The sequence below is a fragment of the Myxocyprinus asiaticus genome, chromosome 18 (assembly GCF_019703515.2).
Source record: "Myxocyprinus asiaticus isolate MX2 ecotype Aquarium Trade chromosome 18, UBuf_Myxa_2, whole genome shotgun sequence".
In the NCBI taxonomy this organism is placed as follows: Eukaryota; Metazoa; Chordata; class Actinopteri; order Cypriniformes; family Catostomidae; genus Myxocyprinus; species Myxocyprinus asiaticus.
Genome location: NC_059361.1, coordinates 22368763 through 22440851, shown reverse-complemented (window position 1 = coordinate 22440851; position 72089 = coordinate 22368763). Strand labels below are relative to the sequence as shown.

Sequence of the window (72089 nt, the reverse complement as noted above, 5' to 3'; positions counted from 1 at the left end):
CTCCAGAGCAGGGGGTTTCCTCATCTCTGGGTCGCCCGTCTCAGGGGCACATCGAAGCCTTTATCGGGTTCTTGGCGACCGGCTGTGAGACGGGTGGCATCTGCTTCCTGCGGTGGGCTCCACATCAGGGCTGGGCTGCGGGGACGGGCTGCGGTGGAGCCGGTGCAGTCACTGCAGAAGGACGCCCTTTGCGATGAGCTGATGGGGTGCGGAATCTTGAGCCGCGCCATGGCAGGATGTGTTGGATAGCTTCCGTCTGCTGCTTCACCGCCGAGAACTGCTGGGCAAAGTCCTCGACGGTGTCACCAAACAAGCCAACCTGGGAAATGGGGTGCCAAGGAACCATGCCTTGTTGGCCTCTCCCATCTCGACCAGGTTGAGCCAAAGTTGGCGCTCCTGGACCACCAAGGTGGACATCGCCTGCCCGAGAGACCACGGCATGACCTTCGTCGCCCGGAGGGCGAGGTCGGTCGCCGAGCACAGTTCCTGCATCAATCCCGGGGCGGAACTACCCTCATGCAGTTCCTTTAGCGCCTTGGCTTGGTGGACTTGCAGGAGAGCCATGGCGTGCAGGGCAGAGGCGGCTTGTCCAGCGGCACCGTAGGCCTTGGCCGTCAGGGACGACGTAAACCTACAGGCCTTGGATGGGAGCTTCGGGCGCCCACACCAGGTGGCGGTGCTCTGCGGGCATAGGTGCACTGCGAGCGCCTTATCCACCAGGGGGATTGCCAAATACCCCTTGGCTGTCCCACCATTGAGGGTAGTGAGGGCGGGGGAGCTGAAAGATCGGGACCGGGCAGTAAAAGGTGCCTTCCACGACCTTGTCAGCTCCTCGTGCACTTCCGGGAAGAAAGGAACTGGAGCGGGGCGTGGCGTGGCTGTGAACCAATCATCGAGCCGCGAGTGTTCAGGGGAGAGCGGAGGGTTCCACTCTAGCCCGACGCTCGCGGCTGCCCGGGAAAGCATGTCCATCATCTCCGCATCAGCCAATGACTGGGCGACCGTACCCGAGGGGTGGAGCCCAGCTGAGGCTTCCACGTCTGACTGGATGAGCCCGCTCTCCGATGCTGCACTCGAGAGCTCATCACCTTTGCGGGCTCCGAACAAGAGGTCGAACTCACCGTGAGATGAGCCAGCGGACTCATCCGGAAGCCCGATCGGGGCAGATGAGCGTGCTGGGGAATGGGAGGTCCGTGGGGGGATACCCGGCGGAGGTGGTCCCATTGAGGTCCCCAAATTACCCCCAGTGCTAGCCGCGCTGGCCTCATACCCATAGGTAGAAGGACCGAGGTGGGGAGCCGCTTGGGTGGCTTGCTTTCTTACGAAGGCAAGCCGCGACCGCAACGTTGCCATGGTCATGTTCTCGCAATGAGTACATGACCCATCCATGAACACTGTCTCCACATGGGTAGCGCCCAGACATGAAAGACAGCGATCGTGACTGTCAGAAGGCGAGATATAACGACCGCAACCAGGAATAACACACAAACGGAAAGGCATCTTTAAAAAGACGTTCCGTGTGTGCCGTTCTTTTAGAGAAATATACTCTTTTTTTTCAGAATATACTCTTTTATTTCTGCTGAAGTGCCCAGGGGCGTTCTCTGCAGTGCACCAGTGCGGAGGGGGAGAAGCCGCTGAAATGCGCCATCAGATCCAGCAGAGGTGAATGAAAAGCCATGAGAATTCAGCTCAGTGAGCATCGACCGTTCGACTCCAAAGAGAATATCTGAATGTGTGGTTGCATATCAGCTCCTTTTATACCTGTATGTTCGGGGGAGTGGTATGCAAATACCACTCGCCAATATTAATTGGCCTTTTTTCAAAGACCAGAGGTGATTCGGGCTCCCAAGAGTGACCCCTAGTGTCACTACATCGACACAACGTCGAGTGAGTGACAGATAGGGAACGTAACTTAAACATTTCAGTTAATACAGTATCTTTTACTTACTAATCTGATGTACTTGGTACATATGCTTGGTACAAACGTCCTTGGTACAAACGTCCTCTCACTTTCAACTGCTTTTATTTTCAGCAAACTTAACATGTGTAAATATTTGTATGAACATAAAAAGATTCAACAACTAAGACATAAACTGAACAAGTTTCACAGACATGTGACTAACAGAAATGGAATAATGTGTCCCAAAAGTAACAGTCAGTATCTGGTGTGGCCACCAACTCATTAAGTACTGCAGTGCATCTCTTCCTCATGGACTGCACCAGATTTGCCAGTTCTTGCTGTGAGATATTACCCCACTCTTCCACCAAGGCACTTACATTTCTGGGGGGAATGGCCCTATCCCTCACCCTCCAATCCAACAGGTCCCAGACGTGCTCAATGGGATTGAGATCCGGGCTCTTCGCTGGCCATGGCAGAACACTGACATTCCTGTCTTGCAGGAAATCATGCACAGAACAAGCAGTATGGCTGGTGGATCTGTCAGGATGAGCCTGCAGGAAGGGTACCACATGAGGGAGGAGGATGTCTTCCCTGTAAAGCACAGCATTGATATTGGCTGCAATGACAATAAGCTCAATCCGATGATGCTGAGACACACCGCCCCAGACCATAACGGACCCTCCACCTCCAAATTGATCCCGCACCAGAGTACAGGCCTCGGTTTAACGCTCATTCCTTCGACGATAAACGCGAGTCCGACCATCACCCCTGGTGAGACAAAATTGTGACTCATCAGTGAAAAGCACTTTTTGCCAGTCCTGTCTGGTCCAGCGAAGGTGGGTTTGTACCCATAGGCGATGATGTTGCTGGTGATGTCTGGTAAGGATCTGCCTTACAACAGGCCTACAAGAACTCAGTCCAGCCTCTCTCAGCCTATTGCAGACATTGCACTGATGGAGGGATTGTGCGTTCCTGGTGTAACTCGGGCAGTTGTTGTTGCCATCCTGCACCTGTCCTGCAGGTGTGATATTCGGATGAACCGATCCTGTGCAGGTGTTGTTACACGTGGTCTGCCATTGCGAAGACGATCAGCTGTCCTTCCTGTCTCCCTGTAGTGCTGTCTTAGGCATGTCACAGTACAGACAGTGCAATTTATTGTCCTGGCCACATCTGCAGTCCTCATGCCTCCATGCAGCATGCCTAAGGCATGTTCACGCAGATGAGCAGGGACCCTGGGCATCTTTCTTTTGGTATTTTTCAGAGTCAGTAGAAAGGTCTCTTTAGTGTCCTAAGTTTTAATAACTGTGACCTTAATTGCCTACCGTCTGTAAGCTGTTAGTGTCTTAACGACCGTTCCACAGGTGCATGTTCATTAATTGTTTATGGTTCATTGAACAAGCATGGAAAACATTGTTTAAACCCTTTACAATAAAGATCTGTAAAGTTATCTGAATTTGTACAAAATTATCTTTAAAATACAGTGTCCTGAAAAAGGGACATTTCTTTTTTTTTTTTGCTGAGTTTATTTACATTCAATTGAACATTTCACATTTTGAACTTTCCTTATAAACACAAGTTGAATCATGTACCACAAGACATATGATACCTTGCACAGGTAAGCTTAATGCACGTGTGTAGTCTTTTAGACAATTTAAATTTGCATTACTGGCAATAGAAATAATACAGTGCTGCACACGCAGACCTCAACATTTGGTGCACAAAATGTGAAGGTAACAATCAACAGATAATTTTGGATCATGAATGGGTAGAAAATTAACTTCAGACTTCACAAAACAAGAACTTTCCAAATGTTTAAGCTCATTAATTATTCAAGCCCTGCTGGGAACACCAGCTTCGAAAAGTTAAGTAAAATGTTTACCTGTAAAATTTACTCAAATTAGTGAATAAATATGACAAGGTTTTCTACTTTAGGATTGGCACAAAATGACACATTGCAAAGATAACAATCATAAATGATATTTACTTATAAGCTAGAGCAATCATTTTTACATGTCTGAATTAAGTACAAATGTAGATTGTCCTTCATATTTTCAAGTTCATGCTTAGATTAACATATTCAATGTAGAAAGTACTTAATCTTTTCTGCTATGTTTACTTTACCACTAAATCATGTTTTTCTCCCTAGTGCACATAGAATGGAAAAACTTGGGATCAGTTTTGTGCTCTTCACTTACAAAATAGAAGGTCAGTAACGTAATCTTTCAGATTTGGATAAAGTTATTTCCTCATCAATAATTGAACCTTCTTTTGAAGACCATATTATTTTAATAACATGTGGCTTTGAGACTGGTGGAAATAACTCGGTATTAATGAAATATCTTTCATTGATTATTTTGGTTTGTTGAGAAAACACAGTTAATTAAGTGGATTGAAACATCTATGAGATCACCAGCATTAACATCAAATCCTTTCCTCCTCATTAAAGGCTACACTGTCAATTTAATTAATGCATAATAATCCCCACTGAAAAAAATGATCCACATAGCAGGGCTAGCTTGACTTCAAATCACTTTGTTTCAAACATGCAAGTCTGATCATTGCCTAAATTTTGTGGGCACCACATGGAGGGGTCTCCATTTGAAACATTCTGCAGCATTTTGTGTGATCTTTTCATGAGCTAATTAAAAAAAAAGGTTTAATAACCACTTTCCCTCCAAGAATGAATGTGCACTGTTATTCAGTCTCTAGATGTTATGTGTCTGTAGAATGGTGTTTGCATTAAACTGACCCTAAGCTAATTATGGTCATATTTAAAAGAAAGGTAAATACACCACATCCTATAAACACAGCTCAGCTTGCAGAAACCTTAGTTCTACACACTGAAATGCCTTTGTTTGGCATTCTCCAAGCACAGTTAACATTTCAAATATTTGTATAAATTCAAGCTGCTTGCTATGTCAAGCCTTTCCCTTTCCTTTGACTGGCTGTGTCAGAGGTTATCCACAATGCCCTTGGCTGGGTTATCAGACCGAAATCTCTCTCTCTCTCTCTCTCTCTCTCTCTCTCTCTCTCTCTCTCTCTCTCTCAATTCAATTCAATTCAATTCAATTCAGTTTCAATTTAAAGTACATTATTAGCATGATTGTGTTTACATACAATATTGCCAAAACATTAATACACAAAACAGATATTGACAAGACAATTTATAATAATAAAACAGTAACAAATAACAATAGCAACAGAATTAAAATAAGGTGCCAGGTAATTAATAAAATAAAATAAAAACTATAATAACAATATACACTATACAATATCAAATAAAATACACATTTAACAAGACATTATGAACATAAAAAAATAAAATAAAAAAATACTGTGAACGAAGTACACTAAGGCAGTAATTGGTTTCTGAGGGTGTGCACTTCAAAAATGAATTTAGCTGCAACTGATGCATGATTGTCCTCCCCCAGTAATACCTGCATTTGATCTGTTTCTGCTGAACTGGAAAACTGTGGCATGAGGTATGAGAGTTTGTCAAAGTATTTCTCTCTCACCTCTGTAAGTTTCTCACAGTGAAGAAGAATGTGTGTCTGTCTCAACCTCACCAGTGTCACAGTGAGCACAGACTCATTCTTCCTTTGGAAGCCATGTTTGTCTGTGTCTGCCTTTTTCTATGGCCAGACTGTGATCACTGAGCCTGTATTTGGTGAGGATCTGTCTCTATTTTGGATTTCTTACAGTGTAGAGATATTCTGCCAGAGAGATATTCTCTCTCTCTCTCTCTCTCTCTCGCTCTCTCTCTCTCTCTCTCTCTCTCTCTCTCTCTCTCTCTCTCTCTCTCTCAATTCAGCTTTATTGGCATGACAGTTTTATAACAGTATTGCCAAAGCATTACAAAGTTGTTTCTATGTAGATTTAATAAAAAATATAATAAAAAAGTTGCAATAATACTACAAGTAAAAGTGAAAAAAGAAGAGTGAAACATGTAAATAAATATTACATAGGGGAGAAAAAGACACAAAATTACTTAACTATTTCTTATATTGTGAATGGCAGACACATATTTAGCGGCTAGTGTGGTTGTGTTGTCATCTTCTCCAAGTACATATGTGAGTTTCTCTGTATCAGATAGTATATGGAATAAATGATGAAAAGTTTAAAAATGTTTAAAAAATATTTATTTTACCATGTGGTACTTTGGGCAAATAAAAAGAAATATCTCTCTCTCTCTCTCTCTCTCTCTCTCTCTCTCTCTCTCGCTGGCTCGCCAACACATTACTCCCACTGGTGATAGTAAAAAGCAAATAGTTTATGTTAGTGGTCAAACATGACCCAGGCTCATTTTCATGAACATTGATAAACAGCAACTGAACTTAAGTGGCAAATTTTTAACTCTCATTTGTTTTTATCTCACTGACAGGGAGTCTGTTAAATCAAATCAAATCAAATCAAATCAAATCACTTTATTGTCACACAGCCATATACACAAGTGCAATGGTGTGTGAAATTCTTGGGTGCAGTTCCGATCAACATAGCAGTCGTGACAGTGATGAGACATATACCAATCTACAATAAACATCAAATTAACACAACGCAATTTAAACATCTGTTATACACATAATTACACTCAACAATATACAAATAATAACATACACTGTACAGTATACAATACGCTGTTTTTGTTTTTGTTTTGTTTTTTGTTTTTGTTTTTTACTATATAGATACACTTTATTCAATAAAAATGAAAAATTAAAATATATATTTAAAAAAAGTATATATATATATATATATATATATATATATATATATATATATATATATATATATATATATATATATAGAATGCACAGTATTGTACTGTATTGACATTCAGGCTGTCGGTTGATAGTCAGTTGTTAAGAGAGACATAATATAATAATAATAATATAATTTATGACAGTCCGGTGTGAGATATAAGAGTAATAAAGTGCAGGGCTGATGTATTTGATCGTGGGAGATCAAAAGTTCAAAAGTCTGATTGCTTGGGGGAAGAAGCTATCATGGAGTCGGCTGGTGCGGGTCCTGATGCTGCGATACCGCCTACCTGATGGTAGCAGTGAGAACAGCCCATGGCTCGGGTGGCTGGAGTCTCTGATGATCCTCCGAGCTTTTTTCACACACCGCCTTGTATATATTTCCTGGAGGGAGGGAAGCTCACCTCCGATGATGTGTTTGGCATTTCGCACCACCCTTTGCAGTGCTTTGCGGTTGTGGGCGGTGCTATTGCCGTACCAGGCGGAGATACAGCCAGTCAGGATGCTCTCCACAGTGCAGGTGTAGAACCGTGTGAGGATGTGGCGGTTCATTCCAAACTTCCTCAGCCGTCTCAGGAAGAAGAGGCGCTGATGAGCCTTCTTCACAACAACTTCAGTGTGGATGGACCATGTGAGTTCCTCAGTGATGTGGACACCCAGGAACTTGAAGCTGCTGACTCTCTCCACTGGTGCTCCATTGATGGTGATGGGACTGTGTTCTCTGTCTTTTCTTCTGAAGTCCACCACAAGCTCCTTTGTCTTACTGACATTGAGGGAGAGGTTGTGCTCCTGACACCAGTGTGTCAGAGTGTGCACCTCCTCTCTGTAGGCTGTTTCATCATTGTCAGTGATCAGGCCTACCACCGTCGTGTCATCAGCAAACTTAATGATGGCATTGGAGCTATGTGTTGCCACACAGTCATGTGTGTACAAGGAATACAGTAGTGGGACACAGCCCTGTGGGGCTCCAGTGTTGAGGGTTAGTGATGAGGAGATGTTGCTGCCTATTCTAACCACCTGGCGTCTGCTTGACAGGAAGTCCAGGATCCAGCTGCACAGCGAGCTGTTTAAGCCCAGAGCCCGGAGTTTCTCATCTAGCTTGGAGGGCACTATGGTGTTGAATGCTGAGCTGTAGTCTACAAACAACATTCTCACATAAGTGTTCTTTTTTTCCAGGTGGGAGAGAGCAGTGTGTATTGTAGATGCAATGGCATCATCAGTGGAGCGGTTGTTGCGGTAAGCAAACTGCAGCGGGTCAAGATTGAGTGGCAAGACAGAGCAGATGTAATCTCTGATTAGTCTCTCAAAACATTTGCTGACGATGGGGGTCAGAGCAACAGGACGCCAGTCATTTAAACAAGTTATTTTTTATTGTTTTGGAACAGGCACAATGGTGGATGTTTTAAAGCATGTGGGGACTACAGACAAAGAGAGGGAAAGGTTGAAAATGTCCGTAAAAACACCAGCCAGCTGGTTCGCGCACACTCTGATGACGCGGCCCGGAATGCCGTCTGGGCCCGCGGCTTTGCGGATATTCACCCGTCGGAAGGATCGGGTTACATACGCTACAGAGACAAAGAGTGAACTAACCTCTGTAGCTTCAGCCGCGAGAGCTCTCTCCGCGAGGGCGGTGTTATTTCCCTCGAAACGAGCATAAAAAGTATTTAGCTCATCCGGTAGAGAGGCAGCGGTGTTCATGGCGGAGTTTTTATTCCCTTTAAAGTCCGTGATGATGTTAATTCCCTGCCACATGCTTCTAGAGTTGGTGTTGTTAAACTGTCCTTCAATCTTGCTCCTGTACTGGCGTTTTGCTGTTTTGATAGTTTTTCGGAGGGCATAACTGGCTCGTTTATGCTCCTCCGCGTTCCCGGAATTAAAAGCAGAGGTCCGCACAGTAAGTGCCGCGCGAACATCGCTATTGATCCACGGCTTCTGATTCGGATAGATTCGTACAGTTCTGGTCGGAATCACTTCCTCTACACACGTTCTGATGAAACACATTACGCTATCAGCGTAAAGCTCGATGTCGTCATCAGAGGCGGACCGGAACATCTCCCAGTCCGTGTGATCAAAACAGTCTTGTAGCATAGAGTCTGATTGGTCCGACCAGCACTGGATCGTTCTGAGGGTGGGTGCTTCCTGTTTCAATTTCTGCCTGTAAGCGGGCAGAAGCAGAATGGAAGAGTGGTCCGATTTGCCAAATGGTGGGCGGGGGAGGGATTTGTAGCCATCCCAGAATGGAGAGTAGCAATGATCCAAAACCCGGTCCCCTCGTGTGTTGAAACTAATGTGCTGGTGATATTTTGGTGCGACTGATTTTAAACTGGCTTTGTTAAAGTCCCCGGTCACAATGAACGCGGCCTCATGGTGCACGGTTTCCTGCTCACTTATAATCCCATACAGTTCCTTGAGTGCCCGGTCTGTGTCGGCTTGTGGGGGGATGTACACCGCTGTGAATTCCCTCGGTAGCCAGAATGGTCAACACAGAAGCATAAGAAATTCCAGATCAGGAGAACAGAAAGACTTGATGGAATGTACGTTCCTCTGATCACACCAGGATTTGTTGATCATAAAACATACACCACCTCCTCTAGTTTTACCTGAGAGGTCTTTCGCTCTGTCCGCTCGGTGCATGGAGAACCCCGCGGGTTCAATGGCTGAGTCTGGAATCTCCGCAGACATCCAAGTTTCTGTTAGGCAGATAATGCTGCAGTCCCTCGTCTCTCTTTGGAAAGAGATCCGCGCTTTCAGCTCGCAGAGCTTGTTATCCAGAGACTGAACATTTGCCAGTAGAATAGTGGGTAGCGGGGGTCGATTTGCGCGGCGTCTTACTCTGATGAGAATGCCGGCTCTGTTTCCCCTTTTCCTCCTGCGTTTCCGCGGCCGTGCTGCCCAGACAAAGGGCTCCGCTTGCGTGTTTGTAAACAGCGGGTCGGCATTGAGGAATGTGAAGTTCGGTTTTCGGTGTGAGATCGCTGAACCAATGTCCAAAAGTGTTTGTCTGTCGTAGACAATAAGGCAGACAACATCCAAGACAAAAAACATAAGAATTGTAAACAAAACAAACAAAACATTGCTATGTTGTGTCGGAGCTCGCAACGCAGCAGCCATACTCGGCGCCATCTTGAGTAATGATCAACAAAACACTGGCTTATTGACTTACTCCACTAAGGTCCTAATAAAGTGCCAGAAGTGGTCTTCTGCTGTTGTAGCTGTTGTGCGCTACATTCAGGAGCGGGTTTGGTTATTAGCAATAATTAATAATTATCAAAGATAATTATTAATTATTAAAATCAATAGAACACTGATTAGAATCAATGTTAGCTTTTTAATCCTGTAAATCAATAATCATCACAGATAACCATCAGTTATCAAATTCAATAGAACATTAATAAGCATTAATATCCCCAGGGCACCACCCTGGAATCAGGGACTAATAACCAGACATTATAGCAGTCTCAATATAGGATTGTTCTCTTAGGATAATCGACGTCTGGAGAATATCGACATTCAAAAGGAAAACAATGAAGGCTTTGAATCTGAGCACTGACATCCCCTGCCAGCCCTTGACAAAGGTGTATGCAAAACAAATCAAAACACTCCTCTTTAAAGTATAACAAAGTTTATTGATGCAGTAATATCAATTAATAATCAATACAATACAGTCAATAAACTTTCGACTTCTAACTAGAAACTAAACAGTAATGTGATTAGACATGGTAACAAAATAAGCCTATAATACATGAGAGGAAGGTACTGTGTGTGTGTGTGTGTGTGTGTGTGTGTGTGTGTGTGTGTGTGTGTGTGTGTAAGGAATGACGTGCACAAAATGGCGGACATGGCTCTTGTGGAGAGTACGTCACGCGAGGTTTCCGGCCAGGGAATATGGCCACAAATGTGGGCGGAGAGAGGCTGGTAATGGCGTCTGCCCAGTTAGCGCGTGTCTCCGCTTGTACGATAACTTAGGGACAAAGTTGAGCTTTATCGCCAAGTTATCTACTAGCAAGATATGTGTGCGGGTATGTTTGTGAAGGGTCGCGTGTGTGTGCGGTTAGTATGAGAGAGAGAGAGAGAAGAGTGACGGCACCGAAGCTGGTTTTCGCGATCGTGGGAGAAGGCAACTATTAGTTTATCACTCAGAGATGCGGTGAACAGCTCATAAACCGTCCCAACGTCTTTGGTTCTTTAATGGATAAACTCAGTGTGCCGGTCTCACCCGCGATGGCAGAAAAACACAACAGTCCAACGTTGTTGGACTACAACACAGCAAATCTCATTCGTGATAACAGAATGTTACAATAATACCTTGAGTATTATTAGCAGCAATGAGTGGATTTGGCGGTCTGTAAACTGTACAAGCAATAACCTTGATACACAAGAATAACACACTATAATATTCTATCTCTACCCAGATGTAAACCTCTTACTTGAATCATGTGAGGAAGCAGGTAGAATGTGTGTACATCTGTCATTCGACACGGTTCCTGGAAGCTCGGGTGATGATGGGAGGCTATTTCCTCGCTCTGTCGGCAGGCGGTACGGCAGCTGATTCTCGGCGGGCTGGCAGAGAAAACAGTGAAGTTGACTTGGTTGAAGAGGGAAGAGAAATCTTCTTTCTTCACTTCTGCAGGCAAACGGGTGAAGACGCGGATTGCTCGGCGGTCTCCTTCAGATCCATTAGCATGTTCAGTGGAACATGGAGAAATCTCAGCTCATCCAGCGAGATGGAGATTGTATGGCCAAAGTTCCAAGTCGTACGGTGTTTCCTCGTGCAACGAGGCTACACCTGAGAGCAGCAATGAGCTGCGTCTAGGCACGGCACGCAATGTTGCTGGAAGCAATGCCCAGAAAGATCTCAGAGGTTTTTCTACTCCCGATGACGTCATGGTTGAGGGGACATTCTGTCGTGCGCCTCATCCAATAGGAGTTGAGAGTTTGATCCTTCAGAATTTCACACATAGGTGTAAAGTGAGCAAGGCTTCATGGGATTTGTGTTTTGGACTCCCTTTGATTTCGGCGCAATTGTTATCAGTAAGGCTTTATGACTGTATGTAGGCCTCAGTCAGGCTATACAACTGTATGTAGGCCTGCCTTTGTCTTATATCTGAATACATGAGGCCCAACAGTAGCCCATCCGCCTCAAGGTCCAACATTTTGTGCATTCTGAGATGCTATTCTGCAAACTACAATTGTACAAAGTGGTTATCTTAGTTACTGTAGCCTTTCTGTCAGCTCCAACCAATCTGGCCATTATCCATTGAACTTTCTCATCAACAAAGCATTTCCGTCCGAAGAACTGCCGTTCACTGGATGATTTTTGTTTGTTTTTGGCACCATTCTAAGTAAACTCTAGAGACTGTTGAGCGTGAAAATCTCTGGAGATCAGCAGTTACAGAAATACTCAATCCAGCCCGTCTGGCACCAACAATCATGCCACGGTCGAAATCACTGAGACCAAATTTTTTCCCCATTCTGATGGCTGATGTGAACTTTAACTTAAGCTCATGACCTGTATCTGCATGATTTTATGGATTGCACTGCTGCCAAACAATTGGCTGATTAGATAATTGTATGAATATGCGGGTGTTCCTAATAAAGTGCTCAGTGAGTGTATATGTACTGTTTGTAAATAATGTTTTGGCGCATTCTTGGTTCCAACCAAATAAGCTGAGGAAATGTAAAACTTTTAGATAAAGAAAATAAATGCTTCTATTAAGACTACTGCAGTGCACTGATTCATTTCAGCTTGTGTACAGTTCTTGTCCCACTATATGATACAGAATATAACAACCCTTTATTACTATCAAAATAGTACAAGTTTAAAGATATGTATGTAGGTGTGAGCTGACTTTATTAAAGCAGCATTTTAAAGTGACTTTTGAAAACAATTTTAGATGTGTTTTTCGTCTATGATCATGCCAATCAGGTAATTAAACATTCCCACATGAAGATCAGAAATAATACATTAATTCCTAATGTAAATTGTAGCAAATGTTAGAGTCATTTCACCTATGTGATTACTGCTCATCTCTATGTTATTATCATTAGCTGCTTGAGCCAGATGTCAGTAAAAACATGACCCCTTTTCACCATTTGCTCCTTTCTGACAATTATGTGTTGTCATCACTGAGCATTTCACTAGATATAGCTTTACAAAACCTGGCAACCTCCCACAGAAATCTAGTTTGCGTTACAAAAATGCAGCATGCAGCACAAGCTTGTATGAAAGGGGTAAATAAGGCATGAAGCAAGAAAGTAGGGGAGCAACCAACTGCGGATTCTATTAAGAAAGGTGCTGCACTGTTTTTTAAAGTGTCAATTGTTTTTGTGTCTCCTGAAATAAAGATGATGTTTGAATTCAAAGTATTAAGTCCTTTGCCTGCTGTGTTAAATTATGGTCTGTGAGCTATGGGGTAGAGGTAATCGATGACAATGAGCAACAGTAGTGTGTAATGATGTGTGCTCCTAGCAGCAGGGACACTGTACCCCACTGCTCTGTCCCCTCAGCAGGTTAAATAAATATGACAGTGTAAGTGAATGTACTAGATTATATGATATCACTGTAGAATCAGAGAAGTGCTATTACACTCCCTTGCCCACTGCGAATACTACTGATGGAGCTATAGGTTCAGATGATTCCCTATCAGTTTTGGGTAAGTTACTCTAAAAAAGTAATTAATTACTAACTACTAATTACATATTCTACAGTGTAATTAAATTACTGTACTAATTACTCTGTCTGAAAAGTAATTGCATTACTTATTACAAGTTACTTTCTAAAACCCTTTTCAACATCGACCAGATGAAAAATACAAGGATAGACACGATTTTTTATAAATCATATAAAATCAAATAAATTATTCATGAACTGGCCAAAGAATTGGAATTGGGGGCAGCGTTAAATTAGAAAACATATTTTAACATTAGATGTTAAATTTCTATTTTAAAATCACTATTGTTTTATATAGAATTGTTCTGTAGTCTATAAAGTATTTAACACAATTACACCAGAAGTAACAGTCATTTAATCCCTTACTTTACTTTTTTAATGAAAAAGTAATTTAATCACAGTTATTAATTACTTAGTAATGCATTACACCCAACACTGTTCCCTATACACATACACACACCCGAAAATACCAATAAGTCAAGGAAATACATAGCTCTGTAAATTGAAAATATGAATTACTGTGATTATGGGCAATCATTTTAATGAATACACTGAGAGTGATTACATATTTAATTTTCTGGTTTGCTTTCAGCCTGTATAGTCCCATCAAGTGGAACTGTGCTGCATTGACCTGTTGTTTGATGTTTTTCATGCAAAGCTAATGTATGAATATGTTTCTCTAGATATTTATTTAATATTTAAATATATTTATTTCTTCTTAAAATTCGTACATATTTTACGAGTTGGCTATTTCGTATGATTTCGTACGAGTTTGTTCGTATAAATTTGAACGATTTCATCACGTGCAAATGCCCAGATGTCTAATGCGGAAGTAAGCGTGTGTTTCGCGCACGAGGCATTAAGGACATGCTTATTAATATTATGCCCTTACCCAAACCCCTTATCTAAACCTAACCGATCAGTAGAGTGTGTAAACATGATAGGAATCTGTTGTGTGTGACAGCAGCAAGTAATTTAAAGAAAAAAAAAAATTATTAGATGGAAATGATGTCCAGCAACGTCATTGGCTGTAGTGAAAGTCATACGAATTCATACAAGTGCAGTCATACGATATCATACGAATTAGCCAAATTTAGAAAAGCTGTATGAATCCTTACGATTTCACCGTGAGAGTGTCGCTTCTTCACAGTTCAATAAACAATTTTCCCCCTTATCTAACACTTGCTAAGACATTTTAAAATATATATATATGCTCTCCTCAACCAATGAGCATTAAAGATTTTATTCAAAGGAAAACTTCTTTTTTTTTTTTTTTTTTTTTTTTATATTTCTGACAGTAAATTACACATCCCTTTTAAATCTGATCAATACACATGCTTATTCCTAGCTTTTAAATGGTCAAACACATCATTACAGGATAATACAGGACACTAGAGTTGGAGAACAGGTTTGAAGATTCAAGACGATTTTTCCTTTCATAGCTGGAGTGATGTAGTGTATGATGAGATTGATGAAACATCATGGTGAAAAGAAGCAGATGCAGGGAGAACAGCTGTGGAAAGATAGGTCTCTGCCACAGATAAAGGCTGATGAATGGATGTGCTATTTTCGGGTTGACCTGGTGAAATGACAAAGCTCAATTAGCTTGCTCTTGAATGTGGGTGAGCCGCTGGTGAGTTTGCCATATAGTAACCCCAGATCACTGATCCACTGCTAGTATTGATTAAGCCACTCTCTCAGCCAGCAAAAAGTATCAAACAAAGCATGTGTGAAAGGCATTATCAGTGACCACTTCAGATAACCTGATACAACCCAATACAGCCTTCTCAAAAGGTTGTAACCCCTCCGCCCTTCTGGCTGTCATTATTTTTCAAGCTCTCCTCCAATCTCTCACTGTTCCTCTCTTTTTCTCTCTAAAATGTCTTTCTCTTTTTTTCCTTTTGTTCTATGGTTCTCATTCCCAATGGTTTTACTGGCTGTTCACACATCACGCGAGTCCGTCTGAGCTGTGGTTTTTTTACACTGTAAAAAAATTTAAAGTTGAGTAAACTTAAAAAAGAGTTTACTTTTTGAGTTTACTCAACTTCAGGCATATTAGTTGTACTAACTTAAAAATTTAAGTTGGATTGTAAGTTCCATTAACTCAATACAAAAAGTAAAGCAAACTAAAAAATATTAATGATTTTTACAAGTAGATCTAAGATTAAAAAACGAAACTTTTTTAAACATTTAATTTTTTTTAAGTACATCTGACTATAATTTTCAATATTGTTGATATAGAAAGATATTCATTATTAAACAGATCTACATTTCTACATAAGATCACATGTCAGCCCCACCAAGAAACCAAGTAGTTGGTCCGACTGAATAAGTTGTGTAGATAACAGTTACTTAAAACTTTAAGAAGTTCAGTCAACTAAATAATTGAAGATTTTTTATCAAAGCGAACACTAATCACCCTGATGGTGACTTCATTATTTATAAAATAAAAAAATATTCCTGGTCAAACTTGATATTGTATGTACTCACTGTTTAAAATTTTAAGTTGCTCTAACTTAAATGGCATAAAAGTTGACTTTATTGTAATCTCACATTTATCTACATTAGATTCAACTTTTAAAATTGAATTTATCTGACAAACTTTAAGTTGGATTTTTTTTTTTTTTTTTTTTTTTTTTACAGTGTAGGAAATTTTAAGTTTACGTTTTTAAGTTAACTTAGTGTTTAAAGTTAAGAGCAATTAACATGCATGTGCAAAACAAAATCAAAATCTGCAAGTTCTATTAACTTAAACTTGGGAGTTTTTATCTTAAAAAAATATGTAACTGATTGTCTCAATTTTTTTTTTACTTCTACTAACTTATTAGGGTTTGCAGTGTATGTTTCTAATGTGATGTGTGAACACTGAATCTCAAAGACTAACATGTGAAATATTTATTGGCTTTTTCTTATGAAGAATGTGTTTCTCAGACACAGCCTCTTCCATTGTCAGCCGTCTTTAGCCGTCTCTGGGGCCTTGTTGGTTTGCTGGTAGGTCTTAGCAGGTAGATGTGGTGTTAATTGTTTGTCTGGTGGAAAGACACGTGTCAAAGGTAACACCTGAACCTTCAAGCTACAGCTCAAACAGATTATGAAGTCTGATGTAACAAAGCCCAGTGGAGACTGGGCAGAGATAGCAAATGAGTGACAGAGCAAGACAGAGAGAGACAGGGGAAAAAGAGAGAGTGTTGTTGGCCTGAGGGCAGACACACATACATTGCATGTTAGTATGTTTATGACAAGGTAAGGTAATCAGCAGACTCATGCTAATTGCATCTGATGTATTGAATGGAAGAGCAGTGCGACTAATATTACATAGCTGATATATCTTAGTATTGCTTACAGAAAGAAAGAAATAAAGAAAGAAATTTAACAACAAATAAGTAATCAAGATAGGTAATGACCTGGTGGTTTCAGCTATAGACTGATTGAATAGTAGTTATAATGTATTACAGTGTATTAGGTATTACTGTATTGAGATGTCTTTAGAAGGTTTTTTTTTTTTTTTTTTTTTCAGCTGTGGCTGAGCTCAGTATTTCATAAGGAAATGACAAAAATTCTATTTATTTCATAGTCTATGACTAAAGCACATTACACATTCATACAATTCAGAACTGACTACGAGGCAGACATCCACTCTCGGTCCATATACGGGTAATTATATGAATACTCTGCATACTCCCCCTTTCTCTGCTCTGATATGATCTAATAACATGCCACAAATTATTGCATGCCTTCCTAAGCCTGGCACATGTCTGATTGTGTGGATACATTAATGTGCCTTCATAGAGCTTTTAGAGAGCTTGAAGTGATGCAATTTGAGAATGTAATGGGAATGGGTGCTTTTAGCCTTGGACATGTCGCTTACTGGGGCTTAGGGGCTAGCTGACATTTGGAGGCATGTGTTCATTGTGAAAGGTTTATATGCGGTGCGCCTAATGTGCAGAACCCATGTATTGTAAATTTTTTATGCACACCCTTTTTTAACATTAAAATCAACGGTAAAATATCACAAAAGCATGTTCTCTTACTGTCTGTCAGAGAGGCTCATCATCTTATTTTTCAACTGTGCCGTCCTCTTTTCTCTGGTGAGAAAATGGCCTAAAAGAGAAGGCTTGATGCCAGGTATTGGGGACACGGCAAGGGGAATTCGCTGCCTTTGCCACAAAAGATTTGGGGAACTGCATTTGCATAAGGTCAAAGCCCGCCTCCCGATGGAAGTTGTGCAGCATCTCCTGTCTCTTAGCAACCCTCTTGCTCTCTTGGTTCTTGCGTTAAATTGACTGGTCCTCTCCTTTTCTTCCTTTTCAGTGAGAGGCTCACAATAAAATGCCACCCTCCAACCTATGTCTGTCACCCAGAAGGTCATCCTTTTCTTTTTTCCCTCCCCACTCATTCTCTTTACAGCACTTTCATCTCCAATTAAATGATGGGAAGAACATTTGTGTGGCAGTCATGGATAAGGAAATTGCTTTTTTATTTGAATCCTTTTAAAAAAAATAAATGCTTATGTAATTTTGCTTGAATAATCAAGATTTTCATAAAGCAAAAATAAAAATAAAAATAAAAATAAATACATATATATATATATATTTAATCTGCATTTCTCATGAATCAGAAAGCAACTACAATATTACCTTTCCAAAATAAATAAATAAATAAATAAATCTGGTTTATGCTGCATGAGAAGAAAGGGGAAAATAGTAAAACCTGAAATAAACAGAAGAACAGTTAAGGGGAATAATCATTTTGCAGGACAGATGAATAGAAAGGAAAGGATGTTAGATGTCTTTTCCATCCTATGATGGTAGGGCAAACCAGTTTCGAGAAAGGATAAGAACAGTGGAGCTGGGAGTGTTGACAGAAATTGGTTGCCCCATCTCCCTTGGTGGTGGGAGGGGGTGAAAAGATCCAAATGATGAGAAGCCGTGTTAATAGAGGGTCAAAATTGGACAATAGTATCAATCACTGCTTTCCAAACTGCCTCAGTTATACAAACCAATTCCTGAAAGCTTTATCAAACAGAATTGGAGGGATGATTCAATTACTACGATTTTGGAATGGCAACTTCACACCATGACTGTGCTCACAATTAGGGCACTTTAAACATTCCCCCTCAACATCTTTGTCTGCCCTAGTGAACATTTGCTATAATGATCAGTGCAAAATGTTGGGTATTACTTGAACATTTCTAAATGAATGACTTCAGATGAGGTTGCAAAATGTGGTAAATAAAGTGTTAATGATAAAGAAATTAGTCAAAGGAGGCAATCTTAAACTGTAGATTAAGACCAGACAAGCTGTGATTATAATTATGATAATGTGATGATGCTAATAACAGAGATGATGAAGATGATGGTGGTAATGATGATTATGATTTATGCAATAAACATGCACACATATTACATTCTCTCTCTCTCTCTCTCTCTCTCTCTCTCTCTCTCTCTCTCTCTCTCTCTCTCTCTCTCTCTCTCTGTCTCTCTATGTTTTGGCCTATGTATTTTTACATCACATACCAAGACTGTGATGCACTACTGTCCAACTCAGACGTCAGGTAAGGATCTAAAGATCAGTGGACGAAAGTTCACGTAATTTTGGCCTGATTTAGTCATGGTTGTCATCTGCTAAAAACGTGGTCTATTCACTAAGCGCTGTGTCAATCATCTCGCAAACACAGACGCCAAATCACACTGGCCCCTGTGTGTTTCTATGTCGATGAGACTACAAAAACCCACTTAAAAATAATTAACATGCAAAAGTATTTAAACGTTCTATTTACAAATTATCTATTAAGGTCAGTCATCAACTGAAGTCATAGCCTATAGGTTATATCAATCTAAGTACGACATAAAATAATTTAAAATAATCAATAAAGAGCCTATATCTAAAACAAAACGGGTTTTTATTTACTACTACTACTACTACTACTACTACTACTAATAATAATAATAATAATAACAATAATAATAATAATAATAAAGTTTATTATTATTATTATTATTATTATTATTATAGTAAACCAATAATACAATGTTTGTTATTGGTCAATTACTGTAAAGCCGCCACAATTGGTGAAACTAATAATAGGGAAATTATTAGTACAATAATGTAAATGTAAGGAAAAATAGAAATGCTCGTTTGTGAAAATGAGATAATTATTAAAATTGCCTATTTGTGCAATTCGCATGTAAAACAAATGAAACATTTGATCTAATCCTATTATTTAAAAGGCTAATTTTCCTTCTCGTTTTGTGGTGTAACACCGAGCATCATACATTTGCAAGAGAAACCATGAACAAGGGGAAGCGGTGAGAGGGAGAGTGCACTCAGTCATGTTGGCAGAGGTTGAGGGCAGTCTGAATTGGTTGCCAGAGAGAAGGGAAGCATTCATGTTCCTCTCTTGTACTTAAAGGTGCTGTAAGTGTCCCTGAACAGCTGTTAGCCACAGTGTTACACCTGTGAAGTTTGCTCATGTGAAAACTGCTGGAAGGAGGGCGGCGAGCAGCCTGAAGTCAGAACAGTGACCCCTTCAGATTTTAATTAACTGCGAGCAGATGCACTGAAGACAAAGGTTCAATAAAGGACAAATTGGGAAGCATGAAGAAGGGAGAGAAGGAGGTAAAGAGGTTGGAAAACATACATGCAATCCAATCTGATCATTTTGCCCTTTTAGTCCGACGGCTTAACCACTCAATCCTAAAAACAAAAAACAATCATAGGCCTATATCGGTCTCAGTTTTGTCAGAGAGTAAACATGTTTAAACTGCATGTTTTAAAATAAATGTTGCGCAAATACATAGGGCTCGCCAATAAAGAGGATAGGGGTGAGGGAAAAATCCTTACATTACAACGTTAAATTGTACATTTTGACGGTCTGAGAGCAAGTTAGATAGTTTAGTTCTAAACTTTAATGTTAGATGTCCATGCACGTTTTTCTACAGGGATATTTATACAGTTTGATCCTTGTAGAGGTGCGCGGTCCGCCTGCAATACAGAGAAACACGCTCCCTGAGGGGGATACTAGCCACCTGTATGACAGCGTGTGACCTGTTTAAATGACTATTACACGGAGATGGTCATGTGATGAACACGTGAGCAAGTTTGCTTCGGGTAAAAGCACTCGTTTTGTCACTCTGAAAATTTTACGGTAAGATTTTATACGCTGAGGTAAAACGAACTTCTGCTTCTGCAATGGCAGTTTACACGTGTATCAAAACCGCCTCGCCTGTGCCAAAATGAAATATGAATAGACTGTTGGGTAACCAAGTCGGATTTTTATAAACATTTTTTCTTTTTCTTGGAAAGAGTGTACAGTGGCTTTGAAATGATCAAATGCATTAATATCACTCATAAAATAAGGTCCGTTTAAGTTGCACATTATGGACTTTTGAGTGGTCCGAAGCTCTAGTTAATTTACCAATGTGTTTACGTAGCCTACTGCAGATGCTTTTAAACATGCCGTAGATATCTATGGGCAGTTTACGTCGAACGTGTTTTTGCGTCTGTCTGCGATGTTTTTTTTTTTTTTTTTTTTTTTTTTCAGTCTTTGGTTTCGCTGTTTTCAGCGTCTCGTAGCCTAAGGGCGTCAATTTAAAAGAAAAAAAAAAAAAAAAAAATCTGTTAAAAACACCCGCGTTCTGCTATATTCGTGCCGCTGCACTGGCTGTTTTTTTCTTTTTTCTTCTTCTTCGTTTTTAGCACAAGGACGCGTTTGGTGCAAAGTAGCCTTCTACTTACTTGCCAGTAACGTTCTACTTAGTGCTTCAGGAAACCCAGCCTACAGTAGCGAAAACAATCCTAGACTTATGACAAAGTTCTCCACAAAATTATTACATAGGGGTATTAAATGCATATTCATTAATATTACTTACTGTAAATTATGATGCCATTGCTGACAATATAATGTGTTGCTGAATATCCCTGGAAAGAAATATTTCAAAAGAATATTGACCACACATTGTTGTGACCTCTTTTTAAAGAATAATGGCTACTAATGTCTCTCTCTTATTGTAATTTTAAAATGCCATGACCTTTTTTGAAATAAACCAAACAAAGCAAACTTTGACTTACAGCCTTTGTTGTAGTCTATTGATTTTATAATTTTGTCTGAATGCATGAAAGAGAGCACTATGCAAAGATTAAAAGGAAATACATGTATAGCTGCCTATCTGTAGTCACTAGATGTATCAAACTCGTCAGCTGTGCCTGGCATAAAATATTCCACTGGGATATCTCATTTTGATCAATATAAGAATGAGGAGTGATGGGCTTCTAAAATCGAGTTCCTAAATGTGAAGCTCATGTATAGGGGCCCTAGCATCTCCCAATATGCGCCTCAAGTTTGTGATGATGGAAAGCCTTTGGACTTAGAGAACTGATTACATCAAAGAATCCCATGCTTATAGCTATCATTTGAAGTAATCTCTAGCCCTCTTTGGTCTGCTTCATAAACATACAGCGTTTCTCATTCCACTTGTCATTTTCCCAATGCTCCTGTCTCTCATCTGTTCGTCATAACATGTAATAAACTGCCCTTTCTGTACAGAGTTAAAGTCCAAAGGCCATCAGATTTATTTCCAAATGACAGAAGAGGGGACAAGGGACAACCTTGCATACTGGCTGTTCTTGGTTCCTCTCTTTCTCTCTTTATGTGAGTGTTCTTCTATTTCTTCTCACAGACTAAATTTAAAATACAGTGGCTTCACAGTGTGGACTTCCACCATTAGAAACGTTTAGCAATCTATGCTAAAAGGAGACAGGCAAAGCTTTTGCCTTAAAGGAATATTCTGGGTTCAATAAGGTCAAATGACAGCATTGGTGGCATAATGTTGATTACCACAAAAAAATTATTTCAACTCATCCCTCCTTTTCTCAAAAAAAAAAAAAAAAAAAAAAGCAAAGATTGAGGTTACAATGGAGGTGAATGGGGCCCATTTTTGAAAGTTTTAAAGGCAGAAATGTGAAGCTTATAATTTTATAAAAGTACTTACATTAATTCTTCTGTTAAGACTCATGTATTATTTGAGCTGTAAAGCTGATTAAATAGTAATTTTTACGGTCGTTTTAGGGTTTATGGCACTATGTCGTCATGGTAACGAAGTTGTAAAATTGGATATAATTTTACACAGAAAAGATTAGTAAGCAATTTTATCACGCTAAAATCATGTTATGTTTTCTGTCTATACTTTTAAAATAGATAGTATTTAAACATTTACGGACTGGCCCCATTCATTTCCATTGTAAGTGCATGTAACCCAGATTTTTGCTTTTTTTAAAGAAGAGCAGGGACATCGAAATTAATTTTTGTGGTAGTCAGCATTATGCCACACATGCTGTTGATTAAGGTTAACTTGTATTGAGCTCAGAATATTCCTTTAACATGTGCTTGTGATCATCAGTTTAAGTTGTGTGGTCCTTATCCACTTGACACACTGAATGCATATCTTTTAAAGAATTTAAGAGAAACGAATTTTACCCTGCCTGACTAAAATATCCCAAGCACTTAAAAAAGAAACAATAGCATTATTATTGTAGGACCCCTCCCCTCCTTCCCCCAAAACACACACAAACACACAGACATACTGTTTTGATATGTCTGCTCTATCGCAAAACTGTAAAACATCTGTGCATGTGTTGCTGTGTGGGCAGGACTCCCACACACTGTCAGTGACCTGCAGTGATTCCTCCAACAACTGCTCTGTCATGTCATGTCTGCTCTGTCGTGCTCGCATTTTCTAGACACTGAAATTCAAAACACAACAACATCTTCTCCTTTAGTTTGAACGGGGCCATGGCACTGTGTACACCTGAGCCTCCCAATGCTGCACCTGATTGTTATACAGGCACAGTACTGTCAGACTGTGACACATATCCAGATCAGCAACAGTGCTTTGCTCTGTAACATTTACTCTTTTTCTATTGCAATGTAAAACCAAAATATTGCTTGTTGTTTTTAAAGAGGGTCAAGATTATGGTGAGCACAATAACTCAGGTTGTGTCCCCTGATTAAGTATTTATGTGGCGGCAACTAGAGAAAGGGATATACTTCTACACAACACAAACCGCTCAGCCAGTCTTTTCTTCCCTTCCCCCTCCATATATTGCCCTGCTTTCCCCAACGGCAGTGAGGCCATCATTTTATGCACTTCCAGCAATGATATCAAAAGGTTTTTGGTCAAGCCAATGAAAGGTCATTCTAATAATACCCAAGGTCATCAGTGGGAGCCAATGAGTCTCCCAGTAATTTTTCATTTGTTCGTAGAGTTAACGACAGTTGCAGGGGGACGGGAACTTGGAGCCAGTAGCCATGTGATGTCACTAACACATGCCAGGGGATTAAAAGGGCAGGCAGGGGACAAGGCCTGTTTTATTTCTTGTTACCGTGTACATAAAGAGAATAGTACAATGTTGTCATCATAAAAATTATTCAAGTTGCGAATAATATAACTTGACAATAAATGTTTGTTTAAAGCACTGGTAAAGTTATGCCATTTCCCTGGAATGTCTTCATAATTGCTCCTTAAAGAGCCCAATGTGAATTCATGATATTACTTTATATTGCCAGTGTGTGCAGCCTGTGTTTATTCCAACATCTAGAGATCATCCTGTATATGGTTTTTAGTCTCTCTCTAGCAATGTAGTTACACTTGTAAAACTCCAGAATGGTCTATGAAAACACGTTAGTAAACTGTACACACATGTATTCTTGTACCTTTCTCTCGAAAGCATTATCTATTACATATTCTCAAGGAAACAACCCTAAATTCCTCATAATATCAACAATGACAAGCACACTCATATGGCTAAATTCACACTAACCTATAAACTATAGTATACATAAAGCTTTTCACTGCTTGAAAGGAAGAAAAAATTACAATTGCAAATAAGAAGGGGAAACTATGCTCTTCTTGCCCCCTATGTGTACAGCACTTACACTCTTCTTGGGGTAAACATCTCAGATTAATATAGATAAACAACTTTCTGTGAAGGTTTTGGTCTTTTACCTGGATGAAGGATTCTTAAAAACCTTAGTATTAGCATAATAAAGTGTGGCGTACTGAAGAACACATCTATTCCATGAAGAGGGACTTTCAAAAAACAGAACTGCTACTATCCCTGAAACGCAATGGACCTTGAAAAGTGATGTTTAATGCATTTGATGTGAAAGTTAATGTCCTTTAACACGCTTTAGGCACATATTAGAAACACTCAAATTTATTTCTATAAATATGTTTGTGAATTATGTATGACAGGGTTGTTTAGTTTTGAGTTCTGGTGCACTTTTGTGTGATTGGAAAAGCCATTTGGTACTCTGCAACTCAACAAAAAAGCTTGGCATATCTATGGGTATGTTCTGATTCTTCTCTTTCCATTTTTTACTGTGCTACTGGATGACAGTCAGATACATTAGTATGACATTTTGTTGCTGTAGTTGCAGGTTGCAGTCTACGTTATCCTGGTGTTCACAGGCTGGTTTGTCAAATCCTTTTGCTGCCACTGTAATGACAGCATTGACCTAATTGTAAGCAACCCAGCACATCACTTGCAGCCTTCTCACTGCATAACTTCAGCTCGTAATAATGATAAGGAAAGGTGCATTTTGACAAATTCCTTTTGAGGAATTATCTGCACTTCACTCCCTATGCCTCATTTGCCTGCATGTAGAAAGCACTATTTCTCTAGCACAAGGGCATAGTGTAAATATGAATTGCATTTTGCATTACTTCCAGATGAGTGAAGTTGTCAGACCAATAATACCAGCTTTCAATCCTGCATTCTGCCACTTCTCCCCCATTTTTTGGCCAAGAGGTCATAGGCAAATTGAAAGTGGCAGCTTTGCCAGCATGTTCGGCAGACTAATATTGTTAGAGCAGCCTGCCATAGCTCAGATCAGAGCTGCAAAACACGTACTATCTGCAAGGGGTCCCAGTGTTTTGGCTGTTGGAACAACACAGACCCAGGAAGGAGGCAAAGGAAACACTGAGGGGTCTCATTCCAGCTTCATGGTACAATACCCTGATTATATGATAAAACAGGTTGCTAAATTCTTTCTTTTTTTCTATATAATCTTGTCAGGTGCCTATAGCAAAGTCAGCAATTCTTGCTTCCACACACAGGCTCTTTCAAAGATGAAGTTTTTACTTTGTTTTATTAGAGCCTAAGTTCTATTTTATTAAAATATCTTGACCCACATCTTTACTTGTAAATTTTCATTTACCAGCTAAGCATTTAGCACGTAACTTTATATGGAGATCAATAAAAATTACATAACACTTTGTAATCTTTCTAAATAATAGATAATTCAGGATCTTTTTGCAGAAAAAGAATACTACACATTTCTCCCAAATGATTATCACGGTGAGGTGCACAGAGGTTTGAATGCGGAGTGACTATTTGCACTATAGGTGTAAATAGCACTTGCCATTCAGAGCGGCTATTTGCACTCCAGTAGTCTAGCAGAAACACACACACTGAAGTCAAATTGTACCTCCAGTGTTGCTGCAGTTGCATGGGGTGCAACGACAACAATGATGTGGATGTTCTTTATTTCATACGGATGACCCAGGTTCGATTCCTCCTTTTTTTCCTACTTTTTCCCATCCTGTTTCCTATCCCCACTCTTAAAAATTAAATTAAATTAAATTAAAATTAAAAGTTTTCCTCACGGTGATTTGGTCACAGTAAAGGTCGTGGAGTTGATAGTAACCATGGTTTTAGAATAAGAATCAGATGAGCAAGTATGCTTACACTTACAAGGAATTTGTCTTGGTGACAGAAGCTTCAAGTGCACAGCCAAAACAACAACAAGACAGATAATAAAAAACAGAAAAAAAAAAGAAAAAAATATTTATTTTAATTATAAGTAAATTAGTAATATTGTAGTAACCATGTTTTTTTTTTTTGTTGTTGTTTTTTTGTTTTTTTTGGCAGAAGTCATAGTTCTAATGTAATTAACCATGGTACAAATGCAGTTTTAATATAGTAACAATGTTAAATTTTGTATTTACTATGATTTTATCACAAAATACTATGGTTATACTATGGGTACTGTAGTAAAACCATGGTTAATATTTGTAAATGAAGGTTAGGGTTAAGTTTAGGGGTAGGGGTTGGTGTAAGGTGTCTGTGGGACTCTGAATAAACACAATAAACACACTGCAATGATGCCACTATAATCTATGAAAGTATTTAATTAGGGGTGTTAATAGTAACTAACTATTTGGTTGCTATTTACACTTAGTGTAAATACATCTATCACTATTTGCACTTAGTGCGAAAAACCTTTTTTGTTTTTCTTCTCATATTTATTTAACTGTCAGTTTATTACAGATCTTGGAAGAGACTTTTCAGCCTATTAGAGGAGGGATGCTGTAACTAAATTACAGTCTTTTGCATATGTATTTACGTTTTCATATGATGTCTGTTAGCAATGTCCTGATAGCATTCAATGTTAACAATTTAATGAGATGCCTACACATCAAAAGGTCCTTTTATCTTTGTCTTAATGTGAAAAATGATATCTTGACATTTTGTCACATAATTTTCCATTTGTACTAACTTCTAAGCAACTGTCCAATATTTTACTTGTAAGTAATTCCTTGTAAGTAATGACCAACAGAAACTTTGACAACTAGTTTTTTTTAACCAAACGGACAGAAAGTGGTCATGTCGAAAAAATAACTTGCCTGTCTCCTTGCTCAGGACTCTTGAGAGAAATGAGACTCAGTAAAGGTGTGTGTGGATGTCCAAAGACAGTAATTATTATAAATCTATGGGGATTTGTATATTCCACACCTTCAACATGCTACAGGACAGATCAAAAACATGCAAAACACAAAATAATGGTGCCTGTCACTGGTTTAATGGGAGATATAGCAGGAGTGCTGGAGGCTGAAAGGAGTGGGGGGAGTTGTGTGAGAAAATGAAATGAAAGAAAAGCCATCTCAGGAGTCAATATTCATATCGGTGTTGTCATCTACAATAACAAGAGGTGTCAATTTCGCATCATTCAGAGTACACTGATGTGTGTTAGAACTGATCTGGACAACATCTAAAAGAACAGTGGAACATAGCCAGCCATTCAACGTGGGCACAAAAGATGTAGGCATGTTCAGGCTGGCCCTGCAGAAGCCTCTCTGATGTTATCAAAATATCAAAAGTAAGTCATGCACAAGAGCTTTGACAGGGGTCAAGGTCCATGTCTACATCTTCCCATGTGTCAGGATAGGTCTGGGGAGGAGACCTGTGGTGTAAATGGGCTTCTATGCCTGTCATCCCCTTAATAGACTTGTCAACCAATGGCACAGCCCAAGGAGCAAATCTTGTGGCATGTTGTGCGACGACCATATGTGGGAAGGTGTCATGAAGTCATTGAGGAGAGGTGGAGGACTCAACATTGAGCAAAAAAATAAATAAAAAAATAAAAAAATAAAAAAATATGAGCATGGTGTCAATTAACAATTTTTAAATTCTTACCCTGTCCGTTGTGTGTAATTGCGGGAGATTTTTTTTTTATTATTTTATTTTATTTTTAATTTTATTTATTTTTTATTATTTTTTTTCTCCCCCAAATCTCTCAAAAAAAAAAAAAAAAAAAAAAAAAAAAAGAAAAGAAAAGAAAAAAAATGGAAATATTATTGCAGCATTTTTGAATAGGCACTGCCTAGTTGGAATTTAAGAACTGGTGTCAAGATAGTAAACAGGACTGACTGCATATTTACATTATTTGTCGATTAAGTTTTTCAGTATGCTTCGGAATTTCGTCAAGGTTCCATTACAGTAGTTCACAAGCCAAATATATTTTTATTAGGCTATTGTGGCTAGAGGGCCCCATGTCTAGATGACGTGCTAGGTAGGATAATATTAATGCTTGGTACTATGCTAGGTAGGCTAATTTCACATGTCAATCGACGATGACAATAAAACCGTTCCAGAAGAACTAGCTGCGTAATAAAGAACTAAATAAACTAGGGACTACACAATTAAAAATGACAAAGAATAATCCCAAAGCATTTTGTACAAATCATTGGCAGAGCTATAACTTACTCCTAGGCGGTGTTTCAAAATACTGAATATTTGATTTATCTCATTGTATGAGTTTATGGTTTATTTAGTTGTTCAGCGAATCAAACGTTTCGAAAGCGAAGTGTATTGTTGTAGCCTAATTATTATTATTATTATTATTATTATTATTATTATTATTATTATTAACTTTATAAAAGTTATTCAACACAATTCCAGTTAAATTAGAGTCTAGAGAATCAGTTATAGGTTTAGAAAATGACAGGGGAAAAATCCACTTATTTCGATTTTCTGGCTTGTCTTTTTGTTCTAAGGACAGCAGAAATATGTAATATACTGCCTATACACAAGCATTAGTAGCCTATTAAAGTCACCCGAAGAAGGTCATAGGTCAAACCTAGGTTTAATTAGTTTCTGTGGTTTTCTTAATTTTATTTTTTCACTTTATAGCCTATTAATTTCCACTACTCTAAACTACTCACTACTCCAGTCAATGTTTCCTCATGTTTTCTAATTCCAATAAAAGCATAGTCTATAAAGGCAAAATATCTCCAAGAAATATGTATGCCAGTTATCAATCTTAATGTGAAACAATAAACCACCAAGACTGTATTTGATATCAGTGTAAATTATGGCTCAACTTACAAAGCACATATTTTGTGACGCTAGCCTTTACTTGGTTGTCCCTGTGATACAGGCAATATATGATACAGAAAATAATAAGAATAATAATCGCAGTATGCACTTTTTGGAAGGGGTGCGCACAAATTCACGAGCACGAGTTGTCCAGTGTTAGGCTACATGTGATCAATTATTTCGTCATTTAAAGTTAAGTACAGAACATATAGAGCTTATTTTTGTGCTCTGTACTTTTCACACTCTTCAAACACCCAAACGGACTCACTGGGGCTCAACATAATTAAAGAGCTTTCCTTTAATTGTGTTATAGGCTACATTGCTTGTAATTGTAAAATTGTAAAAAAATAAATAAATAAATAAATAATAATCATCCGAGTTCTCTCTCTGTGTTGACTACAACATGGATTCTCTCTCGTCTTCCAAGATATCTCTGTCCAGGTCAAATTCTCTGTTCATCAGAAATTCTTTAGCTGATCTCTTATTTTCTCATTCTGCTTCTCTCTCTCTCTCTCTCTCTCTCTCTCTCTCTCTCTCTCTCTCTCTCTCTCTCTCCCTCTCTCTCTCTCTGTCTACCCCCCCCCCCCCCCCACCACACACACACACTCTTTTTCTCTCTTTTATTTCACTGATCTGAGCTTGAAATGCGAAGACAGCACAGCACTAAGCCTTCAAACGTGTGATTTTTTCAAAAGATCTCTGGAAGCAATCTCAGCTCGCCTGACCCCTGACAGCTGCACATCTCTTTATTTCTCTCTCTGCCAACACTTCATTTGGTAGAAAAGCTCTAAGATTCACACCTCTGTTGGTCAGCACAAGAGTTTAAATGTGCACACACACAAAATGCCCCATATAGTGAACTAATAATAACAATAACAAAAATAATAACAATAACAATAAAAGTAATAATAATGAAATCATGCGCACGCCGGTCTTGTGCGGTCTTCTTCATCATCATCTTCTTCTCGTGACATATTCTGAACAGGTGAACGTTAGTAATACGAAACTGATACTTACCAAAAAGTTGTTCCCTGATGAATCGTTATTATAGAAGAAAAAAGGTTCGTTAATTAACGAAAGCTTCGGACCACACTCTTAATTCTATTATTTGCAATTTAATAGACAAACGGATGTTTCTTCTTTCTTCCACAGTTTATCAGAGACAAAAGCACAAACACTGATATTGATACATTTTGATTATTGCAAAGCCAATTTGTATACAGCCTATAAGGAAAATGTGTTGGTTAAAAATCGCCTTTGAAACGATATTTCGCAATATGTGCATGTCAAGTGTTGGGCCTAAACTCTGAATCATACAGTAGTCGCCTATTGCATGTGCATATCTATTTCAAGTAGCTATTGCAGTGCTAAACCTCAAATCAGACGGTCTTGTCTATGTCGAAATTGAGTAGGTCTAGTTCACAATTGTGAGAATGTGACCATGCCCGTCATTATATGTCATTCCTGTTTCATATGCATTTATTTATTTAAGTTTCCAACAAAAGGAGGATAACTATAGGTTAAGTTGTAATTGCAAAACCCCTTATAATAATCTGCATCGCGTGCAATTGCATTGCATACGTTTATCTTTGTCCAGTTTCATTCATCTCTATGTAGTTAAGCATTCACACACACACACACACACACACACACACACACACACACACACACACACACACACACACACACGTTGGCGCAGCTATCATTATGAGGAATCACCACAGACATAATGATTTTTATAGGGTACGAACTATAGATTCTATCCCCTAACCCTACCCCTAAAACTAACCCTCACAAAAAAACTTTCTGCATTTTTACATTTTCAATAAAAACATCATTTAGTATGTTTTTTAAACGATTTAAATTATGGGGACACTAGGAATGTCCTCATAAAGCACATTTATAGCATAATACCCTTGTAATTACCTGTTTGTAACCTAAAAAAAAGTCCTCATATACCACTTAAACCTGCCCACACACACACTCACACACACACAGTATGTATATATATATATAGCTGTCTTTCGAACGCCATAATTACAACTACATTTTTTTTTAATTTTTTCTTTTTTTTTTTTTTTTTTTATCGCCTAGACAAGTTAACATGCACTTTCTATGTTTGGTAGCATTTTCGCATTGTGGAATGCAATTCCTCCTGGTGATACTGACCAAGTTTGGGCCTTAGTTCAGCACCTTTGGACCTGACAGCTCCCGTAACAATGCACATCATATCAAGCGATCTACGTTCTGGTTTGGGAAGCAGGTTCTGTTTTTTTTTTTTTTTTCTCCATTGTGAAAATAAAAATCTTTAGATCCTTACCTGACGTCTGAGTTAGACAGTAGTGCATCACAGTCTTGGTATGTGATGTAAAAATACATAGGCCAAAACATAGAGAGACAGAGAGAGAGAGAGAGAGAGAGAGAGAGAGAGAGAGAGAGAGAGACAGAGAGAGAGACAGAGAGAATGAAATTAGTTTAGAGTATCTTAAAAGTTGCAACTTTATTGGGGCACCCAGTAGCCTATAGCCATATTCGCTGAAGTTGTCTCTGATGTGCTGCAAAACGCCAAAAAACGTGGCAAAACAATTCGTATATTTTGTTGCTAAGTAGTTACATGTGTGGCTTTTAATTTAGCAGAAATTATTATAAAACGTATAAAAAGATTGTAATTATTCCCAAACTATTTACTCAACAATATATCTCAACTGCCATATTAGTTCGTATTGTCCCTTTTTTTTTTATTTATTTATTTTTTTATTTTTTTATCAAAGCACAATATCAATATGTGTTTTTGGTGTTTTAATTGTTTTAGTGGTCTTGTGACCTAGTTTTAAAACAGTTATAACAGGTCTTCTGCTTCTGTTGTTACTATGGCTGACACAATAGCATTTATACATTCATATAGCTATATGTACACAAAGACTTGATTATTGCTGTTAATTTGTAGTATACCTTGAATTACTAGAATTTCTGTTCCCCTCCCTCTTTTTAAGGGTGAATATGTTGTGAGACCCTCCCTCTTTTGAAATGAGACTGTAGGCCCTATCATTAGATCGGATGGCAAGTCTTTATACAAAGTGTTTTGCATAATTATATACCAAAGCCAGAATAGCTACCCTCAAATTTTATGGGTCACATAGCATCCACAATTGCCACATTATTGTCCTCCGAAGTCTGGCCCAACCAGTGACAAGGAATATTTAAAAAAATCCCATCCGCCTAATCTAGGTTTGGAAGATTGAATTTTCATTCTAAAAAAAAAAGTAAAGAAGATTATTTCCAAACTGACAACTTGTTTACATTTAGTGATAAAGTTCACAGAACTGGCCAAGACATGAGAGAACATGATTGGAGACTGCACACTCGGTCTAAAATTTTGAAAGAGGACCGGTAAAGCCAGATCCAGATACTCTATCCCGACTGATGTATCACATATAGTGTGTTATTGTGTTCGATGGCAGCATGATATAGCTTGTCTGGGTGTAATATTGTAAACAAAAACTATTATTATGAATAATAATAATAATAATAATAATAATAATAATAATAATAATAATCAATATCAGTAATCAATAATAGCCTATAATTATTTATAATTTGTTCGTATTTTTTCCCTGCAATAATTAACTTCTGGAATAACGCCATGTTTACACATAAAACGCGGAAAGAGAAGAACAGACTATAGAAATGGCCGAGTAACAATTTAAAAAGAAAAGACCGTTTAACAAATTAACAAATTTCACGATTTGCGCTGTACAAAGGCTCTGCTATAGGCAGGTAATAGACTAGTGACAGACAAAAGTGTACAAACGTCATCATATCGCTGCCATAATAATATTAATAATAATAATAATAATAATAATAATAATAATAATAATAATAATAATAATAGGCTAATAACATTATTACTATGCTTATTATTATGATTACTATGATTAATAAACATCTTCAGGACAGTGGTCTACAATGACGTAATTACAATATTTACCTATTGCTAAAACTAAGCATCAGGTAAATATTAAGTATTATTATTTTATTATTTAAGTTGTCAGTAAACATGAAGTGGACAATAGAATGCGGCTAGCAGAAAAACAAACAAAAAAGTGGATCGACGTGGGTTTACATTTATAATTAATGTAAATGTTTCACTTTTGAACATATACGAACACATTTACAAGGACTGCTTTAAGTGAATTTATATAGACATTAGACAAAAATGGCCAACATACTAAAATATGAGCAGCCTATTAAACTGTCTGATTGGTTAAAACTAATTTAGAATAAAATGCTTAACAAAATAATAATAATAATAATAATAATAATAATAATAATAAAACATCAACAACAACAACAACAACAAATAATAATACTAAGAAGAATAAGAAGAATAATAAGAACGACATAAATTATTATTATTATTATTATTATTATTATTATTAAGATCTTTTCTTAAGCGTATACAGGGTATAACGTATAAACTTTCATTGTCTGTTATACAATTTTACAAGCCTTACAATTCTTTTCTTTTCTTTTTTCTGTTCTTTCAGTCTTCTTCTTCTTCTTCTTCTTCTTTTTTTTTTTTTTTTTTTTACTTGTTATGTGGAGTATCGACATGCCGTGAAAAGATATTTGTATGTCACTGACGATATCACACAGCAGCACTCCTTCCACTAAATGAAAAAAGATAAATAAAAACGCAACATAAAATAAATAAATAAATAAATGTAATGCTAACTTACAACTACTTGGGAAACTGCAGAAACATGAAAATAATTATAAACGTCAGCAAAAAACAAAACTAAGTAGCATTTGCAATTAATAGACAAACAAACGAATGAGCGAACGAACGAAATAAATACAATAAATAAATAAATACACTTCAGACTTATACAAGACTTTATACATGTGCATGAATTGGAAAAGAAGGCAAAATGGTCTTTAGGTCAGTTTAATAACAATGTAAATGCTACAGCTATTACAAACTACAGCTATATGTTTATATTATCACATTTGTTTATTATTTGGATGAAGTTTATGTTTTCCGTGTGGTGATGTTGCATATAACAAACTTCAGATAACAAATTACAAATATCTGAAACACAACTGCATTAATTCGTTTTATACACGTTTGATTAACTGTGTGATATATCAACATTAACTCAAAAAACAAACAAACAAACATCTTCTGGTAACATCGACATGTGTGATGGAAACCCAGAAAGAGGGAACAACTAAACCTCTTTTTTGACGGATGAACAAAATAGCGCCATCTTGCCTTGAAAATGTAGAACAGCATACATTCACTGTGAGACGACTTTGGCTTGTGTTTATTGATGCACACAGAAAAAAGAAGTCCTTTTCCAACCTCAGTTTTCATAATATACATATTTGTTCTCTAAATTATTAAAGGTCAATATTTATTATCGTTTCTTGCTCCTTGTGTTTTAACATGTAGATGAAACTCTATATTTTAAACCTTTATTTTCCCTTTATTTTGTCCTAAACATTTGGGCTTTCTTAAAGCATCCCCACACTGAAGTCTACAACATGCTTATCTCAGCATGCCTGGCAGCAGTGCTTGAGAATTAAATGCACCCGTGCATTATTGTTGCTGGAGGGGTCCGCTAATGATCTTTAAAAAAAAAAAAAAAAAAAAAAAAAAAAAGAGGAATTTTTTTCTCCAGAACTGACATCGATCGCTATCATGAAAGCGTTGTGTCGGGTTCTGTGTCTTTCTAATCACTGTGCAATAGGTGTTCAGATGTTAAGGTGTACATCTCAGACTAAATCAGACCCCCCACCGCAACTGACGTGTTTTCTTTTTTTAACGTCATTTATAGTTGTGCATTCTTCGACCAACTAATATTCAAAACTGAGTTCACAACAAACAGTTAACCTGCTCGCACACTGTCGGATGAATTGCTTTCCTCTTAAAATCCTACCCATAGAAAGCGTGCAATTGTGTTGGATATGAAGTTGTGAAGATGTTGAGCAACTTTCAGTCAACGCAGTTTTCAAACTGTACCTCTGAAAAAGAGGCATGGCTCTTGCAGGAGAGATGGAGAAGAAAGAACAACATCCAGACAGCGGTCGATGACAAACATACACAAGGCCTTCGTCGTTTGGTGCTTCTGTAGAGTGCTGCGCTGAGAGGATCTGATCTTTACATCTTGTTGGAACACGTCTGTTGTTTCAGAAATATAGTTTGATGGTTGAGTTACCATAACCTAATAATGCACATGTATATGGGAGAGCTTGCATGATACGCTCGTGTTACACTTGTGTCTTACGTGTAGGCTAAAGTACAAAGAAGAGCGCCCTAAAATCAATCTATTGAAAAGTAACGCTATATCAGCAGTGAGATAACACATATTTATATTGTTAAATGTAAGTATCCAATTTCTTTGTGTGATCACAAAGAAAACGAGCACATGTCGCACTGTTGCTTGGCAAAGTTGTCAGAAAATAGTAGAGAACATGTATTCTTTTGTAATCTGGTATATGTTCAGTAGATGTAAAAGCCTTTATATAACAGTACACGAATTTACATTTGTTATTCGTGTGCCGTTCTCAGGGGGTTAGTTTCAACAATACTGAAACGCTAAAAATATCAAGCTCAAATATTTCAATAGCAGAACTACTGAAAATAATTATCTAAAAATAACATCAAACAACGACTATTATAGGCTACTACAACTAGGATATTACTACTACTATACTACTACTACTAATAATAATAATATTACTAATAATTATTATTATTTTTATATTATTATTATTAGTCTGTTTTTTATGTTACCTCTAAGATGCCTTTCTTACTGTTTGGGAAAGGAGAGATTTAGACAATCAAGTTTGGTACCATCCAACGATCCCAACCAAAACTTCAATACGCAAACTGAATGTTACATAAATTACATTGTTACAAAATAAAATAACATCTGATATGGATTTAAAAACGTTGTGTTCAAGATAATACCTTTCCTTTCCATAACTGTAAAAAGTAATATCAAATTAATTTTGAAATGTATTTGTTGTTAATAAACACTGTTGCATGCATTACTTTAAACGGTGTGCTTAAGCTGAAATTAAGCTGAATTCCAAACATTGTATTTTAGTTTATATGACTCCCCAGCTTCAGACCTCCCTCTACTTCTATTGGCCTCTTTCTCACGTTTAGGTAAATCAAGTTCAGACGCTTAAATCCAGCGACAGTAGAAGGCCTGTCTTGGCAGTCGTCATCATTGTCAAAGTTGCTCCCTTGTGACTGTTTTAATTTGATTTCCTCTTGTCTACGTCTTTAAATTCATTTTTTTTTGTTTGTTTGTTTGTTTGTTTTTCAGACGCAAAATAAACAGGATTTCTGTGTTGTTTAAATATGGTCGTTATTGGTCCTAAACAAAAGATACATCAGATAACAATCTGTTAGCAAAAACAAACATCTATACATCTCTGTTTTCTTTCCCCTCTTAGGTAACGTGCCCCTTTGTAATGCTGGGTTTGAGGATGTTTTTTTTTAATGTATTTTTCTTAAGGGAAAATAGTTTAATGAACCCATATTCTCTCTTTCAACTGTATAGGTCTATTCGACATTCGGCTGGTCAGGTTAGGTAGCCTATAGGGAAGAAATATGTCGAAGCTAGAATTGACTATTCAACAAATCTAACCAAACACCTCAAATGTTTGGCGAAAGAAAGTAACCAAAATGTAGTAGCTATGAAAGACAGTCAGAAAGCTCTGGACGTGTGCTTTACTTAAGAAACAGTGAATGGGAGTCATTGTAAAGACGTGTCATATCAGGGACAGATGTCTGAGAGGAACCCGTGCACTAGGAATGCTAATGAATGAACAAGAATTAAACCGTCCATTTGAAACTCTGCTAAAAGTCAGTGTGATATGGTTCTTGCAGAAAAAAAAAAAAAAAAAAAAAAAAAAAAACTTTACCACAGGGTCCGTAATGTTCCATTTAATAAATATGTTTGTCTGCTGAAATACAAGATTCTTATAAACATGATGCGTGACACTGTGAGGGAGTGTGCTATTGTTTTGGGTTACTTTTAAATTCATCCGCGTTGCTTTATAGTTCATGAAGTGATTGAAGTTGGGATTGATATAAATAACATTACCTTTCTTCACCCCCAATGATTTGACACATTATTTTTGCATGGTGAAATCATTTATATATTTTAATCAAAATAAGAATGGATGGGATATTTAATTGTTTGCGTATAACACCCTTCCTGTCTCATCGTCATCGATATGGAGAATAGCATATTTGCATGACTTAAACACTTTGGTACATTGTAAATTCTATTAAAATAACACATCGAGCTTAAATTCATTTGTGTTGATGATTTAATGCTTGTTTTAGCCCAGACTGAGAATACTATACTTCGAAGCATCTCACCAACCCCCTCAGTCTCTCCCTTTGTGTTAAAGTTGGCTCAAGGTCTCGGGAGGTCCTGGAAGTGACAGTTCTGTGAATAGCGGGTAGATGGCACAATTTTCTAACATTTAGAGAGAGGAGCCCACCAAGCCGAAAGCAGCAAGTCTATTTTAAAGCACTTTATTCAAAATAACAAAGATAGCTGACAGACGGACAGGCAAAATGCATGTACATCGCAATGAAACATTTTATGTAAGTACGGTCCACTAAATAACCAACACGAATCTTTTGTTTGCATCCATTTTTAGCTAGAGATTTAAAAAAAAAGACAATTGGACCCAATCATGTTTTTGGCGGGTTTGTAAAAAACAATGGTTATTTGCCTTATAAGAAGATTCTCGACAATACAATATTTTACACGTAAAGAAGTTGTAAAAGAAAAAAAGAAAAATAAATAATAAAGTAGTCGACTAGTAAGAAAATCGCTTATGTTGTAAACCAGGCCACATAAATTAATTGTTTAACTGCTCCGTTACAGAACATTTCAAACAATTTGTAGCAAAATTATAGATGACGTCAGACAAAAGTTTTCCAAATGTACGTCATCATACTTTAAAAGCCAAAACACTAAGGTCGTGACGAGAGGTCTTTTCATATAAAGTGATATAAATCTGAGGGATGAAATTATGGACATGTCCTGTCTACATTCAAGACCAAGTCTTAATAGGGGCCATAAACATAACGAATCAGAAATATGTGGATCCCCAAGTGACGTGGACGAACAACACCGACGTTAAATTGTATGTTTTTTTCTTCTTCTTCTAAGGGAGTGGGGGTCTATTCTTTGCTTATTATCGCTGCTCTTTGGATGTCGCTATGGAAACCAATTGCTGGCTCTTCCTTCGTCGAGCTCATCATACGAACAACACAAGCGGGCATATGATAGCCTATCTCAAAGCTATGATGACTTTTGCTAAAGAGTATGACATATGTGTGACCGACCGTAAAAACCACATACACTTGAAGTCATAGTCATATAGAGCTTGGGCCATGTCTGTGAGGTCATGGGTATTTTAATTTTGAAATTATTTAAGCCAAATATATATATATATATATATATATCTCTAAAAAAAAAAAAAAAAAAAAAAAAACAGCAGTTTTATTCCGTTAACTGTACCTCTTGGGGCTAGATTATGTGCCAACTTCGACCATCAACATCGGCAATTCAGTGACGATCCTTGATGCTTGGACCAGTTTCGCCGAGCTAAGATAATAAAAACAATAAACCTTTACATCTGAGAGAAGAAGAAGAAAAAAAAAAGGCCTCGCACCTGCAAGGATATCGACGTGCTTTATTCATTAAGCACGTAAGTAAATAGGCTATCCGCTATAGGTATAGTTAATTAACAGAGAAGCAGCTAGAAATAATGTTGTTGGCAAGCCATATCCCATTTTTCCACGAATAAATAAATAAAGGTGACATTGTACTGAGGGAGACCTCATTAGTTCGTTGTCCAACGCTAATAAAAGAACAGAAGTGCAAATTATAGAGTTGAGCCTCAACACACGCTCTGTCAACTAAAATCAAGCTTGTGAAGCCATGATCCAAATTACTACTAACCTGCTCTAGTAAGCCTATCAGAGCAAAGAGTGCTTTTAAAGCAAACGAACTATCAATCCATCTCTGACACAATACCATAAAATCATACGATCTATTAAGTTTGTGTAATTTGTTGAAAGACTAACATACTGGAATTTGTTCTTTTGAAAGCATGCAGTGACAATAGAATCTTAAAGCTACTACAGATAGTATGGAGTAGTTAATAGGTCTCATCACTGTATCATACTTACACGCCTTCCTGTGCTTCATGCATTAGCGCTCCCATCAAACGCACATCCTGGATCACGTTTAAAACAATAACAAACATGCATCAATCATTTCCGGTCACCTAAACAAGCTTTACCAATTGCCTCAGACAAGCAAACTTACCAGAATTACGCAATAGCTTTTGCCTGCCCCATCAGTTTTAGGAAGGAACCCGACATTTTTACCGAAAGAGAAGTAAATAAATAAATAAATACTCAAACTAAACTGCACGGAACATAAACTCCATATAAATTATATAATTTAATATATAATGATAATGATAATTATTATTGTTATTATTATTCGTGCAGCTGAACAGCAACAAACAATTGTGCTAGTGATCTGATTACCTATATTGTTCGTTGTAAGTAATTAATAATGATCCTAAAGCCATCAAAAGTTACAGTATTTCAGTCTGCCTGACCCGATATCATACCAAGGTATAACCAAGTTTTACTCTGGGTCAGGGCCGGACTGGGAAGGGAAATCTGGCCCAAAGGTTGGGTTGGGTTCGCTGTCCTTTTCTGCATATCGCGGCGCCGTTTTAAGGCCCGTTCTGCCCATTTCAGCTTATTGCGGCCCACTCGGACCCGTTTCGCGTCCGGCCATTCGGGAAAAGTCCCGGTTCTCCCGATGGCCAGTCCGCCCCTGCTCTGGGTATGTTCTCCTTTATTTTCAACTACATCAGTAGCAGTAGTAGATTTTGTTATTGTTGTAGCCTAATTTTTCATTACAGTTACGATGCCAACAGCAAGCACATAATATGGAATTTTAGGACTCCTGGACTTTTGACAAAGCAAAATTTAACACGGTTTCTGTCTGAAGATTTTTTAGGCATTCGGTGTCGACTGAGGGGGTCTTTTATGCAACAATGTGGTTTCTATTACAAGACACCGCTTTGCTCCGGGTGTCTTGAACCGTAGCTTGCACTGGATTGAAAGACGCCATACTGGCTCAACTAATAGGACACCAAGTTGAAGGCGAGGTTTACGGGATAGCTTCACACGCTTGGTGTCTTCTAACATGATGTGAAAAAGTAGTTCTGCTTTCGAGGTATACACGAAGATAGTTGTGAGAAAAGAACATTGGTTTGCATTCTACGTATTTGCCACGTTACAACGAGATTACATTTCATTTGACATGCATTTATGTATCGAATGTCCAGTGTTGCATTTCATCGCGACTTCAGTTCAGATGTGTCAGTACCTACTCTAAAAGTTTATGTATTAAAGTGATAGGCAATTCCCAACGAGGCAATGAGCAAGAGCTCCTGCGCCTGAACACACTTCAGTTTTTACCGGGGTCAGGAAAGGTGACATGATACTTGGCATATCCTTATTGTGCAAAGATGAATGTTAACGTGTATAAACTAAAGAGTTAGAAGGGAAAAGCGTGCATTCTCGTTTTAAGCTGCCCCACTTTGCACGTGTATTTGCATAGCCAAATTTAGACGTAACCTGGACAATTTCCCATGCCAAACGTCGAAGCCACCCTTACATCCCCATCTCTCTCTCTCTCTCTCTCTCTCTCTCTCTCTCTCTCTCTCTCTCTCTCTCTCTCTCTCTCTCTCTCTCTCACACACACACACACACACACACACACACACGTAAATGCAGCTTTTAGTAGTTTAAGACAAAGCATGAATTCGCTGACCGATAGAACAGACAGATCAGTCCACTAATCATGAATGACAAAACATTGAAAGCCTTTTGATTTCAAATTCATAAATTATAATTTAATACCAAGAACAAATTTACAGCAGAATGCTTGTTTACAATAAGCTAACACAAACAAACAAGAATTGTTTCAACTATAAACTTCCACACACACTCACGTATATCACTTGCAATGAATAATAATCAATAATAATAAAAAAGTATCTATACGTTATCAATACCCTGCAGTAATATATTTTATATATTTATATAAAAACGTGGGTCAGTTTAAACTGTTCATAATTACAATCATGTATCATTCACTGGTCCATATGTGGCATGAGAACAGCCCAAAACAACTGTTCAATCAACTACACAATATGATCCCTTTTTATCCAATCACAACATGGTGTCTTGTGTGTCGAAGAAAACCCTCAAAACAAGAACGAAATTGCAAGCTTTCACACATACACAAGGCATCTGTTACAGACCGAAAAGGAGCAGAACACCAAGTCAAATATAGCCACCCCTTTCCAAACCAGCTCACCCTGTTAAGTGTCAACATTTCGTCGAACTTTCTTTTTTTTTTTTCATTTTTTTTTTTTTTTTTTTTTTTTAAATACAAGGGCTAGTGTACTGAATGCACAGATTATATCTATACAGTCAAAAATTACATATATATATATATCTCAAAGGTAAAATAGGTTAGCGACTTGTGGCCATGCATTCACAGTCTAAATACATGAAAAAGAAAGGAAGAAAAAAAAACGTATTATGTATATACATTACAAACATAACTTTCAGTGCTACTAGCTAAGTCTGTCACTCATTTGAAGACATTTGTATTACCGAAAAATTGGCAACCACAGTTTTATTCTTAATCACATATACGTTGTATAATGAAAAAAAGTCATTGAAATGAATTGACCTTTATTTACAAGAATACTGTCTCTACTTGTGTGTGTGTTTTTAATAAATTCTAAGCGTGTTCCCCATGGTGTATAGACTTCAGTAACCGTTAATAACACATTTGCGCTGAACAGGCACTTTAATGCTTTACGTGTTGAGGGACATTTATAGGGACGTCTTAATAATACTGCTGCTTTATTGTTAAAAGAATGATGACCCATCAATTCCCCCAAGCTCAAAATACAGTTTACTGTGGCAAAACACTTAAGCGAGAATACGTAGTGGCGCTAACAATGGTTGGGTTCTTGCAATACATAAAAAATAAAATAAAAATATTTAGTGGGGGTCTCCTTAACCCTAAAATCAAAAACTTTGTTCTATTGTTTGTGTTACAACCTGAAGACCATCCACGAAACCAAATAATTCCATAGAGGCAGGTCACAACACTCCAAAAACGTACGTACGACATCTTGAAAACACTTTTGTGGAGCGAATAGTAAAACGATTGGGTCGTGCAGAGTAAAGTATTGCTACTACATCCACTTTGGGGGGTTGTCCAAGTCATAGGTAGAACAGTGGCATGAAATGTAGCACACTGGTGCATTACAAATATTCTGCCATTTTGTGGTTAGTGGTTTCAGTCGATCATCCCTACTCTTGTTCATTAAGGGACACCAACCGTGTAAGTGCGCTTGCAGCATTAAACAAAGTCTATATTGCTGTGGATTTAGTTTTAATTCTCGAAGAACGTTTTTAGGATCACTTAATCGTTTTAGAAGTCATGGTTATTAGAAAAAAAAGAAAGAAAAAGAAAATAAAAATAAACAACAATTGCATACTACAGAATTACATTGGCCGGTTTGGAACCAGTAAGAACAAAAATTTACAAAAACAGCTATAGATACATGGACACAGGACAGTATAGCAATTTGGAAAATTACTTTTTTTTTTTTTCTTGTGTTCTTAATCTTCCCAAATTGTCGCTTAAATGCACTTTATAGTTTTGCTGTCCAAGACAGGATTATCAAAATCCTTGATTTATTCTTTTGTCTTTTTGTCTTTTCTTTTGTAGTAATTTTAGTGGGTTTACTTATTTCTTCATTTTTGTTTTTATTTGTTATATATATATATGTATTTATTTTTTTTACAAAACACACACACACACACACACACACACACACACACACACACACAAAAACAATAACATTAGAACAAGCTGTTCATAATGACATTGGAGCAATCTCTGGACTTCGAGGGTTCACTGAAAGTCTCAATTTTAAAATTCACAGTCATTTATGAAAGTCTTTCTTCGTCAAAGTAAACTCGTGTAACAGCCGTTTCCTTCTACAAAAAAAAAAAAAAAAAAAAAAAAAAAAAAAAAAACGCTAACTACTGTAGTCACAACCCCTTTGATCATTCCATCTGCCTACTGAATCGACATGTAAGGCCAGTTAAAACTGCTCCCCGACAGCAACATATCCCTGATGAGGGTTTCAATTGGGGTTTTACCTACCAATCGGACGAAAAATAATTGCTCTATGACCGAGGACGATACAGTACGGAGAGAGGGCAAGCGCAGTAATAACTTCCCAAATCGAGTTGGTTGGTTGGGGTACTGGCTCCGAACGTACTCCTCCAGAGCGCACTGGGACTTCTCTTGCAAACTTTCCACATGGGCCACATCTGACAGGCCGCAAGCATCTATAAGGGATAGAGAAATAATCAAATGTTTATTAAATTAACTGTACACCTGGACCATAAATTTACAAAACGCCAATGACACACACCATACCATTTAACTTTGTTATTTATTTATCCTTTATCCATTTATAACAGCATAATAACGCAATGTAATGCGCAATGCATTGTGAAAATCATATGTGGCACCTTAACTTAATTAACCGGCAATTTCATGTTCAAATTCATATAAATAGTCTACACTCTGGAGTTATGCTTCTCGTATTTCTATAAAAGTTTGCTGAGGGAGTGAGCATTCCAGTGTACGTTTTTACAAATTGTTATACACCTTTTGAATCTTGTTGCTTACAAGCTCCATAAAAAGGACAATTTAGCAGCATATGGGTCATAATATTATGGAAAAAAAGAATCACAGAAGGGCAATGAGAGTATTGTTTTTAAAAGCACGTTAAGAAATAAAATGACAAAATACAAGCGTTTCCTGCCTCAGTCTTCTTTTAGAACATTTACAGATTCGACACACCCTTTCATCCCAATCTTTTAGACCATTTTGCAAGTTGGCTATTCTTAAAGAACGACAACAAACCAGACGTGTAACCTAACCACAAGAGGTGTTAGGTAGGCAGCCAGAAGTTTAACTAAATGAGGCGATTGCAAAATGCTGACTTATGCGATAAACTTTTTAAATAGCACTTTAACTTCATTTCCGTTGATATGTATTATTTTAGGTTTCTATTTCTATTAATTCTCCATTTCAATTTTTATTGTTGTAGGTAATATTATCTGTTAAGGAAGGGAAACTAGTGATTTGTATTCTGGGGGAACAGTCTTAATTGTGCAGATGGCACTTAAGCTTCTCCAGTCATGAATTTCCGAGAGAATATATTCGCTATTAAGTATTACATCTTTAAAAATGTTTCCCTTAGCTCTGTAAAACACAAATAACGAAAGGAAGTCAGGGTCATGACCCAGTTCTGGAACGACTCCAGCATGTGTCTTAGATCTCTAGTTCATCTGAACAAAACAAGGAAGAACCGAGCCTCTTAATAACGCACAGAAATTTCTTTTCGGCTGCTGCAATAAAGCACACTTAAAGAAACCAGGCCATATCATAACTTGAAGCCATCTATCAATTTAAATAATCGGCTCCAGTGTAAAGCTGAGCTGCAATATGTGTAAGTGGAGCATTAGGCCTTTCTTCCCTTTCCTACGAGCTTTACCCCCTCCCTTCGAGCATGACATCCTTAATATCTGTCATTCCAAATAAATAGAAATAATTAATTGCTCTTCAAGATCACGTTATGACGTATTGTAAAACTAGTACAAATAAAGGCTTTATGAGTGAATAGTTCTCATTTAATTATATTGTTTACATTATATTATTTCATTTCAAGACAGGGTTTAGACGACATAATAGTGAGCTTAATAGGTGGATAATGAACTTTTTACTGCTTTTTTCTACGTAAATATGTTTTTATGTCTTGCTGACCCATAACATTTTAACTATGACACCACATAACTGTTATCAAGTGTTAGGCAAAAATGTTTTATGCTATTGACTATGCTTTTATAGCTACTTTAAAAACATTTAGGCATAAAAAAAATAAAATAAAAATAAAAATATGATTTAACTTTTAAGAAATTATTAAAGGAGAGCTCTATTGCATTTATGTGTCTATAATGACTTTTACATTTAAATAGTATTTACACAGTAATAAACGCTGAAACTGTCACACAACGGGTTTCTAAATTGAATAAAAATACAAATCTCTTTCCTCTAAAAAAACTAAAACAATATATATATATATATATATATATATATATATATATATATATATATATAATCTAAAATAATTCATTAAAAACAGATGTGCTGAAAGTAAAAACTTACCTGAAGTGAATAAAACGATGGCCTTTAAACAGCTGTATTCAGCAGAGTCTACGTGCAAAGCTTTGAGCTTTTCTACTTGTTCTTGGAAGATCCTAATGTGGTCCATAAAGGCGACCACTCTGTCCGCAGACATGGGGGAGGCATGGAGCCCAGCTGCCGCCAGAAGTGGAGCCACATGGAGCGGCATGGAGCACTGAGCAGCGTTGAGCACAAACAACTCACTCCAGGTCAACCTCAAAAGGGCAACCTGGTCGGTAATTTGGAGGTCTGGGAAGAAAGGAATATTCCTGGCCCACTCCACCGCACTAAACAGCATCCTGGCTGCCAGTTCACAAATGTTCTCGATGCCCATGATGTTGTTGGGCTGCATGCACTGACTGCCATACCGAGAAGTTGGGTAGGGCTCCGCTCGTAGAAGTAGAGAGATATATCCGGATAAGTAGGAATGGCAGTGCAGCGGGTCCCCATTTGTCAAGGCGAACTGACCATGGTGAGGCTGTGTGGGTGGCATCCGTCCCCTTTGCACTGCTGCAGTAAAAAGAGAAACTGTAGATATTGATGCTTGAATTCTACATAAACATAACATAGATTGACCTTGCCTATGCTTCAGCTGGCGTGATGTTACCACACAGTTTCCTGAGTGAGCCACACGGCCATAACATGAACTTCAATTACATTATTATAATTAATTATTGTCACTTGACACGTGCAGAACTTCTAAACTATTGCAAAATGGCCTATGTGATTGCACTGCTCAGTAAGATGATTTATATATTTAAAAAATCATATCAGGTTATTGATGGCAGAATAATGTTATGTACTGCACATTGCATTGCATACCCACAAAATAATTTACAAAGTCAATCCCTATAATTTACTTCACAGAACAATAACATCGCCTATAGTTTACGCTCTACAAAGGCATTGACAAATGTTTAATTTTTAGTGTACCTGTCAAATAATTACTGTTTTGCGTTTCATAGTAGGCAACATGAGTCCAGTGAATACATGCACAAAGAAAGACATGAATGCTAACCCTTAACCTACTTAGCTAGCCACAGAGTCGGTTTGCTGTCTACTGAGGATCTGCGACTGAATCGGGTTTCTGGCAGAATATTTAATCAAACAACACTAATAAATGCTTAACAGTGATTATTATTCACTTTTGTGCCAGTGGAGGACGATGTAGATTGCGGTCGATGAGGAGACCCTAGCCTTGTGTCTGTGTGTGCAAATGAGTGTGTGTGATTTTGACGCTGTCTCTCCATACTCCCTCGCCATAACCGCGCGGCATATCTGCAGTGATATTATTAAAATCCAGACGCACGCCATTGTTTGCTTCGCTGAATAAAAGTGATAATCAAATGTACCTCAGTGAGGAACATGTAAAAGGCGAAAGAATCGCTTAAGAGAGGGTGTTTATATTTCGAGCATTAAGGGCGCCGTGTTAACGCTCAGTCTCGAGCATTAAAGGCGGTTCCTTCGCGTGCTGTGGTCGGGCAGCTTAAGACAGAAGAGTCGGGGATAAAATAAAATGGGGACGTAGCATGCGTCATTAGTCAGCCTAAATACAAAAGACAAAGACACCAGTAAAACAACAAAAATCCGAATACCTTCCCGCCTCATGCCAACTTTGAGGCATTTTTTGAGGCGACAGTACTGACACTGATTGCGATGGTGCTGGTCAATGGGACAATTCCTGTTGGCACGGCATGTGTAAGTGAGGTTCCTTCGTACGCTCCGTTTGAAAAAGCTTTTGCACCCCTCGCAAGTGAACTGGCCGTAGTGTTTGCCGCTGGATTTGTCCCCGCATACCACACACTCTATGTGCTGTGGCTGCTGTTTTTCCGATTGATTCTGCGTCGTCTGGTTCGTCGGAGTGGACTGTGTGTTGTTGTTCGGGGGTCCTTGAACGGGTGTCTGAGGGGTCGGAGGGGCAATCTGAGAGGCCGTCAGACCCAGCTGGCCTGGTTGAGGGGTTGGAAGGGATAGTCCTCCTTGGGCTTGCGATGAGAGGGTGCCCTGGGTCTCGGCCACATCGTCCTGGGAGCCTCTCCACACTACCATTGCCATATCTATCAGTCAACGTTAACAAACTTTTTGTCCCCCGTTTTTGGTTTCGGAATGCTTTGTTTCAAAAATTAAGAACGCAGCACGGTGCCTTTATCACTTAGGACGGTCAAATAAATAATTCAAGATCGGTACGGTCGGCTAGAGTCTGATTGTCCGTTGAAAGTTGCGCACCGATGACAAACAGTAGGCTATTTCTTGACTGAAATAGCGTTACCTGGCATGTGGCTAAAACTGAAGCAAGCCGAATAGTAGCCTTGCTGTTAGAGGCCAAGTCCAGGGGCACTTGCAGTCATCCATCCAGTAAACCCATCAAGGAGAAATGGAAAATAAACACGGCGGAAGAAGATACTAACGGAAGACAGATGACTTGATGCGTGTAGCGATGTTCGGACGCACAGAAACACTCAGTCTTTTAAGATACTTGCGACGCGCAAGAAGTTCGAGCGTAAAGTCTTGAAGAAAACCAACAACTGGCCAGAAAATATTGTTGCTTCTTCCTTTTCTTCAGATGAGGTAGCGCTAGCAGCCGTGCGCAGTTGTAGTCAAATATGAAGTCAACTCTCCGGCATGCAGGACCGATAATAAAACAAAAAGATCACAACCTACAGAACCTCCTTCATGCGCGTAAAAATAATAAAAGAGCGAACAGAGAATCAAAGTGATCAAATATGTTAAAAAGGGGGAGGTTAGGAAGTGACTGCGATTTGTAGGCGCGGGGATGGCAGACTGCTTTCTCTCTGATCAGCTCACTGAGCTCTCTATATAGTGAACTTTGACACGACTGCTGCAACTTAGCACACGTTACCATGGAGATGAGTTGCCATATATGGAAAGTGACTGTGTTTGACTGGTCAGAGCTCACGGACCTCCCCCTGAACCCCATTGGCTAGTCGGCACTTGTGCTACTTGGTTCTTTGCCAAAGCCAGGAATACGGGTCGAGGAGCCGCGTGGTCCTAAAGAGAGCATATACAGTTTGATGGAAAACGATCGCAATCCATGTTTTATTCCCATTATTTTAAATAAAACCCACGATTTTCACTTCTTTTAAAGCTGATACTCCACAGTACAGATAATACTATGCAAATACCTGTTAAAACAATCCATGTTATGCGATAATTACACAACAAGATAAGCAATTGTTTTAATGATATTTCTTTAATTTAGATATTTTATTTGTCAGTGTTATTGCATTGCAAAGCATTTTGTTACATCTATTGTATAGACTGGACCCAAAGTGTAGGCTATGCTAAATTGTTCAGTTCTATTAATCCATTTACCCGCACTAACGCGTCGTTATAAATAAATAAACTGCATATCATTTATCAACAGTCAATAATACAGTTGCAAATACATTTAAAACAGGGACGGTACACGAGAGAACAAGTAATATGCTCGAGATGCTATTGATTCAAGTTCGAGTAGCTTACACTGTAATCAGTGAAGGGCTTTATGACAAAGATATATGCCGAAACTCTAGCAGCCTATTTAGTAAGTAATAAAGTGTAAATCCTACCAGAAAAAAAAAAAAAAAAAAAAATAATATATATATATATATATATATATATATATATATATATATATATATATATATATATATATATATATATATATATATTAAAAAGCCGCAAGAGTCAGTATTTTTATACGCTTTTTCATTAGACGCTATTAGTAAAATACTAAATCATAAAAATATTAAATAAAATAAAAAAATAAAAAATAAAATAAAAAGGAATGGGCTAGCCTACATATTTACTTTGCTTTGATTTAAATATATATCCCCTAAATTGGTCAAAAATGCTTATAATAGCAATAAGTCGACTGTCTTGAAGTGTTAACATTTTTTAAATCAGTTTCCCAACAATTTATCATTAGTCTACTTGATGAAACCATCACCAATTTTCACATATGAGATATCGTTCTGAGCATGACTACTAACATTAAAGTTATGTACAAAGTCATTAGTTGCACAGTAATGCTATTGTGTTTGATAAATCTATCATCATGATACCTGATTTAGATGGAGATTAAAGGCCAATCGGCTCTCAGTATCCTGTGTCATTTATGCAGAGGTATTCAACGTGTTCTTAAATTGTGTTTAAGTGACAAGTGAATTTGAGAATAAGCCTGGGCTTTTAGGGCCTTGACATAGCCTAATACAGACATCCTTATCAATTATATAAAATATCCCACAACTTACTCGAAAGGACCACTGTGCTACAAAATAAACAAAAAACATTCACAATTCATGCAAACATAAAATGACTAAAGCTATCTGAGAAAGCAGATCTTAGAAGTCTGATGTTAATGAGCATGGATGTTCAGCTGTGAGACTCGGGGTGGTCAAATGAGGTGCCTCCCTTTTTGCTCCTCGGGTTATAAGTCAGAGTACATTTTTTAACGCTCGCTTGTTGAAGTCTACTTTCTGTATCACCAGGGGATGTCAGAGTTGGGTCCACTGAAAAATATACAGAGCTAAATCATAGCATATGCTGTCTACAAGGGAAAATGTCTTAGATTGGATGTACAACAGTGTATGGGCGCCCCCTAGTGTGTGGATTATTTCTGCCTGCAATCACTCTTTAAGGTGGAAGAGCCATCTTAAATGGAAACTACAGACGGTCGCTCGCCTCTCACATACAGCAAACATGCGCTTATTTTAATCTGATTAATGCTTATGAGATTTTCTACTAATTGACTTGGACGTTGCGTTTGCAGCTCTCTACCACATATTTTCTCTACAGTGTTGTTCGCGCATGGAAGTATTGCAACGTTTCGGTTAATTTCGGCTAGTTTATTGAAACGATAAAAGTGAGCACCCTACCCATTCAAAGCCTGCATGTGAACAATACAGCCGAAAGCAATACTGCATAAGTAAATTATAGCCTACCGATTCAACATGGATTTTACGCCCAGATAAAGGTGAGTGTTTTCATTTTCATTCCCTCCACAATTTAACTGGTTAAGACGCGGATGTGCGATACGCTTTTTCTTCAATGCAAGAATAGGACTGGTAAATAAGACTGATTTCAGACTTCTAACGCGCAGACAGACAGCCATGCAATACATTACCATCACTTCCTAAATAACATCATATATATATATATATATATATATATATATATATATATATATATATATATATATATATATATATATATATATATATATATATTATTTAATAAAGTGTTCAGTTCAATGATGCGATAGAATAGTAATTTTAATCTATATTGCGGATGAATTCACAATAAAAATATGCTACGATCAGTTTCACACTTCTAACGCACAAACAGACATGCATGCAATACATAAGCATTACTTCCTAAATAACAGCTAAGACAACTTAAAAAAATATATTGAAAATTATAACTAGAAAGACTGCGTGCAAAGTTGCGATTATTATATACTAAATGGACAAAGTGTTCAGTTCCAAGATGCGGTTGCTGTGGCTAAATGTCTCTTTCAGAAGGCTAATTTTAATCTATATTGCGGATGAATTCACAACACAAGAGACGATCAGTTTCACATATACACTCAATTGATGTGTAGGCTACATGTTAAGTGAGATTTAATTCCCAACAATTATAGCCCAAACATACCAAATGCATATGATGTCGATTCGTCTTCCCCGTGGTGCATCCTCTCCTATATGAGAAAATGTACTTAGTCTTCTCTTTCTGTGCGAATTAACGGTCTGTTTGGAAGTGGAATCAACGTTTCCTTTTCCGCTGACCGATTTATACACAAAAATGCGTCTCTCTGTTTATTTGAATGATTACTAAAACTTCAGGGAGATGAAAAAAAAAAAAAAAAAAAGACAAACCTACAAGCAAAATCAGTCAAACTTTTCTGCGACGCTTGAATCACGTGCTAATATTTGTTAATATCCTAATAACAGCTACAGTCATATTAATGACTTTAAAGATAAATATGTATTTTTTTTTATTTATTTATTTTTTTAATGGCAGAAGAGGCTCCTTTGCGTCTTTTTCTTTTCCACAGAAGGTAAAAGCCTTCCTCAGTGCAGCTGCTTTGTGTGGGCTGTGTGACTGGGAGAGGGAGGGGTGAAGTCAGGAGAGACACCTGTCTGTTTATGTGCAAACTAGTAACAGTGATCTGTCTTTGTCGCTTTTTTTTTCAATGGCTAAGTTCAAAGTAAGGACTTTACTAGATCAATGAATTACGACCATTGACGCAATAAACCTTTACCGTTGTGCAAATATTGCTTTAATATGCCCATATTGTAGGTATCATGAAGATACATAATTATAAGTCTCCAAGAATACAAATGAGAACATCTACACCTGCCATGAAGGTTCGATACTCTTAAAACCATTAGTGTCCGAATAAAACATAGCTGACAAGCACTTTAGAAAACAGTTCTAATCTGCAGACTGTCTATAGATTGCATTCGTACGTCAAATTGCCACAGACCAGACAATCATGGTTGTAGTAATTCAAGGCAGATAGGTTCAAAACGTTGCGTACAGGTATATGGAGACTTAATTGCTTATTTTGCTATGCCAGCTATACTCTCAAAATTCAGACCATGTAGTCTGTAAGTTAAAAAAAAAAAAAGAATGTTACACACAATATATATATATATATATATATATATATATATATATATATATATATATATATATATATATATATATATCGTAAATTGTTGTAGTGTTTATCACTCAGTAATTTAAAGCGTGCCGCGCAAAGCCTTAAATTCACAATTTGCATTAAATTTGTATACATTCTATGGATGTCTCAAATGTGACATCTTAAACAGCTAATTGAATTACTCAAATTTGACTATTTTTGCCAAGGCATTTTTTTATTTTATTTTTTTTTTATTTTTTTTTTTTTTACAAAAGGCTAATTGTTCCATCTAAAAGAACTTCAACAAAAGCAAACGCCACTGGCAACCCTGCAGAAATGCATCACTTTGCACATCAAATCGGTGGTTCTTGTGAAGGAAAGTTGGAGATCCTTCAAACAGCCAACTTGATGTTGATCAGTGTAGTGCATTCTGAGTCGTCGGGGTACATTTATCTTTGTAAAACGCACTGCACAAGAAAGAGTCCTCACACACACACACACACACGCACGCACGAACGCACGCACGCACGCACGCACACACACACACACACACAGAGAGACAGAGAGAGCTCAGCATGCGTTCACACACACAATAGCGCACCCCCATCGGGGCCTTCATCGATTAGGACGAAACACTACACTAAATATTTACTGATCACACACAAATAGCAGGATCTTTAACGATTTTCCATAGCAGGGACGCAAAGAAAGGGGTAAATCACGTTATTATTGTTTGCAAAGTAAAGTACGCACTCTGGGATACGGGTGTGTAAGACGTGACTCATGTAAGAGGAGATATAAGTGAATAAATCGATGGACACTGAATAAGACAGCAAAATATCCAACGCTACAGCAAATCTATTTGTGAGTGACAATACAAACAAAAGGCGATCTGCCGATTAAACTAGATGTTAAACTTTAAAAGAAATACCTAAATCAGTTTAAGTATGATTAATTGCAATTTTAACGTTACATTATATAAAACCTAAAACATCAAATGTTCAAATTGCCCTTTTGATTCTTTAAAAAAATAATAATAATAGTAATAATAATAAATACAAATAAAATAATCGAACACTTACAGATACACAGTAGGCCTACATTTATTTTGATCATATTAAGTCGTGGCCATAACATTGTCATTCTCAAAGATCTGCGAACTCAGGTTTGGTGCAGGTGTCTATTGCGCTTTGATGGGCTGGAAGAGGAAAGTTCACCCTATTCTTATCGCTGCCTTCACCGTATCCTTCAAGCAAGAGATAGAGGGAATCTGACCCTCGGGTCACTGAGATCCCGGCCTGATTAACCCTTGCGGACCCAGTATGGAGCAAAGGTTAACCAGGCTAATCAACGTGAGGAGTCTGATTAAACTGGACGATCAGAAGTCAGAAATAAAATTTAGCTACTCTCTGAAATATAATGATCGAAAACGTGGCAAAAAATAATTCGATCGCATCTCACAAATTTTATCATAGGTTATTACTGCTCATTAGTGTAATTAGCTACAACATGCTAATGAAGTACCACCAAAATGGTCTAAACAATTTAGTTTTAATCGTCACTCTATTATTATTATTATTATTCCTGAATGTATCCTGACTTTTGATTGTTATTACTTTGTTGTTGGGGTTGATCAGACGATGTGGTTTAAAACCTGTCCAAATGAGCAAGTAATAGACCTGTCAGATGGTATGGTTACAGAATAAAGCACATCTGTTGTGACAGTCATGCATTTTGTGATATTTCTTAGCAATTGCAATTCTCTAGAGCAATATAACAATACATTTACAATTTATTATTAAATAGGCATTATTTATTAATTTAACAATATGTTAAATAATCTGAATCCACATATTTTCAGACTGACTATATATCTAAAATACACCAATATGTTTTCTTGCTCCAAAGTTTGTCATCTTATTTCTAATATTAGTAACATAAATTAACATAAGTAATAATAATATGCAAATAATATTAGCAATGCTACTAACAATTATATTTGAATGATGTAAACTGATTAAATAGAAACAGCATGATATGAAAGCTCTTTAAGTGCTCCAGCACTAAGTCAGAAACAGAAAAGGACTTGACAAATCATGTTGCTGACAGTCTAATATGAACATGACAGCTAGCATGAAATGTTTCCATAAACAAGCTACAAATGTTTCTCATATGGATGATGGTCTTAACTTTCATTTAAGCAAATACATGATTATTTCAGCTGGCCCTAGTTTATATCCCATTGTGGTATTTTACTACTAAAAAGGGAGACCATTTTTTTTACTGTTTCAAATCTGATGATGTTTAACACATTAATCCAAAATAACACAGAATCTTTTGAAGCATTTTTGCATGCAATCTAGCCTTTTACAAACCATAGTGTGTCATTTAAATAGTTCTTAAAAACTCCCCTTGACAGTCTTCAAACTCATTCAAGAAAATCTCCTATTCAAATTGAAAAGGATTATGGTTTTATTCTGTACAGAAGCCTGGCTCTGTGCCCATATATGGTGCAATTTGTTCAGCATTACCTTTAGTCTTAAAACAAGACCATAGCCCTGGGAATTCAGAAGACTTAGTGTTTCTTCAGAGAACAACACGTTTTTCACTGTGTATGTTTCTATCCAAGACAAGACTACCACAGTTCATGAAAAAAGATATTCAAGTAACGCCCATGTAGCCTGACTTCAAAATGTAAAAGTGTGGGAAGTATCTTAATGTCCTTTTCTTATTTCCTATAATGATAGTCATATGACCTGTTACACAAAGTAGTGTAGTAGAATGAATTGTACTACTGAATCAGTGATAGTTTCCACAGTGGTTATAGCAGTGATATAAAAGAGGCAGTAAACATTACCCATACAGGTGAAGGGTCATAGTACTGCAAATAAATACACCTTTGGTGTAATAAAATAATTCAAATTTGAGTTTTGCTCTGGTGTCATTAGATATAATGCATTCACAGTACTTGATATGAAATTACGCAAATTGTTTGCCATCTGCAGCAAGCCTTTAACAGGCAGCATATCATCATGAAAAATGATAAGTGATTATTGCTATTTGTATTTTGTTGTCGGTTTTAATGTATGTATGGCAAACACAACTACTGTACTGTACTGGAGCGCTAAAGAAGTGTTTGCAACTATAAGTAAATTGCACTCAACTCCCTTTTTCAGACTTGTGTGTAATGAGAGTGAATTGTACTGAGTTGATGCAGAAGTGGCTTTGCAGTTTTATAGATTCTTACTATGCATATAAGGCACTTTTAATTAAACTACTGGTCATTTAAAGTTAGGCAAAATGTGAACAGAAAGACTGTATATAATCTTTGCTGTTCTTGATATTTTCACAGATAATGTTTTGGCCTAATACTATTAAATATTTCATAAGTATATTTATTTGTTGTAATACCTTATTATAATTATCCACAGAAAACTATTTCTAAAAATATGTTTGCTTTTTAGAGCTGTAACAAAAGAACATGATTAAGCAATGGAAGGTTATATCCACTATGGCTTTAAAAAAAAAAAAAAAAAAAAAAAAAACGTGAACATTATAGACAATTCGCTTCTTAAAAAAAAAAAAAAAAATGCTACTGGTGGGTGTGTGCATGTGCATGTACATGTCTTTATGTGATTAATTCATCGGGGCAGGTTACCCCCTCCCTGCCTATTTCTGTTTACCCTGAGGGCCAATCTAAGAAGCCAGCAGAATCATGATAGATCACATAGTTCGATTCTCCAATGATGGATTACAGTCAATTTAAACAGCAAAATCTTAATTTGTTTCAATAATCTCTTCTTAGACTGAATGCCAAACTTCCTTCCATTTTCCAATTCAGCACTTCCAAGCAAAAATCCCAGTGTGACAAAATGGGGTGAGGCAAATAAAATATGTGATACTAAAAGCCACAATCGACAATTTAGCATTGTTCCATTTCAGCAGTTCTTCCCTCAGTGCAATATAGGAGTAAAGGCAAAAGGGATGTATCTGCAAAAAGCTTTTCACTGGAATACATGGAAAAGGAACACTTAATAATTTTGATGCAATTGACCACATACTGTGATAGGTAACTGTCATTTGGTCTGCCTTAACCTATAGATAAAATATAAATGAATGTGTTCTGGCAGACTAGCTGTGCACTGTCTCAGACCTCAGCAGGACTGTGAGGAGGGCAGAGGACACAGGACCCTGTGTGAGGACTGAAGAATGCTCAGTGGTGACATCAACACCAAATGCACGACGGGAGGAGGAACTTTGTGCAATTATCCCACAATAAAAAAGCAGGGAAGGTAGGCCTTGATATCAGATTGGTTTAATATATGCTTTTCACCTGCCTGAACAACTAACCTGTAATAGATTATTTTATAGGCAAAAGGATCATTGGCTCAAATGACAACGTGGTTCTTGAAATCAACTATGTCTAGTTGGAAATTACAGAGCACAGAATTATGGTATGCTGGTTTTCAACCTTTTTGACCCCAAGGATCCCCATTGTCTAAGACAATATTCGAAGGCCCCCCATAAACTAGGAGACTCAACAGATTAAATTTTTTTATCATGATTAATTTTGTCATTCTAGAAGTTTCAGGAACTGTCAGTTTGTTTTTTTTCTCGATTTCTAGCAGGTTTTAGCAATTTCATAAATCTAAATATTATAACTTATAAAAATACAATAAAATAAAACAAATTATCTAGCGGCCCTCATGAAAGTTTGCTGAGGCTCCCTGTTTGAGAACCACTGGTTTAAATAATGCAACTGATTTAGAGCATGCCTTGTGTTTCTCCACAGAATTACGAAAATACGATTTGTTGTTTATCTTTCCTTGACAACAGTAGAAATGTTTAACTAATTGTAACTGTACCATAATCTTTGCCAAAACCTTAAGAAGTAAATAAATATGGGTCCTGAATGCATGTTGTTTGTTGTTATTATTATTAAATAAGAATTCCTGTTATAGCACAATTTAACATTCAATAGCAGCTTTATGGACAAGGAAGAATTTGTCTTTAACTGAGAGATTTGTCCTCATCCCTCCTCACTATTTTCTTATGAAGTCCACAGCATTTAAAATGTAAAGTTTAAAAAAGGAAAGTCAAAAAATTAAACATTGCTTGTGGTAAAGCTCTAAATCTTCATTTAGTGTGGAGCTGTAACTGACATTTTTATTGCAAGAATTGCTAGGTTTCCTTTTCTTAGCTGCTATGAAAAATAGATATTATTTTCCACATATAATCTTTTGCATTTACTATACCCATCTGGATTTAATCATAGGCCACTAGACTAAACCCAAGTTATTAGGATATATAAATGTTTTCAGAAGTAATCAAAGAGCCAAAGCTGAAGAAAGGAGATGGGAAAGCAAGAAGAGGAGGGAGAGAGAAATTCAGTGTATACTAGCTGTCTGTAATTGAAAGCAGCTTGTTTTCTAATGAGGACTACTGGGAAACATGGGTAAAGGTTTTTAGTTTGCCTTTGCATTTATACCTCACACGTTTCAGAATGTATTATGAGCAGTATCTGTCTTCATATCAAAGAGGCATATAACACATGTTTAGGAGGAAAGCTGTTTTGACTTTAACATCTTCACAAGAAATGCTATAAGAGGAACCACTTCTCTGGAGTCAGCATTTGCACAGCCTTGAACACATGTCCTTATGTCCTTTACCAAAAATGAGTGTTTTACAGTATAATTGGTTTGATTAAAGTAATCACAGTAGCAGATAAGGCTTTTGAAAAATGTTTGTATAAATAATGTCACTGACATTACAGATGATCTTGTCCCTTAGCTGATCCAGGTTGCACAAATCATGTATTCTACAAGGTTGTAAGAAACAGAAGACAATGCACTGATAAGCATTTTCTACAATATGGGGTCATACTTCGAATTGGACTGACATATTAAAATTAGCCATTTGAATGACATATAAAAATGTGCCACATGCACAAACAACTTATACTACTTAATTAACAAATATATAATCCTTTGTTGCTTTTAATGTATATAAAATGTTCCTTCAATTAAAGGAAGACAGCAAAGAGATTGAGTGCAAAAATATATGAAACCACACACACCCTGGCAGTGGAAAGGCATAGAACATTCAGCACAAGATTTAATGAGTGCTGAGTTGTTGTGGTATTTGCAACGCGGCCAAAAAGCTCAGCTATGTTCAGGAAGCATGTGAAGTGTCTGCAATGAAAAAACGTTGTCAAACAAGATTTGGGATCAATTACCCAGACAGAGAGTGTAATGTTTGTGTGAGCCCCCTGATAGAAGAGGTGTCCGGGTAAACTTCAGCTGCAGGCCCTGAAGTGCTCATGTAACTGGCTCTTGAAGTCCTCTTTACAGACATTTGTTTTGTCATCTCTAGTAAGGGCTGTTTGGTCCCAGCCATAGTACTACCCTGCTCTCTGTTGCCCCCAAGAAGCAGACGTAAAATACAAGTCAATAGTTTGGCTCAATTATTTGTTGTACAATAGTTGTCAAAATAAATAAATAAATAAATCTTTTAATTTAATTCTCAAGGCCTAAAGGAAAAGGTCTGGTTGTTGAACTCTGAGAATATTTTGATTTAATTTCAAGTGAAACTATTTGTAGATTTTGTGATGGGTATATAATTTTCTTAAAACAAGCATTCCTAAGGTTGAAAAATTAAACATCTTTAAAAATAAAATAAGGCTAACCTATAAGGATGATTGCCAATTATTAAATAGTATATTACAAAGCTAAGTTCTAGTTTCTCATGGCAGAGAACAGAATTTAACACTTAGTATCAGTGTTTTTATTCCATGCAGTGGATAGTTTAAACATGACCAAACTTGTTCCAATGTCCCTCTAGGGACTCTTTGTGAGGGAGGGTGATATCCTTACAGGATCATTGCCCAGGGAATAGTTTTCTGATGTAGTATTTTAAAACATATAAATTCAAATAATTTTGTGGCTAACTTCTAAACACATAATTCTAAACACATAAGTACTTAATCTGTCTTTAGCCAACTAAGGGGGTTCAAATAATCAACCACACTCTTTAACCTTGGTTTAAAAGGTCTGGGTATGTAGCTGCCAGCACACATATTTCAAGGCCATGATATATTGAGGAAACATAAATGGTAATTAGTATCTAAAGCAGGTTATGGAGGAATAAAAATGTTCACAAGTAAGTAAATGACAAACTTCATTTTGGGTTAACTATCCCTTTAAAATTTATTTATTTATTTATTTATTTTTTTAACACCTTTCAAAACCTTTTCATCAACTTTTCTGTTTAGTTAGGGTCTTCCTGAGGATTGCCTTTCCTACAGAACTCAAAGAAAATTCAGAGTTGTGGCCTCACTATGAGTCTCTGCCCATATAGTAAGCTGCAAACAAAACATATGCATTCCATTCAGAGAGTGTAAGAGGTGTGAATGTCAGAGAGACAGGGCACTGGGTCAATGCTTGCAACATGTTGAGGAAACATACTGCAGAACTGAATGGTGTAGCAATTAAAAAATAAACGTGTGAAAACTCTTATTAATTGTTGTTTTCCAACAGCTATGTATACTTCTAATAATGCCATAATGTTACATAAAGTGTTACAACAGATATTATAAATTCACAGGAACATCAATTGCAATTTCTACATAAAATAATGTACTATGGCAGTTCACAGACAGAGATAGTGAGCAGTAAATCTTCATAAGGATAACTGATAACTCTCCAGGCAAAAGTTGAATGTCGTGCACGTAATGTGATGTATTTTAGTTTCATACAATTAACTATGTGGTTCTCCTCAAAAGGCAAAAAATGTGGATGGACTGTTCTACACTAAGAGTAACTGTTATAGTTCTAATAACCGGATATCGGTATCGGCACACAGATTTTGCATCGGTGTATCCCTAGCCTTGAGGTCAGCTTAAATAAATAAACCAGCTTCTTAACCATTTGTACATTTTTCAACATGATCATAAAGGAAGTCGGCATGTTGTTTCCGAGAGTTCTAGCACCACAGGATTGGACACATTATGTAGACTCACTGACAACAGCCATCTACCAACAGATATTTTTGCATCGATTTAAATGTGTTAAAGGAATAGTGAAAAATTTCAAATTCTTTCATTATTTACTCACCCTCAAGCCATCCAAGATGTGTGACATTTTTTCTTCTGCTGAACACATTTGAATAAAAATAGAAAAAAATATCTTTGCACAGTAGGTCCTTAAAATGCATGTGGATGGTGATCTGACCGTTGAAGCTCCAAAAATCACAGAAAGTCAGAATAAATGACTCCACTGGTTAAATTAATGTCTTCCAAAGCAAAACATTTGGTGTGAAACATCAATACATTTTTTTGTTTGTTGAATTTCTCTCTTTTTCTCCCCAATTTGGAATGCCCAATTCCCAATGTGCTCTAAGTCCTCGTGGTGGCATAGTGACTCGCCTCAATCCGGGTGGCGGAGGATGAATCTCAGTTGCTTCCACGTCTGAGATCGTCAATCTGCGCATCTTATCACATGGCTTGTTGAGCGTGTTACCGTGGAGGCTTCACCCTATTCTCCGCAGCATCCACGCACAACACACCATGTGCCCCATTGAGAGCGAGAACTGCATTATAGCGACCACGAGGAGGTTACCCCATGTGACTCTACCCTTCCTAGCAACCGGGCCAGTTTGGTTGCTTAGGAGACCTAGCTGGAGTCACTCAGCATGCCCTGGATTCGAACTCACGACTCCAGGAGTGGTAGTCTGCGTCTTTACTCGTTGAGCTACCCAGGCCCCCTCAATCAATTTCTAAGTACTTTTTAACTATAAATCATTACTTCCAGTCAGCAGCAGTACGCACATTCACAAGAGGGCGGAGTTCACATGGTCTCTCGTGTGACGTATTTGCGTTGGCATGTTACGGACGTAATCTCACGATTTTCTGTCGGTTGAGACATCCAGGATGAGCACATAAATGCACCATTGAGTAAACAAACAGATACAAATACAGATCTGAACCAAAACCAACGAAGCTTCTGTACAGCGTTCCTCCTACTCAGTTGTAAACAGCGCTGCTCTTCCGGGTGTGTCGCATGTGCGTCTTCCTCACATGAACATGCCGATGTGATTACGTCATCACACATGTACTGCTGCTGACTGGAAGCTATGATTTATAGATAAAAAGTATTTAAATATTGATATTTTTTGCACTGTTTCGCTTTAGAAGACATTAACTAGTGGAGTCATATGGATGACATTTATGCTGACTGTCTGTGATTTTTAGAGCTTCAAATGTCTTATCACCATCCACTTGCATTTTAAAGACCTACTGAGATATTTTTCTATTTTTCTTCAAATATGTTTTGATGCAGAATGTCACACATTTAGGATGGCATGAGGATGAGTAAATGATGAGAGGATTTTCAATTTGGGGTGAACTAACACTTCAACCTTTCCTTGTGTTGCGACCAGATGTGCGTTGCATTAGCAGCATGGGAGACCTAGGTTCGGATCCCGCATTGAAACCAAGAAGTAGTCGCATTCACATAATCAGTGATGAGTGCAATTTGGAGGTGGTATTTTTCCCTCTTACAATATATTTTTATTTCACTGATGGTAAGATTTAGGGGTTGTGGGGTACATTTTATAAAATATCCATTCTTCTTAACTGCATAACAACCTGTACAGCTAAAAACAACTTGCTTCACAACTCACTTTTGGCACCCCTCCATGGGTATTTAAGCCAGAAAATGGAGCTCCCACATGCCTATACTTCCAGCAACACTTACCGCTTTGGAAACTTGGGGCAGTATTTCGAATTTGGGTAAGTACATACCAATTTTAGCAAAAGAAAAGTCAACCTATTCTTTCCGATTTTACTGTGAAATCAGTCTGAAATGTTTGTGCTCAGGTCCACTGGTGCTATTGGCTATGAAATTTAACATGTAAATCTTTTATTCAAAAGATACAAATAAAAGCAAACATACAATAACTTTTTTTTTGCACTATGGGCCACTTCACAACTACTCTTCATTTGGGACAGATCCTGGCTAATCATTTGTCAATTTCTTATTATTTCAAGAGGTTTAACGCTAAAAGATTAACAAAGATTGCAAAATGGCAAAAAAATGGATTCCCTCATTCTGAATGTCCACTGTTAAACCAGAGAGACAAGAAAGTACACAGATGGTTGAATATTAAGTAAAAGTAAGAGAATTTAATCCCTTCTTCCTTGACCAGCAAGCAGTCATGGAAATGTCACATCAAAGACTCCAACAGACCTAACTCCACAAACAAGGTCTAGGCTTAGAAGGGAGATGCCTCCAAAAAAGTCCCTATTGCACTGTCTAGCAACATCCTAAAATACGACGTGACCTTAATCTGTGTGGTGCAGCAAGCGCACTGAATCAGCTGGACCATTACATCAAAGTCACCAAAGCTCATTAGACTGGAATGATCAGTTTAGACATTGCAGTCTGACCCAAAACACTCACTGATCAGCGGCACTCATTACTGCTCTTGGAAGTCCGAACACATCAGGTCATGCACTGGCTAATCTCTCCCTCAGCAAGCCTGACGCTCCTATCTGAATCTTTGGACACCAGGGGATGCATGAGGAGGGCCAGATTACATACCTTTTGTCTAAATTGTGTATACACAAAAAAATCATAATCCCTTACATAACTAACAGTATGTCTGAAGCTTTTCCGGTTTCATCCTTTATAGCAGTATAGGGTGTCAGCTAATATGACCATTTGGCCCAGGCCTGTCAAGGCGTTTCTTTATGAATGAAACATAAATGAAGGGAACACTACTAACTTGGGTGTGGCTGTTATACCATTTTTGAAAACCAGGTTTCTTTCCCATGTCTAGTAGAATGCTGCCAAAGTGTTCATATTTACGCATTCATACCATTTCTATATACTTGCAATAGAAAATTGCTGAAGAGACAATCAACCAAATGCCCTAACTACGCTTAGGCTCTGATTTCAATTACAGGTAGGGCTGATTCTAATGAAATTTCATTCTACATAATGAACACCCGGGAAGTCAGCTATCTCTCCAAAGGTAAACAGTGAAATGACCTTACAAGCAGGGTGTGTTTGCATTTTACATGAATAACATCTGCTTATACATTGTCAGCTTCCTCAAATAATGAACTTAGGTGTCAGCAACTAATATAATCTACTGGGTAAGTGTACATGTGAAATACAGCCTACAGACAGCAGTTTGTTATCAAATATATGGCTAACACTTAAGTACTCTTATCTGTGACTATTTTACGGGAAGATGACCAATTTAATCTGTCTTTTAAAATCCAAGAAATGTTCAATAGAATCCAGCCTCTTTTTTCATTTCCTTTTCAATGAATGAATGCACAGATTCACACTTTAAAAATGTGCTAAAACAAGAGGCTGGTGCTAGCATATCAGCAACACTATGTAACTCTGGGCATTGACCTGCAAATGGAAAACATTGCATTGCATTCCATCACAGTGACTCTCTTCCATGTAATTACTTCCACATTAGATCCCTCTCTCACTCCTTTTCATGAAAACAGATCCCCCCTGACATCCCCAGGAATACAGACATGTGTTAGCAACACACTTACTGTCTGTTACACTCACATTTCCATAGAATTTCGCTTCACTGCACATCTCCTCAAAACAATTGTGCACTGATCTGCCCCTTCCTATATGCCTGCAGAATCGATTTGAGACACAGGAGATAAACCTACCATTGACGATCATTTCTCAAGTTCTCTTGGTTTATAGGGGCCCAGGGTGCTTTCATGAAAATTGTGGTGGCCAAATTACAAACTATTTAAAATGTAAAAACGATTATTTATCAGACAAAAAGTTCTTAATGACTACAGAGTGGCTGCCATTAAGAAGTTTTCCATTCAGACTACTTTCATTTCATTTGAGTCTTAATGCTGCTTTGATACATTGTAGTTTTCCTTTGCATATGTCAGAACATTTAAAGGAATAGGTCACCCAAAAATAATAATTCTTCTGAAGCGATACGATCAGTGAGAATAGACCAAAATGTAACTCCTTTTTCACTCCTAGGTGCAATTACGATTTGAAGGGCGTGTACAACGTGTGCAAATGGGCTGAGCACATGTACAGTGCACTGTGCATGTGTCAAGAGCGAGGAAGTGTAATCAAGCTTCAAATCATGATCGTGCCTAGGAGACTGCAGATGGCTAGATTTATAGTAAAAAAAAGGGGATATATTTTGGTCTGTTCTCATCTAAAACCGATTGTATCGCTTCAGAAGACATGGATTAAACTACATGAATCATATGGATTACCTTTATGCTGCCTTTCAGTCCTTTTTGGAGCTTGGAGGTGTAGGTCCCCATTGACTTGTATGGATATATTTACATCATATCTCCATCAAAATATCTTTGTTTGTGTTCCGCAGAAGACAGGAAGTCATACGAGTTTGAGGCGGCTAATGGGTGGGTACATGATGAGACATGTACCATTTTTAGGTGAACTATTCCTTGAAGCAAAAGGTATTTAAACAAGCATTCTTAGTTATAGATTGATTATAGATTCAGTTATAGATCGATACATCTGCGGTTCTGGGCTCACCAGGGGTGTAATTTGAGGTGTTATACATGACAATGCTTTGTGTACACCATAACACCTCCTCCTGTTTGACTCAAGGTGAAAATAATAGAACAAGCAGTTAGCCCCATTATTATAATATCAGTTTACATATCCAGGGCATCAAACAGTGAGGGCCATTTCATCAAGCTAATTGCCTGTGTGTAAGTGGGAGCAAACTTTGTCTCTCTCTCTCAGTTATGGAGCCTTTTTTCTTAATCACAAATAGAACCTTTGTATTCCAGAGGGACTTGCATTCTAATTTACAATTGAACCACAGAGCAAAGCTATCAATCTTTCCCAGACAGTTTTTTCGTCTTCCCCATCCCATTTTTTCCCCTCCCCTCTATACAACTGCTTTAAAAGTGTCGATGGATGAAGAAACAGGACAGCATAGCTGAGTTTTTCCACAGAGCCACACTCTGAAACGCAGTGTTTGACAGGGGCAAACCACAAGAGTCAAGGCCTTGGCACTGTTAGCCATGAGCAAAGGCCAAACACTCTGGCCTTCATAAGCTTCTGGCAGCAAAAAGCTAGAGTAAATGACCTCTGGAGCTTAAGAGGCCATTCTCTGAGCGTACATGTCATTTGGACTAAAATTGTTGTTTAAGCTTCATTTATTCAGTACTGGCTTGCGTACCAAAAAAGGTGGTCACTTGTAGCCTGTATTTGTATCATGTTCACACTCATTTCTAAGACTTGCACTTGACTGGCTCATCCCTCCATCACTAAGACTCATATCAAAGCCTGAGAGAGAGTGAAAGGATGGATTGGGCTGAGCCCACATTCCTCCATGCCAAGTGTCACCCATTCAGCGACAACCCCCACCCCCACCCCCCCAATCCCTGTAATGGTGAGTCTTGTCATTAATGAGTTAATGCGAAAACTCTCAATGTCATCGGCAAAGATAAGAATGAAGAAAGCGTTGCATTGTACACATAATGACAGACTCCCCGACTGCCCCCGAGATGTCACGGGTCAGCCATGTTAAGAATGTGTGTGTGCCCAATCATCTACTGATCCTTATCTGGCTGGCCTGCAGCTAACCAAGACATGGGCCCGATCAGGGGCGCTGATGAATGAACAATAGGGGCCCGTGGATTGTTCTGCCTGCCACATGACAGCTTCTGTACTAACACATGATGACATTACCAATCAATATATCAATTATCCAACAACTTATTGGACCAGATGCATGAAAACGCACATTATGAAGCATATTTGGTGTCATGATTGTGGGAACTACATCTAGGTCTTCAAAAGAAAAGGGAAAGGAGGAGTATGACCTTACAGTTAACTGTATGAACTGTTGTTACCTGCTTTCTCCAGGTAACTGGTACAGTTGGAATTCAGATGAAACTGAAATATGCAGGGCCAGTGCCATATGTGACACCCCCTCACAACAGTTAGTTATATTATGGTTAAATTTGCCTATCTAGAGCAGACTTTACACTAAGAAGGGGTTGTCTAAATTTGCGCAAACTCTGAGATTGGTGTTTTGCAGTGAGTTCAGAACAACTTCTATTAGGTGCAACAGAGATTGAAACTGAACCCACACAATTTACTGTTCTATCTCGGTCTCACGCATTTGGCAGTTTTAATTGCAATACAATTATGATATCATGACGTATCACAAAATACTGAATCGTGTCACATGTATCGTGATATGTCCTAATGGAAAGGGATACAGGACATAGGAAAAACCAATGAACTAATAACCAATTAAATTTTCTTTCTTTTTTATTTTTTTTTAAACATTTTGATTAGTGATAGTAAAAATTAAGAAACAATGGAAATCTGTTTGTCATTTTAGAAGCCAAAAAGGCAATATCTGATTAAACCAAAGAAGTGAAAAAAAAAGAGGTGAAAACAGAAGTGAAATGTAAAATTAACCCATATGCTGAGTTTATGATGATAAAAGGAAACTAACATAATTTCCTTTTTTTTTTTTTTTTGTTCAAATATTTTAAAACGTGATGGGGACATGAAAATATACTACATATTACAAATGAACCACATGACCTACTCTGCATTTACACTTTATATGGCACACATAGATATTTTCACAGGAATCACAGTTGTGGGAAACAATGCATTACAAGGTTAAATGATGATTGTCAATTTGCTATGATGGGGAGGACTTTAGAATGAAGCCACATTCTTGAATCTCTGCTGTTTTCCTCTCATTAATTTCATGGTCAAATGTTTAGAAATTGTTCAAAAGTTACTAATAGTTTAAAAGTTAAAACTCCAGTGCTAGCCTACTTAAGAATTGCACCTTCTAAATGACAGAAATCTTGAAAGCTGAATAGAAAGAAGCTGAGCACAGAAAAGGCAAAAGAATTATAAAAGTATTGGGAAGAGTGTTTAATATTCCAAAATTCCAAATTAATATTCCAAATATTCCAAATGCCATACTATTTTACCCTGAAACAAATGTTCAAGCATGATGTCACTACTTGTCAGAGGTGGGCAGGGTAGCCAAAAACTGTACTCAAGTAAAAGTACAATTACTTAAAAAAAAAAAAAAAAAATGTACTCAAGTAGTAGTGCTAACATAAATAATTACTTGAGTAAGAAAGTATCCAATTAAGAGTACTCAAGTAGTGAGTAACTCATTATTTTCACAGATGACATAATGGATGTTAACTTCCATATATTCCATTACATAATAAACATTTAACATGTATTACATAATCATTATTATTATTATTTATTTACATTTATTTTTTCACCCCTATTCTCCCCAATTTGGAATTTGAGGCATAGTGACTTGCCTCAATCCGGGTGGCAGAGAACGAATCTCAGTTACCTCCGTGTCTGAGACCATCAGTCCGCGCATCTTATCACTTGGCTTGTTCAGCAGATGAAAGAAAGTCATATACATTTGGCATAAGGGTGATTAAATGATGAGAGCATTTTCATTTTTGGGTGAACTAACCCTTTAAGGGCTCTTGTCAGATCTGGATGAATTTGTAAATAAGATGAGAGGTTTGGGAAACTTTCTAGTAATTATTACAGTGATAAGGTGAATAATGTCCCACAGAGATATTATATATAATGCTGAAATATAAACCAAAGCAAGATCATGTTTTATTAATGCCTACTTTCGCTATTTCATAGCTTTTAGTTCTTAGTTAAGTGTAGTTACAGTTTTCAGTGTCGAAAGAATTTAGATTATTAGCTCTGTACAGCAGTACCACTACTCCTTAAACGCAGAGTACGTAGCCTGCATAGGACACTACGCACAGAAATGCTGTCTGTTCGCGCTCCAGTTGTCAATCACAAGTTCGGCAACTTGGATGTTTACGTGGATTTCTACAGTTAATCCACCCGAAGAGCTGCGATAGTTTCTAGTACACCCATGAGAGTACGGGGTAAATGCGTAAATACTGCTTACGACATGCAGGACGTGGGGCAAAGTGCACTGATATATTGCTGCACTAATTTAAAAATGTACACTTAAAAACTAATGTCACAAGTGCCCATATTTACAGAAACACCCTGAAAATGACCATCACCATGACACAGTAAAGCCCTAATTCTAGATCTAGAATTAAAGATGTAATTATCATTAGACCCACAACTTACGTTAGCGTGCTGCCTTAAATTCGATCTGCAATTTTAATCTTGAAATATCCACTTGTCTTGCTGTTAAACATGTTGGGGTAACATGATAAAAGTAACGTGCTTTACATAATCAGATTACTTTTTCAAGTAACTAATAAAGTAACACAATATTTTTTGTTTTAGACCATAATATCTGAGTAGCTTTTTAAATAAAGTAACGCATTGCTTTTGTACACCTCTATGGACCCTGTATTGCGAGAAATCAGGAGTAAAAGTGTGCAAACTTCGGGGAGGAGACGTAGTGCATGATTGGCATTGTAGTTCTATAGAGTGTGAGGCCAGAGACTATTTAGCAGATAGAGACGAGTCACTTCTATTTAAATAAATAGGAGAAATTGGAATGCCCAACCAAGAAGCTCTAACACCCAACAGTCAATGTATGTAGAAAGGAAGTCCCGCCTTGCAGGTAAAAGAGCCAATCACCTTTTAGGTACTGTAACGTGGCAGAGGCGGAGCCAGGTGACTGACAGACCAAGGAGGAGCTGGAGGGATGAGGGACCCCGGTAAAGCCGACAGGCTGAAGGACTGCAGTGGAGCCGAGGGAACGCAGAGCCGAGGTGATGTCAAGGGATCGACAGGCCAAGGTGGAGTCCAGGGCTTGGAGGTTCTAGGTGGAGTCGGAGGTTCGAAAGTTCTCTATGTCTGGGATATCTCAGAGGGCGATGATCGAGCAGGTGGCTTGATGGGAACTGACTGATCAGGAGAACTCAGGGTGGGCACAAGGGCGGGAACCAATTCCAACTCAAATAGCCCAGTGAGAGATGGCTCTGGAATGGACAAGGTTTGGAACACTGGCTCTGGGATGGACGAGGCTTGCAACGCTGGTTCGTTGGCCATGGCAGATGTGGGCATTGGCTCATTGACCATGGCAGGCTTGGGCGTTGGCTCATTGACCAAACGTGAGCCTGAGACATTGCATGGAGCTGACTGAAGCTTGGCTGTGACATGGCATGGAGTAGACTGAGGCGCAGCTGTGACATGGCATGGAGCAGACTGAGGCGTGGCCGTGACATGGCATGGAGCAGACTGAGGCATGGCTGTGACATGGCATGGAGCAGACTGAGGCGTGGCTGTGACATGGCATGGAGCACACTGAGGCACGGCTGTGACATGGCATGGAGCACACAGAGGAACCAGGGCAGAAGGTGGCACAAGCTCAGCAACCATGATGTGGGACTCTTGCTTGGCGGTCATGACGTGGAACTCTGGCTTGGCGTCCACCTCCCCCACAGTGAACGATGAACCACATATTAGTAGGGCAAGGTCGATATACTGAGCCAGGCTGTGGGTACTCTGACTGCTTGGCATCAGGGAAGAGATTGGCTCATATAGTCCAAAGCGAAAACAGTCCTTGAGGGCGAACTCATTTAAATCAACCCTGCTGGCCAGAGCACAAAAGTTCTCCACATATTCCTCAGTGGAAACGTTTTCTTGGCGTAGGCAAAGAAGTTTAACTGCTGGGTTCATCTTGGTCGGTCGAGTATTCTGTAATGATGTCAATGGCAATGACAAAGATGATGAAGACAATAATGTGTGATGAACCCAAGTGCATTTTATCAATCGTGAAATCCAAAAACCGTAACTCCCAATGTGAACAAAATGCAAAAACACTAACTAGACTTGACTAAACTTAACTTGACTTGACTTGGCTTGACTATGAAACAAAACATAAACTTGACTTGACTTGACTTGATCATGGAACCAACATTACACAAACAATACTCGACAATGGACATTGGCAAACATGAGGGTTAAATACTAGGACTTGGGAGAACACATGACAATGATAACCAATGAACACTTAGGACTCTAAACAAGATAACAAGACTGCTAACAACAAAATGAAACAATGAACCAATGGGGACAAGACACAAGAACATGGGAAACACATGACAAGATCACATGACAAGGAAACAGGAACAAACAAGTAGGCATGGAACTAATTTAAAGTAAAAGACATGAACAAAAACACATACAATCCTGACAGGTGAAGACATTGCCTGTCAATCAACTCACTAACGCACATGTGCATTTAGTGTTTTAGAGTAATATGAGGTCAACATTTGGTTGAGTGAAACGTGGTTGATTCATGTGTTAATACACACTGCATTAAAAAAAAATCAGTAAACGCGCTTAGGCAGAGGAATTATAAGACTAGTCTTCCACTGGCCACGACATGATACACAGGGTGAAATACTCGCTCAATTCACTGATTTATGCAGCCGAACTGCTCCGTGTTAGAGCTCCCTGTAACTGGGTGAATGGGATGAGAAAAGCTGACTCTGGATCAGTGGCTCCGAGCAACGTTCTACATTGATTGTATATGCAGAGAAAATGTCTTAGTTTCTAAAAAGATTCTACATTTTTGTTTTATAATAAACATGTAATTTAATTCATGAAACAAACCATTTTTATAACATTTTCCATTCAAGCTGTATCAAAATGCGCCTTTGAAATTGTGGCGTCTGTATGCACCATGAATCAATTCAAAACAAGCATGCACTGAGATGACTTAAAAGAAAAATATTCATCTATTCATCAGACTTATTCCTTGAACATGCTAGACTGGTATTCCCCACTGAATTTTATCTTGACTTTTGAAAAATATCTTAAGTTGACTCTGGCATTGTCAATGGGCACAGCACATGATGACATATATGATGCAGGTTCAAGTGTTGAACTTTGCTGCTTTAGGAATGACAATGGTTATACTTCATTATTCATACTGGCTGCCATGTTGATGGAAAAACAAATAATGCATATTCATGTTATTGATTCTTTGTTATAAATATGACCTACTTTCTAAATATCTGTTTGTTTACTATGTTGTTTTGACATGAGTGTTATATAGTAACTAGCATGACCTGTGATGTCTCTTGTATGGAATGCATGGCTTACTTGTATGAAATGCATAGCATAGCAGAGGAGAAAGTGGCTGTGAGAAAAAAAGTTATGCAAAAGTAATGCTTTACTTTCCATAAAAAATGAACTTTTTAATTAAGTTACTTTAAGGAGAAACACAATATTCTGACGAGTTACTTTTAAAAGTAACGTCACCCAACAGTGGTGTTAAATGAAGGCATTGCATGACGAAACTATTCTTTTTTCACAGTGCTGAGCGAAGAAAGTGTTTCACTTTGAAGAGCTTGATGCTGCAGCAGTGATGACTCGACTTGAGTGACAATCTGTGACAGCGCGTGCAGCTGTGTGAACTTCTGCTGTTGTAAAAGTCCACAACTCAATAAATTATGTGTTAATTAAAATTAAATACAGTAATGTAACGACAGGAGCGCCACCCACTGTAACGAAGTAAAAGTAAAAAAATAAATAATTAGAAACTGACTTGAGTGAGAGTAAAAAGTACCCACTTTTAAACCTACTCTAAAACTATATATATATATATATATATATATATATATATATATATATATATATATATATATATATATATTTTTTTTTTTTTTTTTTTTTTTTTTTTTTTAAGTCACTCAAGTAAATGAAACAGAGTAAATGTAGTGCATTATTACCCACCTCTGCTACTTGTCCCCCACAAGTAGTGACATCATGCTTGAAAATTTGTGATACGTCACTGGGCAAGTCCATCAACGAAGCACAGAACAATTTCAATCAACTTTGTGCACATTTTTTTTTTATTTTTTATTTTTTACTGTAAATATATGAAAAATATCAATGTTCAGATTAAGAATCTTAGCACAGCGCTATACTGTATGTTTCACAGTTTATCACTAAAGGGAGCTTGGCTTGGTAAATTATGTTCAACTAGGTGACAAATTATGGCTTTGCATGGTATAAAGCGCAGAACCTGAAAA

General features: G+C 37.7%; 1 protein-coding gene across 3 annotated transcripts; it reads right to left on the bottom strand.

Moving 5' to 3' along the window:
• Positions 1-41461: 41461 nt before the first annotated feature.
• LOC127456102 (COUP transcription factor 2-like) lies at positions 41462-48187 on the bottom strand. Of its 3 annotated transcripts, none has more exons than XM_051724429.1 (3): positions 46998-48187; positions 45385-45930; positions 41462-43496 (listed from the first exon to the last, which is right to left on the bottom strand). In XM_051724429.1, the coding sequence occupies exons 1-3, from the start codon at positions 47455-47457 to the stop codon at positions 43222-43224; spliced, it is 1281 nt and encodes a 426-aa protein (XP_051580389.1). In that variant the 5' UTR covers positions 47458-48187; the 3' UTR covers positions 41462-43221. The 3 variants fall into 3 exon arrangements, with proteins under 3 accessions (XP_051580389.1, XP_051580390.1, XP_051580391.1); XM_051724430.1 differs by having other exon boundaries at positions 45385-45912; XM_051724431.1 differs by having other exon boundaries at positions 45385-45912; positions 47672-48187.
• Between the last annotated feature and the right edge of the window lie 23902 nt (positions 48188-72089).

Excerpts from the sequence above, each read along its gene's own strand:
- LOC127456102 (XM_051724429.1), bottom strand. The coding sequence starts at position 47,457 with ATGGCAATGGTAGTGTGGAGAGGCTCCCAGGACGATGTGGCCGAGACC. Across the intron at positions 45,931-46,997 it reads AGTTGGCATGAGGCGGGAAG|TTTCTCTTTTTACTGCAGCA; the intron begins GTATTCGGATTT and ends CAATATCTACAG. Across the intron at positions 43,497-45,384 it reads CATCGTTTTATTCACTTCAG|ATGCTTGCGGCCTGTCAGAT; the intron begins GTAAGTTTTTAC and ends TATCCCTTATAG.